A 70,334-nucleotide genomic window follows, 5' to 3' on the forward strand; every position below is an offset into this window, starting at 1 on the left:
CTGGAAAAACCACAGCTTTGACAGGATGGACCTTTGTTAGCAAAGTAATGTCTCTGCTTTTTAATACACTGTCTAGGTTGGTCATAGCTTTTCTTCCAAGGAGCAAGTGTCTTTTAATTTCATGGCTGCAGTTACTACCTGCAGTGATTTTGGACCCCCCAAAAATAGTCTCTCACCGTTTCCATTGTTTCCTCATCTATTTGCCATGAAGTGATGGGGCCGGATGCCATGATCTTAGTTTTCTGAATGTTGAGTTTTAGCCAACTCTTTCACTCTCGTCTTTCATTTTCATCAAGAGGCTCTTTAGTTCTTCTTCACTTTCTGCCATAAGGGTGGTGTCATCTGTGTATCTGAGGTTATTGATATTTCTCCCAGCAATCTTGATTCTCACATACTTACTGAACCTTAATACATCTTTGTATTAGGTTTGTGAAGTGTCAGTTGAAGTCTTTTACCCATTTTGATTGAGTTGTTTGTCTTCTTGTTACCAAATCCAAGTCTAACTACTCAATGCTCAAAAGCTATTAAAGAGGCCAGGCTGGTGGAAAGAAACTTTGCTTTATTTTGCATGCCAGCAAGCAAAGAGGCAGGATGAGGGTGGGGGAGGTGGACACCTGTCCAAAAGCTGACTCCCTCCACCATTGACAGGGGGCAAGAGCTTTTATAGACAGAAGGAGAGGGTTACATGCAGAAATAGCACGGTCAGCTCTGACAGTCATCTTGAGGTTGGTCATCAGTGGTCTGACCAGTGTCAACTTGACTGTTTTAGGTATAGTTTACCTTCAGTTCCATGTCAATTTGTTCTCATTTCCTTGAGGCCAATTCTTGGAATTACAGCAGCTTATGTCATGGCTACCGGAGAAGGCAATGGCACCCCACTCCAGTACTCTTGCCTGGAAAATCCCATGGACGGAGGAGCCTAGTAGGCTGCAGTCCATGGGGTTGTTACGAGTCGGACACAACTGAGTGACTTCACTTTCACTTTTCACTTTCATGCATTGGAGAAGGAAATGGCAACCCACTCCAGTGTTCTTGCCTGGAGAATCCCAGGGATGGGGAGCCTGGTGGGCTGCTGTCTATGGGGTCGCACAGAGTCGGACACGACTGAAGCGACTTAGCAGCAGCAGCATGTCATGGCTACAGTCTGGTCATCATATAGTTAACTTCTTCCACCTGGTGAGGGTTTCAGTATCTGTAAGATGGTTCATAGGATATGGCTCAGCATATTATCCGCAGTCCTTGAGAGGGAACTAAATGTCCCTGATTATGCTTAATGACTACATATTATTATGTTGTGTCCTTTGATTGTTTTCCTTTGTTTCTGCATTTTCTGACTTCTCTGATTAAACTTATTCTTTGGCTAAAGTTTTTCCATGGACAAAATGCAGGCAGAGGACACGAGGGGGCAAGGACTATGGGGTCTTGTTCCATTTCATTCTTATTGAGAGCTGAGTTCTTTACATTTACATTTAATGCAATCATTGATATGATTGCTTTTAAGTCAATAATTTTGTTGTCTGTTTCGCATTTGTCTGGTATGTTTTTTTTTTTGTTGTTGTTCTCTAAAGTTTGTTTCCTGCCTTCTTTTGATTTAATCAAACATTTTTTAAATATTTCAAGATTATTTATTCTGTTGGCTTTTTAGCACTGGCTTTTTTAAAAATAATAAACACTGATTTTAGTGGTTGCTCTAGAGCTAAAACTGACTGTGCATCCTTGGGTCTTCCCTGGTGGTTCAGTGGTTGGGACTCTGATTCCACCGGCGGGGCTGAGGTTCAGTCCCTGGTCGGGGAACCAAGATACTACCAGCCATGCAACGTGATGAAAAATAAAAAAGCATCCTTAATTTATCAAAGTCAATTAAGATCCCCTGGAGGAGGACATGGCAATCCTCTCTCCAGTACTCTTGCCTGGAGAATCCCATGGACAGAGAAGCCTAGCGGGCTGCAGTCCCTAGGGTCACAAAGAGTTGGACACAACTGAAGAATCTGAACACACACACTAGTCATCTTCCTGGGCATTAGGCTGATGTGAGATGCTTCTGTTCACCCCTCTTATGATAGCATCTTGGTTCACATTTCATGATTTTTGATTACTTGTGAGCTTCCATTTGTTGTAACACTCTCTGGAAGAATTCCTAGAAGCCTGGGTCTGAATGGCATTCTTCTAGAAAGGATTTGTATTTGCTCTTGCCAGATTCAGAGGAGAACCACCAACCTGGGCTCATTTTAAACAGTGTTCTCATGTATGGTACTGTGGGTATTTGCCACCAAAAGAAAAAAAAGTGAACTCCAGCCTAGAGCTGGATGAGAGCAAACTTGTGGTTTAAAATTATCAGGAAAAACTTTTCTTTACCAAAGCCAAGGTCAAGACGTACATGTTTCTTTCCTCTCTTTTTGCGGATTCTTTTCCTGCTTCCCTCTTCACTGAGGGTCATCCAGGGCCTATTATGGACCTTGGATCCAATTCTCCCTTTTATGGGCCTAGGCTTTGTGTCCTGTCCCCTAACCATAGTGGGCTTCCATCCATTGAATGCCAATGAGCAACAGATGCCCCTTCCATGCCATCAGACTTCATCATTCACATACTTCCCTGGAGCCATGCTTACTGTTATTGTTATCCAACTCTGATCATCTCTCATGTGTTCTTGCTAGCTCATGATGCATTAAAATATTTTTGAAGTATATTATCTATAATTTTAATGACAAAAAGTTTATTCAGAGTTCCTAGTCTGACTTACTGCAAGAAAAGAAGTTGCTGGTGGCATTCTTCAGAGAAAACAATTCACAAAGCTTGGTGACTCATTAGATAAGGAAAATAGGTGTCAAAGAGTTTTAAGCTGGAGATATTAGAAAGAACTAATAGAAGGAAAGTTGATGAATGGGCCATCTGTAGATGGGAAAAATGATGAGATGTTTTTAAGCCTGCTTGAATTTCAATTATCAGTGTAACATTCACGTGGAGGTGCCCGTGGTCAATCAGAAACCTCAGAGATGAACTCATTCATTCTCTCAACATTGCTCAGTGCCTGCTATAAGCCAGCACTGTGTCAGACACTTCCTAGCACTAGAGAATTCCCTCAGAGAGCCCTGAGCCATCAGAGCACCCCTCCTCAAGGTCCCCAGCCCTGAGCACACAGTAGCAAGGCCCAGCAGCAGGCCCACCTCTCCGTCCCCCACCCCACCCCCTCCGCTTCCTGGAGATCCCACCCACCTGTTCCAGGTCTGGAATAATGCACAGAAAAATGCGCACATATGATGGAAACTAGATTACTTTATTCTAAGCACAGTTAGCAAGGAGGAAAGAAGATTTGGGAAAGGGAGTGATGAACATTCAAGAATGCAAGGGAAAGAAAGGTGGGAGGGGGACTTAGGTGTCGTCCTCTTCGTGGGATCAGAGTGCCCAGAATCCTCAAATAGACTTCATCCACGGATCACTCCTCCCAGCAGCCTTTCTCAGCCAGAGGCAAGCAGGAGACAAGGAGGGGAGGAAGGCATTCCCACACAAGAATTGAAAGGTGGACAGTAGAGAAGGTGCGTCAGAATGATGGGTTGCACATGGTCGGGTTGGGCAGACAGGCCATCTGGGAGGCTCGGAGAGGGTGAGGTGGGCTGGGGCTTGGGTGCCTCCTCAAGTCTTGCCAACTCAACACTTCTTACAGCTGCTGCCACGGGCTCCCACCCCATAGGAACTGATGCCGCAGGTACGGGTGCCTGAGAGATCACCACATACAACTCCACCCCGGGAGCTGCTCACACCTGTACAGAGACAATAACAGTAAGTCAGAACCTTAGGGGGTGGTGGGGAGCTGGCCCCAAGCACAACCCCCTCCCTAACACCCAGTAGGATGTCTCTGGATCATCCACATCTCCAGGGAGAAAGACAATCTGAACTCCCGTGTGGTCTCAGGACTCCCATCCTCACTGGACGAGAATGACCTCAGTCTTTCTTAATCTATTCTTCTGTAGCTGATTCCAGGAAGACCTCCATGGGGACAACCACCTGTCTTGATCCGGAACAAGACAACTGGAGTATGGACAAGTGTTTGGACAAGGAAAAAGTCAGAGCTTCCTGTGATGGGGAAAATAAGACTGGCACTCTAACAGGCGTGGGGTGAAGTATTATTCCACTCATAACCTGTCAACCAGCTCCCCCTTTGTAACTGTGTGGTTGGAAATGAATGGAACTCTTCTCTCTGGGTCTTTTCACCCTCAGAGCTAAGACTCCCACTGTCTCACTTCAGTGTCTCCCCTTCAGGGCCCGAATTACTCACTGACATTCACAGCACTGATGCCTTCACACAGCCTGATGTGGGAGAGAAGAGCATAAGGACTGGGTATTAGCTTCTGATAGCGATCCCAGAAGTCACATGGTCACCCACTCTGAACCCAGTCACCTAAGGAGCCACCCAAGTCCCTCCCCAGAAGGTCAGAGAAGGTCTGGGGTCCAGCACCCCTTGAGGCTCAGCATCTCCCCAGCTCTGTTTCAAGAGAACACAAGGGGCAGGACCTCTCAGGTCCCTCTAGGAAGAGGGTCCTACTCAAATGCAGTGGGACTGCCCTCAGGACTCTAGCTTCAGACTGCCTACCCCACTCCTACTGACTGGCTCTACCATCCTGAACAATCCAGTCTCCCTGGGCCACAAGCTTTTCATCTCTCTAATCGAAATGTATTTTTCTATTTGCCCTTTCAGTTTGAGGCCATTTTTATCCTGTCCCTTAAGCAAGGGTGTTCTGGCACCAGCTCCTACCAGTTAGTTCACAGATACTGTTCTGTACATTTCTAGCCAACTCTGCATGAATTCACAGTGGTAGCTTGAGCCCAGCCATGATAGAAGTATTTATACCACTAAAATATGCAAATGTTATACATCATAGACTTTTTATTCCCTCAGAGAACCAGCAAACTATTGTCCTCAACCAAATGATGTAGGAGCCCATTGGAAATCAGACAGTGGGCTCAACTGAGACTGTTCTCAGCCTCTCCTCGGAGCAGAGAGGGAGCCAGAAAGGGTTCCAAGATGTGAGCAGAAGGAATGGGGAAGTAGTAGAGGAAAAAAAAAATGGGCCAGGTCTCTGCAATTGAGGCCCCAGCTGTGCAGACTGTACCCACCTCTGCTCCTCGCCCTCCAGCAGGCGCCTGTAGGTGGCGATCTCGATGTCCAGGCCCAGCTTGGAGCTCATCACCTCCTGGTACTGCTTGAGCAGGCTGGCCATGTCCTGCTTGGCCTTCTGCAGGGCTTTCTCCAGCCCCGCCAGCTTGCCCCGGGCATCATTAAGGGCCGCCTCGCCCTGCTGCTCCGCCTGGGTGACTGCAGCCTCCAGCTTGGAGTTCTAAGGGCCCAGGAGAGAACAACGTGGGTTATGACCTCTGAGTCTCTGTGTCCATTTCCTGGATGTGTCTAGTCTCTCTACCCAGATGAGATCACCCCAGAAACAGACCTCTCCCCTTCATCAACTGGGGCTCCCAGAAGGGCCATAACCTAGGACTCAAGTCAAACAAATGGGTTGGAGAGTGAATGGTGAGATCCAACTGGGCACACACACTGCCAGTGGGACACTGGGTGGGCCTCAAAAAAATCCTACCTGGCTCTTAGCATTTTCAATCTCAGCTGTCAGCCTCTGGATCAGGCGGTTGAGCTCATTGATCTCCTCCTTGGTGCGGTGCAGAGTCTCCCCATGCCGAATCACTGTGGCCTTGATCTCTTCATACTGGGAGAGGAAGCAGAGAGGCTCATGAAACACAGGATGGGACCTCCCACACATTCAGGACAACATAGATGATTTGCAGGTTGTCCAGGGCTCAACCTGTGCAACCACACATGGCAGCCCTGCCTTTCTACCCCAACCTGAGAGGTGTCAATACTTTATCTACCGTCCCTAAGGATCAGAATCCCCAGACGAAAGTAGCCTTTTTTAATAAATGCCTTGAATCCCTCCCAGCGCCATGTCTAGGAAGCAGGTGTCCTGGACCACTCACCTTGCTGCGGTACCAGCTCTCAGCCTCAGCCCGGCTGCGGCTGGCGATTTCATCATAGTGAGCCTTGATCTCGGCGACAATGCTGTCCATGTTCAGGTACCTGCTATTGTCCATCTTGACGATGACTGAGGTGTCTGAGATGTGGGCTTGAATGACTCTCAACTCCTGAGGGGCCAAGAGTCATTCACATTACATACATCATCCAGAGCCAAGTAGAACAGAGTTCACATTCCACCTTTACACACACACACACACACACACACACAAGCCCACAATTTCCAAAACCCTCATGCCTACAGGCACTCCCGTCTATTTCCTCTGTACACAGGCCGGCCTGGGAATCAGGAGGGCTGAGTAATGTCCTCTCTGCTGGTGCTCACCTCTTCATACAGGGTCTTCAGGAAGCCCACCTCCTCTACCAGGCTGTGTGCGTTGGCCTCCAGATCTCCCTTGCGCACATAGACATGGTTAACCTCCTGGAGATACAAACACACAGCAGTCCCTGGTCATTGCAGAGGCTTTCCAGGGGGGGCTCCACTTCCCCTAACCCCATCCCCAGCCCTGCAAAGCAAGTCTTAGGCATAGATCAGTAAGTCAAGAATAAGGAAACTAAGGTCTCCCACCAACTCTAGCAAAATGTCCTGTGTGACTTTAGAAAGTCCTTCCATCTCTCTGGGCCACCCTATAAAGGAAGAGCCAGAGAATTCCTGCCCTGTAGATCTCCCAGAGTGTGAGAAGGGAAATGCCCTTCTATCGGTTGGAATAAAATATAAGTTTATTAACTGAACAAGGGCAAACCGATGCCCTGAGGACTACCAGACTCCCAGGCAACTATCCCACAAGCCAACTCACCTGCTTGATTTTGACAAACTCATTCTCTGCCGTGGTCTTCAGGGTGACCTCCTCTTCATACCTCCACAAGGGAAGGTAATTTGAAACAAGAGGTTTAGCTAGTAATCGAAAGGAGGGCCCAACCTGACCCATCACATCCACCCCCAAGGATATCTGAAACATCCCTCTCACCCATATCCCTAATTACACATATCTCTAACTTAGACATGATTCACTTTAAAGATATTGGTTTTGTTATTACTCAAGTATAATAAACTGCCTGGAAATGTGGATGGAACTAGTAACTGGAACCAGTGACTGTGAGCAGTGGAGAAGACATAGTGACATTTCTTTGTACCTCCAGTACCTAGCACAGTAAGGCCAAAGAGTAAGTGTTCAGAACAGGTTTATGGGATGGGTCAGTGGATGGATGGATGGATGGATGGATGAAGAGGGATATGGTCCCTATCCTAAGAAGTTCATAACGCGATAGAAAAAGATTCTTTGCTGACATTTCAGCTTCTCTTCTTTTCATGTATCTTCCTGTCACTGCCTTTAAAGCTGACAAAAACAAAAAGCGGGTTAATGAAGAAAGAAGTTTCTAAGGCCAGTGTGCTCAGTGGTTCCCCGATTGTTGTATCATGTCAGCCCTTCTGAGAGAAGTGGACCTTCCTAAATGCACTCACTTCTTCTTGTAGCCCTCCAGCACCTCCTGCACATGGTTGAGCTCTGAGGCCAGCCTCCCGTTGTCGGCCTCCACACGCTCAGCCTCCCGCCTCAGCGTCTCGATGTAGCCATTGAACAGGGGCTCCAGGTTGCTCTCGCAGCAGCGCTGGTTCTGGTAGAATTGCCACTTGGTCTCCAGCAGCTTGTTCTGCTGCTCCAGGAAGCGCACCTGCCACCCAGAGGAATAGTCACCCAGACAGCCGTAATTCCACCATCCTGCAGGATGCATCCCCCAAAACTTCCACCCATTCCTTTCCCCATCCCACCACAACACATACATGAGGATCTCTGTCACTGAGATGGCTGCAGATCTGAGTCCAGGTATCCATGATCAAGCGGCAAAGTCCTTTTTCATCCCTGGCTTCACTGTGCCAAGGATCAGAATCCCCTCCCAAATGACCAAGCCTTCCCCTGAGAAACCTTCCCCAGTTAGGTCTCCTGCTGGCCCACTCCTGTCTGAAGTGAACATTGCTGGGGGAAGCCTCAGCTGGCCCTAGAGTTCAGTGTGAGAGTGTGAGTGCGTGAGTGTGGGGCAGGGGTGCGGAGAGAGAGATTGGCGGGGGACAACTAAGCATTCCAGGCATCCGCGAGGATGACCCTATAGTCCTATTTCTATTTCCTTTTTTCTTCTGTTTCTATTTCTGATGTAAATTTCATATGTGTCCCGCGGGGGACAGGGGTCTGTGTCCGCCCCCCTCTGACATGCAGCTCCAAGCCTGCTCCTGTCTCTGTGCACTGTGACAGTGCTGTCACACCAGGGGCCCCTGCTCTATGCTCACTTCTCTTTGGTCTGTCTGTGCCCTGGAAATGTGTCCGTCTCCTCCATCAGGCTCGGGGTTCATCTGGTCCACATCTCTCCTGCCCCCTGACTAACCCTTCAGTGCCTACCCAGGAAAGAAGGTTCAGGAAGGGTGTGATCAAGGACACCCACCTTGTCAATGAAGGCAGCAAACTTGCTGTTGAGGCTCTTGATCTGCTCCTTCTCCTGGTTCTTTACGCGTTGTGCATTGGGGTCGATCTCCAGGTTGAGGGGCTTGAGGAGGCTCTGGTTGACTGACACGGAGGTGATGCAGGGAGGGCTAGGGCCGCCAGAGCGGTACCCAAAGCTGCGGCTGCTGAAACCAGCACGGGAGCCCCCGCAGACACTGCGACTGCTGAAGCCCCCGGTGAGACCACGGTAGCAGGAGACACCGCGGTAAGGAGCAGCCGTGACGCAGCAGCGGCTGGGCCTGGGTCCGCCGGCCGAGACGCAGCTGAAGGTGCGACCAGGACAGTACCTTTGAGTGGTCACACAGGAGCTGGAATTGCGGACTCCACTGCGGGAGCTAAAGCAAGCCGATCCACAGGTCATAGTGAGTCAAGTCTGGAGGAGATGAAGCCAGAGGAAGAGGAGAAGGGTTCTGAGCTCTCCCTCGCTGTCTGTGCCTTTTATAAAGCCAGACACCCGGCGCTGTCTATGTCACCACATGGAGCAACTTTCTTGTCACCTTTATGGGCTTGGGGAATTTCTAAGTCATTTCTCCTCTCCTGGGATAATATCATCAAGATGATATTATATTGGCTTTGGAAAATCCTACACTCAGGCAACTCTGAAGCCTTGGCAGAATTTTTTCCATAGTTCAGGGCCTGAGGGTGCCAAGGAGCCTAGGTCAACCAAGGTCTGGGGACTCTGCATTTTGCAAGATAATTGAGGAGAGAAAGGGAAGCCAGGTTGGGATGATGGTTTTCAGGTCAGCTGGACTCATAACCTCTGACTTTTAGTTTGGGCCACAAGATTAACTAAGACCAGGGACAAAGGGTGGGCCAGCCTAGGATGGGAAGGTGGGGGTGGACCCTGACAGCTTTGAGAGCAAGAGCCTTCCAGGGGCTTCACAGGCAGGGTCTTGGGGGCCAACTCTTCAGGGCAACCTATGACACTTGACCCTTGGCATGCCCAGAAGGAAATTGTGTTTACTCCCACCAAGACATAGAAAAGCCAGTCACACAACCAAAAAAGTATTTGTTCAGCCACTTCATGCTGGGGGATCCATGAAGTGGGTAGGTATGTGTGAGCAGTGTGGAGTGAGAGTTCAGTATCTGAATCCCTAAAACCCATTCTGTCCACCCACCTCCATCCCTCTTTGTGTGCCTTCAAGATTCCTCACCCACATCTAACACAGAATGTCTCCCTCAACTAGACCTTAAGTGCAAGGCCACACTCCCCAGACAGTCTCTTTCAAAGGCCTCCCTGTTTTCTGGGGCATTTTCAGAAGAGCTTCTCCAATAAGCTCTGAGCCTGGACTGAGTGGTGGGACCTGGGATCCATTCCAAGAAACTTCAATGGGCAGGAGGCCCCAGCTCCCAGACCTGGAAGACAAGGCAGGCCCAGGGTGGGGGTGAGGGGAGTGGGGAGGCCGGGATGGTTGGAAGGGAAGGTACCTGGGGCAACCAATGGGCCATAGAGGGGAAAAAATAATAACAACAATAATGATAACAGCTGATATTTATTGACCACTTACTATGGACCAGGCATTGTATTAATGCTTTACATATACACTCACTTTATCCATATCACATCCCCAGATAAGTTTTATTATCTTCATTCTAGATACAAAGGAAACTGAGGCTCGGGGAGGTTATGGAATTTTCATCCAGATTGCAAGGTGCAGAGCCCAGGCTTGAACCCAGGTATGTCTGATTCCAGAGTCACTTTGACCATTATTCCATGGAGAAAAAAGAAGTGTGTCTCTGAAGTGGGCATGCTGATGCTCAAGATGTTTCATAAGGACGCCTTGGGTTGCCAAAAGTAGACACACACACACACACCCTCCATGTACTATCCCCACATCCCATTTGCTCACACACGGTGAATATGGCCTTCTCCCGGTCAACTACCTCTCACACTCAGCTTGACAGTCTAAGCCCACCTTATCCACCCACCATATTCACCATCCCCCTGCCTCCTTTCCCCCTAACCTCATCCATCCCCCGTTTTCCAACCAAAGTGGACTCCTTGCCAGCTCTTCCTCCCACATCCTCTGGCCTCCCTCGCTTTGTGTCTTTGCTTACACGGTTCCCTCTGCCTGAACCCTCCTCTCCTCTCTCTTCTGTGTACATCCAGCTCTTCTCAGTGTTCTTCATCCCCAACCAAGCTGTCATTTCCTGTAAGACCATGCCCTGACCTCTGGCCCCAAGGCGCTGGAGGCTGACTCTCCCACGGAGTACCCTGGCATTAAAGTCAGACCCCCTGCAGCCTTGTATTAAAGTCCTTTGTGTGTGCCTGCCCTCCGTGGGGACTGCAGACTCCTTCCAACTCTGAGCCTGGCTCCCGTTGGGTATCTATTTGCTCCCCGCCTTGTATCGGCTCCAGGGGCCTATGGTGGGGGTAAAGAAGAGACATGACACCAAGATAGAGAGTTAGCTTTCCATAAGTTGACTGGTGGGTTGGAGATAAAGGGGGCAAGGGATGAATTTCTAGAAGATCTGGCTGAAAATGGAGCAGTCCCCCTCTTCCCCATCACTGTGACCGCCAACTGTCTTTATGGGGAAGTCTGTCCTTGAATGTATCAGAAATTGGAGCTGGGTCAGAGATTGGTACTGACACCTGGGGGACCACTGTGCTTTAGTTGTCAAACCTGTCATTTCCATCCTTCCAGTCATGTTAGAGAGCACAACTCAGCCTGCAGCCCTCTGGTCTCTTGGGACTTTAAATGCTCTTAATTATCAGTGTAAAAAAAAAGCTGATTATTAACCTCCTCTTTGATTGTGATAGCATGGAAAATCTGCTCCATCCATCTACCAAAATGCAGAAAAAGATCCAAGCAAGCATCATGAAAGTGCTTCTGTAAGTCTAATTTAAATCTTTAAATTAAGGAAATTAAATACTTTGGGGTAAGTCCATTTCCTCTTGTGAGGGAGATACCAAGGGAAGACTTCTTCAATACCAATTTATTCCCTAAAGAAAATTGGAGTAGAGGGCTTCCCAGGTGGCTCAGTGGTAAAGAACCCACCTGCCAATGCAGGAGACACAGGTTCAGTCCCTGGTCCGGAAAGATCCCACATGCAGAGCAACTAAGCCCGTGTGCCACAAACTACTGAGCCCACTTGCTGCAACTAAAGAGTAGCCCCTCTCTCCACAACTAGACAAGAATCCGCACAGTGACGAACAGCCAGCGGAGCCAAAAATAAATAATTTTTTAAAGAAGAAAACTGGAGTAGAAATCCATAATCCTGAAGCCATTAGTCACACAGCTGGAGCTGGAAGCAGAAGCACAGACACTGGAGGTGGGCTCCGTCTTCTACAGAGGATGGCACTAAGGTTACACTGAAATCCCTGCAAAATTAAAGCTGGACCAAAGGGATTCAGGCCCACAAGAGAACTGGGAAAGACAGCAAAGAGGGCAGCGAGGCACTCCCTAGAAATGGGATGCCAGGCATGGCTGGCCAGGGTGACCTCTGCTGTTCCAGGATTTAATTACCCCCTTGCATAATAACAAGTCATATTTAAAAGCAAAGGAAGCCAAAGATGATTTGCGTATTTCTCTTTAATGCAAGCTGCTGAGTTCACACTCTGGTTTCCTCTGTCCATAATTGGACACATAATTAACTACCATTATGACGGCTTGTAGCCTTCTAGGGTTGGTGGCCATGAGCAAGCATCAGTTGAGGAGAAGGCTTTGGATCAGACTTTGGATCTGATTTCTCTAAGACCCCAAAGCCTAGCAGTCTGGGCTCCTGCTTCCATGAGGAACTTAACTCTCATTCAGTCCTGAAGACTCAGACCTTTGATTCTTGGCAGAGGGCTGGGAGCCTCCTTCCAGATTCTGACTTTGCCCCTTGATGGACCCTTCTGTGCTTTACCTTGTTTTTTTTTTTAATCATTATTTTTATTTATTTGTTTCTGACTGTGCTGGGTCGTTGTTGCCGTGAGGGCCTTTCTCTAGTTGTGGAGGGCGGGGGCTACTCTCTAGTTGCAGCAAGTAAGCTCAGTAGTTGTGGCTCTCAGGCTCTAGAGCACAGATTCAACAGTTGTGGTGCGCAGGCTTAGTTGCCTCACAGCATGTGGGATCTTCCCAGAGCAGAGATCAAGCCCGTGTCTCCTGCGTTGGCAGGCGGATGGATTCTTTACCACTGAACCACCAGGGAAGCCCCCGTGCTTGATTGTAAATAAGCCATTGGTTCACTTTGAGTTCACCTTCCTAATCAAGTAAATGGGCACAGTAATTCTGACCTCAGAAGAATGCCCTGGGGGTTAGATGAAATAATGCAGGTAAATTCCTCACACATTGTATGTGAGTGTGTACACAGTCGCTTCAGTCCTCTCCTGCTCTTTCTGACCTCACGGACTGTACCCCACCAGGCTCCTCTGTTCATGGGATTCTCCAAGCAAGAACGCTGGAGTGGGTTGCCATGCCCTCCTCCAGGAGATCTTCCCAACCCAGGGATCGAACCCGGGTCTCCCGCATCGTAGACAGCCGCTTTACCGTCTGAGCCACCCAGGAAGCCCACACATTGTAGGTACTCCATAAATGTAAATTCCCTTTCTCCTCGCCAGTAGAGTGGAGAGAGGTATGAGGGGTAGGGGTGGAGGATCCGACCTTACTGGGTGAGGAGCTATGAGCTGAGTTCTGACAAGGAGAGGAGAGAGAGTTTTTGTCCCATGGGAAACAGGATGAATGGCAAATTAATAATAGAATAAACAGAACAAACTAACATTTATGGAGCTCTTATTAAAAGCTAAGTACGGCCCTAAATGGAAAAAGCAAGAGAGTTCCAGAAAAACATCTATTTCTGCTTTATTAACTATGCCAAAGCCTTTGACTGTGTGGATCACAACAAACTGTGGAAAATTCTGAGAGAGATGGGAATACCAGACCACCTGACCTGTCTCTTGAGAAATCTGTATGCAGGTCAGGAAGCAACAGTTAGAACTGGACATGGAACAACAGAATGGTTCCAAATAGGAAAAGGAGTACGTCAACGCTGTATATTGTCACCCTGCTTATTTAATTTATATGCAGAGTACATCATGAGAAACGCTGGGCTGGAAGAAACACAAGCTGGAATCAAGATTGTCGGGAGAAATATCAATGACCTCAGATATGCAGATGACCCCACCCTTATGGCAGAGAGTGAAGAGGAACTAAAAAGCCTCTTGATGAAAGTGAAAGAGGAGAGTGAAAAAGTTAGCTTAAAGCTCAACATTCAGAAAACGAAGATCATGGCATCTGGTCCCATCACTTCATGGGAAATAGATGGGGAAACAGTGGAAACAGTGTCAGACTTTATTTTGGGGGGCTCCAAAATCACTGCAGATGGTGACTGCAGCCATGAAATTAAAAGACGCTTACTCCTTGGAAGAAAAGTTATGACCAACCTAGACAGCCTATTCAAAAGCAGAGACATTACTTTGCCAACAAAGGTCCGTCTAGTCAAGGCTATAGTTTTTCCTGTGGTCATGTATGCATGTGAGAGTTGGACTGTGAAGAAGGCTGAGCGCCGAAGAATTGATGCTTTTGAACTGTGGTGTTGGAGAAGACTCTTGAGAGTCCCTTGGACTGCAAGGAGATCCAACCAGTCCATTCTGAAGGAGATCAGCCCTCGGATTTCTTTGGAAGGAATGATGCTGAAGCTGAAACTCCAGTACTTTGGCCACCTCATGGGAAGAGTTGACTCATTGGAAAAGACTCTGATGCTGGGAGGAACTGGGGGCAGGAGGAGAAGGGGATGACAGAGGATGAGATGGCTGGATGGCATCATGAACTCGATGGACGTGAGTCTGAGTGAACTCTGGGAGGTGACGATGGACAGGGAGGCCTGGCGTGCTGCGATTCATGGGGTCGCAAAGAGTCGGACACGACTGAGCGACTGAACTGAACTGAACTGAGGGCCCTAAATGTTACCCGGTCCATTGCGCCCCCACAGGTGCTGTTAGGATCCCTATTTTGCACATGAGGAAACAGGTTATTCACCTGTCCCAGATCGTGACAAGGATTTCCAGAACTGACCTCTAAGATGCCTCCCCTTCAACACACACACAGACACACAACACACACACACACTCACACAGAGACCTCGCAGAGCCGCACAGGCAACTAAGACCAAAGCTGCCCACCCCGCAGGGCGGTGGCCCAGGCTGGTGGGGCCGGGGGTGCCTAGCTGCCCAGTTTGGGACTAGAACCAATGCCGCTGCGCTTCCCGGCCCAGTCCCGGCCTAGGGCCGCGGGCGGCCGGCCCCAAGCCCGCAGCGCACGGCCGGCGAAGCTGAGCCGGCGCTACCCGGTCCCATAAAGCGCGCGCGGGCCGGAGGAGAACGCCGTTTTATGGAGGCAGCCGGGAGTCCCGGTTCACTTTAATTCCGGCTCGCAGAGGCTCGCAGCCCGACCTTCAAGCTCATAAACGAGTGGGCCGCGCGCTCCCCCTTCCGGCCCGCGGGCCGCGATATAAGGCACATGGTGGGCTTCTGGGTCCAGCTGCCCTCTGCCACCGCCGCTCACCGCCAACGCACCATGTCCTGCCTCTCATCGCGCGTCTGCATCCCCCGCGGGGTCCGAGCCTTCAGCTGCGTCTCCGCCTGCGGACCCCGGCCCGGCCGCTGCTGCATCACGGCCGCCCCCTACCGCGGCATCTCCTGCTACCGCGGCCTCACCGGGGGCTTCGGCAGCCGCAGCGTCTGCGGGGGCTTCCGCGCAGGGTCCTGCGACCACAGCTTCGGGTACCGCTCCGGCGGCGTGGGCGGCCCCAGCCCTCCCTGCATCACCACCGTGTCAGTTAATGAGAGCCTCCTCACGCCCCTCAACCTGGAGGTCGACCCCAATGCGCAGTGCGTGAAGCAAGAGGAGAAGGAGCAGATCAAGTGTCTCAACAACAGGTTCGCTGCCTTCATCGACAAGGTGGGTGTCCTTGATCACACCCTTCCTGAACCTTCCCTTGCTGGGTGGGCACTCAAGGGTTAGTCAGGGTGCAGGAGATATGTGGTCCAAGTGAGCCCCCAGGCTGATGGAGGAGATGGACACACTTCCAGGCCACAGACAGACCAGAGAGATGAGTCTAGAGCAGGGGCTCCTGATTAGAGCACTGTTACTATATACAACCTCTGTCCAGACAGGCAGGGTCCCCATAGACAAGATCCCACCCTTCCTGAGCCTGGACATCCTGGCAGGACCTGAGAATTTACAGGCTAGTCTCCCCTGGAAGTTCATTCCTGGTGGCTCAGTGGTGAAGACTTTGTCTGCAATGCAGAAGACCCTGGTTCAATCCCTGGGTGGGCAAGATCCCCTGGAGTAGGAAATGGCAACCCACTCCAGTATTCTTGCTTGGAGAGCAAGAATACACAGAAGAACTATACAAAATATATCTTAATGACCCAGATAACCACGATGGTGTGATCACTCACCTAGAGCCAGATATTGTGGAGTCTGAAGTCAAGTGGGCCTTAGGAAGCATCACTAAGAACAAGTTAGTGGAGGTGATAGAATTCCAGTTGAGCTATTTCAAACCCTAAAAGATGATGCTGTGAAAGTCATGCACGCAATATGCCAACAAATTTGGAAAACTCAGCAGTGGCCACAGGACTGGAAGAGTTCAGTTTTCATTCCAATCCAGAAGAAAGGCAATGCCAAAGAATCTTCAAACTACCATACAATTGCACTCATCTCACACACTAGTGAAGTAATGCTCAAAATTCTCCAAGTGAGGTTTCAACAGTACTTGAAACGAGAACTTCCAGATGTTCAAGCTGGATTTAGAAAAGGCAGAGGAACCAGAGATCAAATTGCCAAATCTTTTGGATCATTGAAAAAGCAAGAGAATTCCAGAAAAACATCTACTTCTGCTTTATTGACTACATCAAAGCCTTTGACTGTGTGGATCACAACAAACTGTGGAAAATTCTTCAAGAGATGGGAGTATCAGACTACTTTGCCTGTCTTCTGAAAAACTTGTATGCAGATCAAGAAGCAACAGTTAGAACTGGACATGGAACAACAGACTGGTTCCAAATTGGGAAAGGACTGTGTCAAGGCTGTATACTGTCACATGCTTATTTAACTTATATGCAAAGTACATCATGCATAATGCCAGGCTGGATGAAGCACAAGCTGGAATCAAGATTGCTGGGAGAAATATCAATAACCTGAGATATGCAGATGACACCACCCTTATGGCAGAAAGCAAAGAACTGAAGAGCCTCTTGATGAAAATGAAAGAGGAGAGTGAAAAAGTTTGCTTAAAACTCAACATTCAGAAAACAAAGATCTTGGAACCCGGTCCCATCACTTCATGGCAAAAAGATGGGGAAACAATGGAAACAGTGACAGACTTTATTTTGGGGGGCTCCAAAATCACTGCAGATGATGACTGCAGCCATGAAATTAAAAGATACTTGCTCCTTGGAAGAAAAGCTATGACCAACCTAGATGGCATATTAAAAAGCAGAGACATTACTTTGCCAACAAAGGTCCGTCTAGTCAAAGCTATGGTTTTTCCAGTGGTCATGAATGGATGTGAGAGTTGGACTATAAAGTTGAGCACTGAAGAACGGATGCTTTTGAACTGTGATGTTGGAGAAGACTCTTGAGAGTCCCTTGGAATGCAAGGAGATCCAACCAGTCCATCCTAAAGCAAATCAGTCCTGAATATTCATTGGAAGGACTGATGCTGAAGTTGAAGCTCCAATACTTTGGCCACCTGATGTGAAAACTAACTCACTGGAAAAGACCCTGCTGGGAAAGATTGAAGGCAGGAGGAGAAGGGGACAGCAGAGGATGAGATGGTTGGATAGCATCACCAACTCAATGGACATGAGTTTAAACAATCTCTGGGAGTTGGTGATGGACAGGGAGGCCTGGTGTGCTGCAGTCCATGGGGTTGCAAAGAGTCAGACACGACTGAGTGATTGAACTGAGCTCTCCTGGAAATGGGGAATGAGGACTGTTGATATTTTATGTGATAGTTTCAGATGTTCCATTGAATCATTAAACAACATTGAAACACCTGATGAGAAATTTCATCTCTTTAATTTATTAATTTAATTTATTTAATTTGATCCTTAAAATCAAATGGAGGAAATCTCATTTAGGTATTAATATGTCTTTAATATCCCTCTAATACTTGCTACTCTCATGCTTTTAATGAAAGAGAGCAAGCCTCAGCTTCAAAGCTGTCCAGGGCAACAGTTTCAGCTAGAATTTCATGCTTTCTGTTTTCCTCTTATGTATGCCTAGTGATACTGGTTTTATAGTTATGATGCTAATATAAAGTTACCCCTTTAAGCCCCATTTATGTGTTTAGTGAAATGCTAAACAAATCCATTTGTAGATAAATCAAGAGTAAAACAGGCAAAATCCTGAAGTTGGTCTGTGAAGGGCTCATGTTTGAGACTCACTGCCACCAGAGTAGCCCTCTGAGTGCTCATAGAGGAGAAAGGAGATGGAGAGTCACAGCAGGACCGGCCCCAGCCCCCACCCACAATCCCTGAGAGCGGGTGGCAGAGCAGGAGTCCAAGCCTGGCTCTTCCAGGCTCTCCAGGTCCCTGAGGCCAGAGGGTTCAAAGCTTGCGGGCCCAGCTCCCCCATTCCTCTCGAGCGAGAGCTGGCCCACTTCAGCAGGCACTCTATCCTGAGTGTGCTGGAGCTCACACTCGGGAAAGGTGGCCACGGAGTGGAGCAGAAAGGGTCCTGGCCCAGGAGCAGGCAGCATGGGCTGTGTCCAGTTTCTCCACTGATTCTCTGTGTGATGCTGGCCGGTGGCTTCCCCTCTCAGCCTCAAAGCTGCGCTAGGTGCAGTGTGTGTGCTGGCCACAACTCTGAAAGGAAACATAGGGATCAGGACAGGCAAGCAACTCACCACCATGGCTCGAGGCCTGCCAGCTAAGACCCCCTAAAATGATCCCACGTAATATCAGCAGTCCCCTTTCTCCATTTCTGGGAGCTCCACAGGGACTGCCTAGCTGCATTCATCAGGTTGGATGAAAGGATACCAGGCCTATGAAAGGCAAGACAATGTCCCAAATCCAGCTAAAAAAAATCTGAGAAGGGGAAAACTGGAGACCAGGGGGCCTGGTCCTGTTTGCTGATTCCTTTCGGGCGGCACAGTGATTGCTGCCGTCACATCTTTCCAGTTTGAATGATTTCCAGCAGAGGTTTGCATGCTTTACTTCCCTAAGCCCCCACCCTCCCTATTTTTAAAAATCATCCCCCCTTCACATTACCTGCCTGGCTTCCAGACACACAAGAGTGTGTGTTTCCTCACACAGGAGTGTGTGTCATCCTCCACCAGGCCTCTTCAGACCCTGGCCATCCTACTTGGTGAGAAACTGCCCTCTCCAACCTCCCTCCCCAGCTAGGAAGCCCTGCCCAGGCTGCCCATCCATTCAAGCCCCAGGCTGACCACTGAGGACAGAGCTCTGCTGCACTGGTGAGGGTCACACTGAAAGGCTTTCCTCTACTCTAACCCTCTCAACCCTCCTCTGCACTCCTTTTCTCCAGGAAACCTTCCCTGATTGCCACTACTGTCAACCCCTATCTCTCTCCACCCCAACCCAACACAGCACAACCCATATGCCCGTCAGTGTCTCACTTACCCCAGCCAGGCCCAACTGGACAGACCTTCACTCAGATTTGAGCAAGCAGTCAGGAGACAAGGAGTCTCCAGCTGCCTCCTAAGGCCAGGAGAGCCCAGCAAGGATGATGCCATCCACCCACCCTCTGCCTCTGCACACCTTGCTGTGAGCTCCGGTTCTCTGGAGCTCTGCCTGCTCTTGCAGGAGGGCTGGGCTTATTGGCTCCTCTCACTGTTTCTCCCACCTCCCCACCAGGTTCGCTTCCTGGAGCAGCAAAACAAGCTGCTGGAGACCAAGCTGCAGTTCCACCAGGACCGCGAGTGCTGCGAGAGCAACCTGGAGGCCCTTTACGAGGGTTACATCCAAACGCTGAAGCGGGAGGCTGAGCATGTGGAGGCTGACGGCAGGAGGCTGGCCTCACAGTCCAACCACATACAGGAGGCACTGGAGGGCTACAAGAAGAAGTAAGTGCATCGGGGAGGAGGCTGCGGAGAAAGGAAATGGGGTGAGATCAACGCAGGATAGATTTGCGTTAGACCCCTAGAAGAACTTTCCATAGGAAGTAGAGACTGACAGAAAGCCTGTGGGGAAATTTTTTTTCTTTTCTGAGATGGGAGAGGAAACATTGGCGAGTCTGTGCTTCTCCAGCCACCTCATCATTCTGTGTTTATTTTATTTTGATTTATCAAGCATTTGTCTATGTTCCAGGTGCTGTGTTGGGCCCTGAAGAGAGGTAAGGATAAGAAGTCAAGAGGACAGGAAAGGGGGCACCTGAGCTGGATCAGGGTGCCGCCACCACCACCAGGGAATTAGCTTCAGGGACAGAAAGGAGGCCTACAAAAATGCACATGGCACCCACCCTACCTCTAAAACAGGAAGAACAGTGGGTGACATGGCTGGTTTGGGTGCTCACAGGAGAGGGATGGACACTTTTTGATTCCATGACCACGTCCAAAAGATCCAGTTCCTGGAATGTGTTTGTCTGAGCCTTCCTTCTCTTTGCTTCTCTTCAAATCCCAGCCTGTTGAAACTCTAGCCACTGAAACTTGTGCCCTTTTTGTCCCCAGGTATGAAGAGGAGGTGGCCTTAAGGGCCACTGCTGAGAATGAATTTTTGGCCCTGAAGAAGGTGAGTGGCCCCAGAATACACATCCCACAACTCAGAACCGTGGACAGAGGTAGAGGGGGCACTCTGTGATTCAGTGAAGCTGTGACTTCCCCGGAATCACACAGCCCAACCTCTCCCCTATTTCTTTCTCCAAATGTCCCAGTGCTCCCTGAGTGGCTCTGGCCATCAGAGCACAGTGCTTCAAACAGGGCAGTCTTCCACCAGCCAAGCTAACTCCCATCTGCCCAATGGCCTCCCACCTCCTCCTGCTCTGAGCCTGGCAGAAAACAGCCACTGCATAGATTTTTGTGAACAGAAGAGCACCTGAATGCTTGGGGACAGCTCCCTCCTTGGCCAGCAACGGTTAGGAAATGCTGGCATGAACAGAGCTGTTGCTTCTCACCTCTTAGGACTTGACTCAGCAACACCACCTTCAGTACACGGAGACACAGACCCAGCAAGGGTCTTGCCCTGAGTCACATTGGTTTGGGAGCAGAGTTGATCCCTGGGATGACTTCTAACCACACATCTCTAGATTTCTTTCCATAACATTCCAGAGCGGGGAGAGGTGGATCAGCATTAGAACTGAGCTATTTTACATCAGATCCTACGTTTCATGATAGTGCCTTCTAGAGGGACCATCCTAGTACCAAGGGGAATGCCTGGAAACACCGGGACACCCAGACCTGCTCTTGACCCCTCAAAATGAGTAAAGGACTTCACTAACACCATGACACCAGGCACCAGAACGAGCAGCTAAGGAGGGTCCAGGGAGTGCGCCCTCCCTGCTGGGGAGAACTCTGTGCTGTCTCCCCACTGAGACTCTTGCTCCTCCCTCTCCCGTAGGATGTGGATGGCACCTACCTCCATAAGTCAGAGCTGGAGGCCAACGTGGAAGCCCTGACCCAGGAGACTGACTTCCTGCGGCAGATGTATGAGGAGGTGCGGGGCCACAAAGCAGCTGGGCACCAAGGAACGTGGCAGTTAGACACTGGAAAGTACTTGCCAACATTTGGCTCCTGAAACTCTTGGTTTGGAGACACAGGGCAGAGTTGAGGCAGGTTTACTGTCAGAAGGTGAAAGGCATAGCTTCGTGTCTTATCTGCCAAGCAAAGACAAGCTGGTGCTCCCAGTTAGTGTAGTGACAATTATCACAAATTTCAAGTTCTAGTCCTAGATCCAAAGGATCAAGACAGGAGGCCCTGACTGAAGTCAGGTAAGCAGGCCTCAGAGCTGGACTCCTCTCAGCCTCAGGACTCTGGTCCTGAGGAGCACTGAGAGCTTCCAGGGTTGAAGGGGAGATGTCACTTTTGATTTGGGGTTTCAGACAGTGAGGCTGTGGAAGAAGCAGGGGCAGAGCACAGGAAAGGAGGTGAGAAAGCGGGCTGCCTGGAGGGGAGCTATGGTCCAAGGGGCTCTTAACACTCCCCCACTTCCCCTCAGGAGCTCCAAGTTCTCCACACCCACATCTCAGACACCTCGGTCATCATCAAGATGGACAACAGCCGGGACCTGAACATGCACAGCACTGTGGCTGAGATCCAGGCTCAGTATGACGACACTGCCAGTCGCAGCCGGGCCAAAGCTGAGTCCTGGTACCACAGCAAGGTGAGTGGTCCGGCACTCCCTTCCCAGAACAGGGATGCTAAATCTGAAAGCATTAGCAGGGTGGGGAGGGATGCTGAAAAAGCGTTGACCTTTGTCTGGGTGGGCAAGGGAAGGGCAGGCAGCTCTCGGGATGGGGTGCCGATGTGCAAGCTGTGGAGTTCAGTCGGATGGCATATCCTGTGTTTCATGAGCATCTGTGCTTCCCCCCAGTGTGAGGAGATCAAGGCCATGGTGATCCAGCATGGGGAGACCCTGCGCCGCACCAAGGAGGAGATCAACGAGCTGAACTGCATGATCCAGAGGCTGACGGCCGAGGTCGAGAATGCCAAGTGCCAGGTACAGGGTCCTGGCCCACCCTCCGGCGTAGAAAGAAAACAGGGCTGGCCTGGGGCAGGGAGATTGAAGTCAGACACCTTGCCAAAGTGTGGGAAAAGGAGCAACTTGAAACTTCAGGCAGGTCCCCCTCCATAGACAATATTCTCCATTCCCCCTGAATGTGGGTTGTGGGGGGAGGGCTACGGCGGAGAATGGAATGACCTGGTCTTTCATGGTCTCTGAGCCAAAATGAGGCAGGGGAAATAGCACAGTCTGAGGGGCCAGAAACCTATGCTTTCTAACCAGCCCTGCCACTAGCTCATCACATGATTTGGGGGGCCCATTTCACCTCTCTGGCCCATTGTTTTAGGTCAGTGATCACACACTGAGATGTCCCCAGAGATTAGTGAATGAGCGAAGCAGGCTGTACCAAAGGCACTGCTGCTGCTACTGCTGCTAAGTCGCTTCAGTCATGTCCGACTCTGTGTGACCCCATAGACGGCAGTCCACCAGGCTCCCCTGTTCTTGGGATTCTCAAGGCAAGAACACTGGAGTGGGTTGCCATTTCCTTCTCCAATGCATGAAAGTGAAGAGTGAAAGTGAAGTCACTCAGTCGTGTCCGACTCTTCGCGACCCCATGGACTGCAGCCCACCAGGCTCCTCCATCCATGGGATTTTCCAGGCAAGAGTACTGGAGTGGGGTGCCATTGCCTTCTCCGACCAAAGGCACTAGCGTTTGGTAAACTGGAAAGCACAATGGGCAGAGCTCACCAGATCAAACTGCGACAGGCCCCATGGAAAAGCAGGCCCAGTGTGGCCAGATCCTCTGATTTTTCAAGAGAGGCCAGGAATGTGGGTTTATACGTTAAATTTCAAAAAGTTAAGGACACTGTGCCAACATTCCCCAAGAGCACTAATTTGCAACCCCTGAGCTAACAAACCAGTAAGGCCTCTTCTTCCCCTGACAGTCAATGGATACCTGGTCTCTGACCCTAAGTCCAAAAGAAGGAGACTTAATAACCTTACCCTCCCCCCCCAGAACTCCAAGCTGGAGGCTGCAGTGACCCAGGCTGAGCAGCAGGGTGAGGCAGCCCTTAACGATGCCAGCTGCAAGCTAGCAGGGCTGGAGGAGGCCCTGCAGAAGGCCAAGCAGAACATGGCCTGCCTGCTCAAGGAGTACCAGGAGGTGATGAACTCCAAGCTGGGCCTGGACATCGAGATCGCCACCTACAGGCGCCTGCTGGAGGGCGAGGAGCAGAGGTGAGGCCCACATGTGAGCAGATATCTCTTCACCCTCCAACCTGTGTTCAGCCAGGAATGTGTCTGCGTCTTACTTACATCTAATTTGCATCAAAATTATTTGGAGGAGGAAATTTGCTGGTTCTGCTCTCCCCAACTAATTTTTGTCTCTTTCTTCTCCCCACAAGGTTGTGTGAAGGCATCCGTGCTCTGAATGTCTGTAAGTAATCTGTACTGTGGGTCCTGAAGTAAGAGCCTGGGGTTCCTGGTGGGCAAACTTTTTGCCAAATGGCCAAATAGTAAATATTTTAGACTTGCTGGGTCACGCGGTCTCTGCTCAACTGCTCTGTTTGTTGTAATGTGAAAGCAGCCACAGCCATAGCAATACTTAACAGATGAGATTAGGTTTCAATAAAGCTTTATTTACGAAGACAGGAGGCCCTCAAGGGGCCGCAGCTTAAGACCCTGAAAGGAAGGAGGGGGATATGTGGCAGTGAATGATTGTATTCACTTAAATAGCTGTTCCTGCCTATAGGGAGGGCCTGGTCTAACAGTTTTTCTAGGATGCTTGAGGTTGGACTACAGGAAGGAGTGTCCGGGTATGATGGTGTTTGAGGGGGAAGAGGAATAGAATGGAGGGAAGGGGCTCTGAGCAAGAGAAGAATGGCGGGGGGTGGGTGGGGGGGAACTCTGGCTAGCAGGCGGGAGCCACTGACGACAGCCTTGCACGAGGACTGAGCCACATCCTTTTCGCGCCGCAGGTGTCAGCAGCTCCCGCAGCGGGGTCGTCTGCGGGGACCTCTGCATGTCTGCCTCCCAGCCGGTGACGGGCAGCGTCTGCAGCGCCCCCTGCAGCAGAAACCTGGCGGTGAGCACCGGCCTGTGCGCGCCCTGCGGCCGGAGCAGTGGCAACAGCCGCCTGGTGAGCTTTGCATAGCGCCTTCCGCTTTGTAAATTCACCGCTCCGCAAGCCAATCGTACCTGCCTCGGGCGGCGGCAGGTCTTGGAGCTTCTGGAACTAGCCGGTTTGACCTGCCCCAACGGCTGCTTTCTCCTCCTGCATCTGTCCTCCGGCTTGTCTCTTCATTTCTCTCAGGAAGAGGGGCGGGCTAATCGCCCGCAGAATTCCGCCGGGCTACTTGCCCCGACCCCCCACAGTCTGAATGACCGGTTTCCTCCAGCCCTGGGCAAAGAGCCCATCGTGACTCGGGCTGCTCTGGGAGCTTGGACTCCCGTGGCTTCTAAGGGACAGACTGGCCCCAGGGCGCCTCCGGCGCTTCCTAAACCCTCCCACGGTGCCTGAGTTTGCGTCCCCGGGGGAGGGGGAACAACTTTATGCCCCCGCCTCCCTCCCACTCTCTCCCTGGTGCTTGGCCTCCAAGTTTCCCGTTAAGCTCATGACTCAAATACAACGCTCTCTGAGAATCTCCCTACACATGTGGACTGCCAGCTCCGTTTCTGCCCTCTTCCAAGGGAACAGAGGAACTGTTCTAAGCAAAGAGGGAGAGAGGGCTGTCTCTAAGGTACCCTGCCCCTAGGATCACACTGTACATCCTGAAGGATGCCTGGGGGTGTCCTGCAGCCCCCAGAATCCAGACACAGGGAGGCATAAGGGGGAGCTGGGAGGGAAGTGAGAGCGGCCGCAGGGAGGGGTGGTAGCCAGCAGGGGAAGGGTTTCATCACATGTGGCCGCTGAAACACCAGTGCTCCACGCCCTCTACTCCCTCGCTCCACTCCCACCTCAGTATATGAAAATTCCTGGCCATGGGATCACAGCCTTCCCTCTTCCCACAAACCAACACTCCCTAGACGACCCCCTCCAACCCTGCCCCCACACCCACCGCCACCATCACCTCCCGGGAATCCCAGTCAGAGACCTCCTACCTCCCCTCCAGTACCCAAGCTATGAGCTGCTGTCCATCAGAGATGGATACCCCCAAGCACAGACCCCCAAACACCCCACACACTCACAGACACACACACCACGTCAGAGACCCTGACACATACAGACGTCCCAACAAGCAGAGCCTTAACATCCCGATGTCCTCCCCGCTCCTCCCCCCACCCCATCAGGGACCCAGATCCACAGCCCGTCCCTGGGTGATGGGGGTGAGACAGCCCCCTACCAGGGATCCAGGCTCTGGGACCCCCTCACCCTAAAGTCCTCCCACACGCACACAGACTTCCTCCCACATGCACACAGACTTCCTCCACTGCCATCACTCCTACAGAATCCCAGAACCCCTCCAGGACCTCAGACACACACCATCCAGGGCCCAGGGCCTGGCCAACTCAGCACCAGGAAGAGCTGAATTGCCAGTTGGCTGGTCCACCCGAAACCCAGGCCTGGGGCAGCTAAATGTTTGTGGTCTTCTCACCACTGAGGAATGTTCTCTGACAACACAGGGCATTGGCAGGGGGAGGGGGTGTGCAAACAGCCCTCCCACTCCCTCAGTAGGAGGAGTCCAGTCCCCACTTCCTGGCAGAACCAGAACTTGCAGGGCTTTCTGGCTTGTTCAGGAGAGGAGCTGGAATCAGCCCCAGCCTTGAGAGGGGCCACGGCCTCACTCTAGGTAAGAGCCAGTTTCCATTGAGCAGCGCCCCCATGTCACCAGTGTGCTCTCCCAGTGCTCTCTAGAGCCCTTTCCTCGCCACACCTTCCCCTCTGGGCCTAATGAAGCCAGGATACCAGGTGCCAGGCAGGGGCTCATCCAGGCCTCAGAAAGCAGCTGCTTTATTGGAAGCTATTCTGATATCTTTTTTCAAACTGTCTTGCAGTTCTTGGGATGAGGGGTAGGACCAGGGTTGGGGGTCTCCTTGTGACTATGGGAGGAGGGGATATGTATCTCCCCACATCCAGGGTTCAATTGCGGGGGCTCCTGCTGGTGGCGGATGTGGTCCTCATGGAGTAGGCCTTGAGGGTCCCAGGCCCTCCACCGCTGGAGAATCTCAGGGCATTGTTGCCCATGGTTCCCCCAAAAGTCAGCCGGCTACCAGAGCCGCCCGTGGAACTGACCACAGCTGAGAGAGAAGAGAAGAGGTCTCCATCAGTGTGAGGCCCACTACCTGAGCCCCCAGCCTCCTGCCATAGCTGCCTGTTTCCCTCCCTCTATGCACCACCCTTCCCCTACCAACAGCCAAGGGCCAGCCCAGAAGTAGCCTCAGAGGTGAGGGCTGCTCCACACTGCCCCCTGCCCCACCCTGCCCTCATGCATGGCTTTGCTGGGCTGTTGAGCCTGTCTGGATGGAATCTCCAGGCACCTGCTGAAAGCTGTTTAAGGGAAGGAGGCTCCGGGCCTCCATGAGGCCAGGTCTTCAGGCCAATGTGCCATCTAATAGCCCCAGCCTAGTCTGGACAGCACAGGTGATGGGCCGCAGCCAAGGACTTACAGATGTTCACGGCTCCTACTCCATCTCCGGTCAACCTGGGGGAAGAGGAGAGACCTGTGAGGGCTGCTCTCTCCTCAGCACTGGAGGAGGCACTCCTGCACCCCTCCATCCAGGCCGCAAGCAGGACTCATGTTCATTCCTGTGTCCCCACACATCCAGCCTTCCTGCAGCCTTTCACTTCTGGCTACAACAATCTTGGGAATGTCTCAGAGCCTCCGTTTCTTCACTTGTAAATGCGGTCTTAGCCTGTCCCAAACTCACAGGGTTGTTTGTGAGGGTTAAACTCATAACTTACCTAAAGCCCTGGGCACACAGGATTCTATAAATGGTAGCTGCTCTTATTGTTTATGTAGATGGCTGCCTCCCTTAACCAGATCATAAAATCCTCAAAGGCGGCTGTGGCTTATTGATTCCTGCATCTCCAGTCACCAGCATGAGGTCTGGCACATGCTAATTACTTAATATGGGTTGAAATGGTTAATGAAATGTGAAGTGTTGAATTCAGCTTTGGGAACTGCAGGGGAAGGAGGAGGCAGCGGTGGCTTTAAGCAGCCTGGGGAGCTGAAACAGGTCTTGTACTGGAAATTAAAAATCTATCCGAGACAGGTATGTTTGTTCTGTGACTCATAGCCCCATTGCCACCAAGCCCTTGGCCGTGAGGATGAATTTATGCTGCAGGGAGGAGGGAAGGCCTCAATTTAGTGGAGCAAGCAAAGGAAGCCCAGCTGACCTCAGCAACCCCAAGTCCTGGAAGGGGATAGAGCAAAGGGCAGGGGTAAGAGAGGTAGACACTAGGAAGCTTCCAGGCCCCTTATCTGTTGACAAAATGAGTCAATCAAGCCATCAAGGTATGAATGAAGACCCAACTTTATGGACATAGGTTTTGAGTCTTTTGTGAAGAACTTCCTGTAAGACTAACCCAGCCCAGCTTCATCACAGGCTGCAGGTAAGCATGCAAATATCTCTAGGGACAGGGGGAATTTACCTCCTCACCATGCTCAGTCAACACCACATGACTTAGCCCTCAATTATGTCGTGAGAAGCAGACTGTTGCCAAGGAAGATGGTTGAACCAGGAATCAGCAGAGCTCATAATGGCTCTGTCCCCTCAGTTAATAAAACTAACCAGTTTACCCTCTGTACACTCAGAAGTCAATAATACCTGTCTTGCTTACCCGATGTGTTCTGAGAATCAAATAAGATGACCTTGTTAACACACAAAAATGCTGTTATCAACTTTCCCACTGAGCTTATACCACAAGGTCTTTCCCTCCAGAAAGCCATCAAGGGCAAAGAAGCAAGCATTATCTGTACCCTCCCTGCACTTCCCATCCTCAGTGCCCTGCAGAAGGAGGGATACAGGAAATGCTCACAGGCGGATGGGTGTCAAGCTGCAAGCCCCACCGACCAGCTTGTATGTCCTTACCGGCTCTCCTCACCCTCCAGCAGCTTGCGGTAGGTGGCAATCTCAATGTCCAGGGCCAGCTTGATGTTCATGAGCTCCTGGTACTCCCGGAGCTGCCGGGTCATGTCCTGCTTGGCCTTCTGCAGGGCGGCCTCCAGATCCTCCTGCTTGGCCCGTGCATCCTTGACAGCCAGTTCCCCACGCTGTTCAGCATCGGCAATGGCGGCTTCCAACTTGGCACGCTGTGGGGAGTAGCGGGGCTCTGAACCAGGGTCGCAGGCCTCATCAGTCACTGCCTTCCTGCCTCCCCATCCTGCAGTGAGCACCTGGGCAACGTGCTTACTGTGGCTTCACTGGCACCAGCCTCCTTCCCCAAGCACCAGGGAATCCCAAGGGTTTAAAACATGGGCTTTGAGGGACTTCCCAGGTGGTCCAGTGATTAAGAATCCACCTGCCAGTGCAGAGGACACAGGCTCCCTCCCTGGTCTGGGACGGTCCCACACACCAAGGGGTAACTAAGCCAGTGTGCCACAGCTACTGAACCCGTGTGCCTTAGAGCCTGTGCTCTAGAACAAGAGAAGCCACGCAATGAGAAGCCTGCACCTCACCAGTCGAGAGTAGCCCTTGCTTGTTGCAACTAGAGAAAGCTTGCGTGCAGCAATTAAGACCCAGTGCAGCCAGTAATTAATTAATTTTGAAAAACATGGGCTTGGATACCCAATGCCTAGCTTTCAGTTCTGGCTCTGCCTCTTACAAGCCATGTGATCTTGATGAATCAACCCTTCTAAGCCAAAAGTCTCCTCTTTTCTAAAAATAACAGTAATCACGATATATAACTATAGATGGGAATAGCTCAAGTAATGAAATGAAATGATACACAAGTCCTTGGCACAGTGTCTAGTATTCAGTAAGTACTTAATAAATGCTATTATGAGTAAATGCGATTATGATTTATAAATGCTCACATACCCGACCCCTAGCTGGAGGAGCTCCAAGGCCGTGGGATTCTAGTGTAGTACTCAAATTTCAGACAGCTGACCAGGCACCTTTCAGGTACCTTGAAAACAGGAGCCATTTTGCAACAGGCCCAGAACGGGGAGACTCGGAGCACAGAAATGCTTCCTGGAACCCCTAGATTCCAAGTCAACAGCCCGCCAGGTACAGGTAGGGGTGGTGTGACTCAGAGGGACCTGAGCAACAGCTGTCACTTCCTGCTGGCCTTAGTGTTCCCTCTCTTGTGGCCCATCCCCCACTAGAGGAGCCTATATAGTGGGGGCGGTGTGTGTGTGTGTGCTCAGCTGTGTCTGACTCTTTGCGACCCCATGGACTGTAGCCTGCCAGTCTGTCCTCTGTCCATGGGATTCTCCAGGCAAGAATACTGGAGTGGGTTGCCATTTCCTTCTCGAGGGGATCTTCCCGACCCAGGGATGGAACCTGCATCTCCTGCATTGACAGGTGGACCCTTTACTGTTCCACCACCTGAGAATCCTGAGCCACCCCTTATTCATTTCCAAGGGCCACCATCCCATCCCCTAGCCCAGGGCTCCTCCTCCTTCATTCTCACAACCACCTTCTGCCCTCAGATCCTCTCCCCTCAGTGCATGCACTCTGCCTCTCTGCCTGATCCTCCCAATCCTGCCCTGGAGGCTGGCTGACGCCCTTGCCCCCATCGACCGGTCAGCATCCTCCCCTGTCACACTGGTGCCCCCTTGGCAGGGTCATTCCACTGCCTCTGAGCCACAGCTTCAGGACCTGAGCCTGCCCTGCTGTGTGAGAGGAGAACCAGACGTGGGAGAAGCTGTGGGGTTCAGGAAACTGCCATTCATTGCTCTGTGCCTCCCCTCCTGGCCTGGATGCTGGCTCACTGAACTAGTGACTCATGGCTCCGAATCTGTGCCAGGAGGAAGCTTCCATTCTCACCCACATGTAAACAGGCCTGCAGGGCTCCAAGGGGAGGACATTTCTGGGTAGATCACCCTCACATCCCATCCCCCAGCTGTCATCCACCAGCTTCTTTCCCTTCCCACTGCAGATGCCTGCTGAAGCTTAGCTGCCTCCCCCACTTCCATGCCTTCATCAGATCTTAGGGGACCCTTTCTCATCAGTGCTCCCTGCCCCAGCTTCACAGGATCTCCTCCTATCAGTCTGTCTTCTGACACCTGTGCCCTACTATGTGTCAGGTGCTGGGAAGGGAGGAGCAGCGAACCAGATGGACGGGGGGGCCCAGCTCTTACAGCATTTTTTAATATCCCAGGGGAGGTGAGGGACAATATTTACTTACACTTAATTAATAAGACTTACCTAGTAAGTCAATGGACTTCCCTGGTGGCTTAGACAGAAAGAATCTGCCTGCAATGAGGGAGACCTGGGTTTGATTCCTGGGTCAGGAAGATCTGCTGAAGAAGAGAATGGCTACCCACTCCAGTATAAGACAGGACATTTCAGAGCGTGTTAAGTGTTTCAGGGATCTTCCCACAGACTGCTGAGAGAGTGGCTAGGTGGCTGAGGAAGCCATCTCTGGGAAGAGATCTTTTGTCCTCAACAAAGGACGATAAGAAAGGGGCACGATGTGCAGAGCTGGGAGAACCACATTCCAGGTGGAGGGAACACCGAGCGCAAAGGCCCTGAAGCATGAAGATGCTTGGCAAGCATCATCTCCAGCAAGCGGCAAAAGCATGGCCAGAGAGGGAGTGGTGGGGAGTGAGGTCAGCGGATGTGGTGGGGTCTCGGGAGTCACAGCGAGTTGGCCCCAGACCCCATGGCCCCCATTCGCAGGTATACATTGCACCCAGAGCTAGGTGCAAGAAGAGGGCTCAGGACCAAGGTGGTAATGAATGGTGGTTCTCATCTGGCCAGCAGCCTGAGGCTCCCTCCACAAGCGCTATGCCCTGCTAGGACTCCTGTTCTCCCTTGGCCAGACCAGCACCTGGCCAAGCACATTTCATCCTGGAGAGCCCACAGGTGGGTCTGAGAGGCTAGAGCTGCCCCAGCCTCGTCCCCAGGGCAGCAGGGGCAGGACTGATGCCCCTGCCTCCTGCTTCTCGTCCTGAGCATGGTCCCAGCTGGCTGCCCTTCACCTGCCCCAAGGACAAGCACTGGTGCCCACCTGGTTCTTGATGTTGTCGATCTCAGCCTGCAGCCTCTGGACAGCCCGGTTCATGTCTGCAATCTCATTCCGGGTATTCCGGAGGTCATCCCCGTGCTTCCCAGCCTGGGCCTGGAGGGTCTCAAACTGGAGGGACCACACAGAAGGGTATGGCAGGGGCGGGCTATGATTACAGGGGGCTCGTCTTCTCCCCACCCAAAGAAGGCCCCAGGTTCTGAGTGACAAGGCCTCCCAGCTTATTGTGCCGGGGAGGGACAGTCTGACTCCCAGCAGACTTTGCCCGATGCCAGAGGCCAGACTCCTGGACAGTGGGGTGGGGCAGGGTTCAGCTTCCTCCCAGCCAGGACAGGGAGGACAACGATAGCTCCCTGGACCCGTCCCCACTGATACCAGTGCTCTTCCCATTTCCATCATGTCCTAACGCTGGAGAACCACAGGAAGTCTGAGATCCTCACCTGTTAACCCCTTCATCAGCATCATCCATCTCACAGATGAAGAGCATGAGTCCCAGAGAGTGGAAGGGACTGCCCGAGAGTCACACAGCAAGTCCTTACTGACATACCTGTGTTCTCATGTGCACCATGGATGACCCCCTATATCTGCAGAGACAGCACTCTACGCCACGTTTAAACCCTCAGGCTCCCTCCCTCAGTTACCCCAGCACCCCCCACCCCACCCCAGCCCCACGCATTCCCTCCGCACCTGCCCTGTCAGCTGCCCTGCCCTCGCCCAGTGCATATAATGATTAAACATAATCTGGACCCCTTGGATCCAGAATCTGGTCTCTACTCTTCCATTCACTACCTGTGTGGAGCTAGAAAAATCACTTAATTTCTCCATGCTTCAGTTTCACCACCTGTGAAAAAGGGATAAAATTGCGTACCTAACAGGCTATTCTATGGGTTATATGAGTCAATACAGGTAAAACATTTGAAATGTTGCCTAGCACTATGCTTACTTGCCAAAGTTCAGCTATAATAATTATTACTCCATGTCCATTTCCTCTGCCTTGCCCCTTACATCAGGCTGGAATCTCTCCCTGGGCAGGTGCCTGGCCTTCTCTTCCTCTTCTTCCTGGGGCACTGGAGACCCCCATAGACTTAATCCCTGGCGCCTGTCAGCACAGTGAGACCCAGGCCCCAAAGGCTCGAGACAGGGTGAGAAGTAAGGGAAGCCACCACCCAGGACCCTGCCAGGAAGAGAAAATACGCCTCCAGTGACCACACACCTTGGTCTGGTAACAGGCCTCGGCTTCAGCCCGGCTGCGGTTGGCGATCTCCTCGTACTGGGCCTTGACCTCAGCAATGATGCTCTCCAAGTCCAGGGAGCGGTTGTTGTCCATGGACAGGACCACGGACATGTCTGAGACCTCAGACTGCAGCTCTTTCAGCTCCTGTAGGGACCAGATGGAGCATCAGGGCTTGGGTGATACACTCCTGTCCCCACACCCAACCTGGGATCCCTCGCACTAGGGAAAGATAAAGGAAGAAGAGGCCAGAGTGAGAGCGAGTAACCAGGCAGCCAGAGGGCACAATAGACCCTGCACCTACTAAACGGCTCTGCCAGTCCCGGCTCCCAGAGGAGCCCATCAGCAGCTCGTCAAATCAAAGAGTCTGGTGGGATCACAGAGGAAAAAACAAGAGACAGAGTGTGCTGAACTGCGGTAGTCCTGGCTGTGAGTTGCTCTGCGGGTTGAGCTCTATGATGATACAGCCATATTTATGGACAGGGAACTACATCCATGATATACAGTTATGTAAAAAAGGCATGATTCTATTTTATTAAATATGTATACTTCTGTATCTTTATCTATATATATACACATACAGAAAGAGCCTGAAAAGGTAGCTATCAAGATGATAAGAGATGGCATAGGAAGCTTTTTTTCAATTTTATCCTTTACTTAATTTTCTAGATTTTTTGCAATGAGTATGTATTTCATAACGAGAGGAAAATAATTACATATACATACACACACACACACACACACACATATATAACATGTGATAGACATATAAAGACCCACAATGAGACTAGGAGGGCCCAAAATCAGCTTCAAGGATCCAGCCCCCAAAATTCACAGGTGAAAGCGAGACTGAAGAGGAGTAAGAACTGGCCTGTAGTTCGCCTCTGGTGTAACTATGTCCCAGACCAGCCTGATGATCAACCATACTGTCTTCTGCCTAAGGCCAGAGCCTCACTCTAATGGGATGAAGTGGTTTTTGACCCCCTTCAGGGAAAGGATCTGGAAGCTCAGGGCAGGGCAGGAAAGGAGATGGGAGGGGCAGGCAGAGAGAGAGGCTGGGTGGTGGGCGTACATCCTCAGGCACTCCAGCCTCTCCTGACCTGGTTCCCCTGCCAGCCCACCCAGCGCACCCATGAACCCTGTCACAGCCCAGATCCCTCAACATCCTCCTGGTTTCTTCCAGCCCCTCCCAATCCCCCTTCCTTACAAATGGTCATCCCACGTCTCTAGAAGGCCAATTTTGACTGACACACACCCCACCCCCCATTCTTACCCCCCTGCTACACTGCTTCAGCTCTTCCTGAGCTCCTCGCCCACCACCGATTCCTGAATCTAGAAAAGAGCAGGGTCATCTCCGCTACATGCACCCAACACACACCCAGACTGACCCAGAGGCAGAGGGTGGACCAGATGGCCCCCTGGCTAGGACATGTAGGGTGTGGCATATTTCCCACCCCTGAGGTCTCCACCTGCTCATAGAGGGTCCTGAGGAAGTTGATCTCGTCGTTCAGGGCATCCACCTTGGCCTCCAACTCCACCTTGTTCATGTAGGCAACATCCACGTCCTGGGAGGGGTGGTGGCAGAAGGGGTAGATGGATAGCGTGTTCTCAGTACATGAAACATTTGGCAGCCAGTACTCTCCAATCCCAGGACCAAACCCCACTGCCCTACCAAGAAACATGCAGCAGCTCCATGCTGCCTGACATATCCACAGCAGGAAGTTCCCTCCAGTGGACCCGCCCAGGCTTTGAGATGGACATTATCTCCACTCATCCCCAGGACTGGAGGTGCCTTCTCAGCACTGACAGCCCAGAGCATTCTGAAGCCGCAAACTGAGCGCTTCACCAGTTCCTAAAGGCTTCAGTGGTTTAGACACACCGCCGGCTCTGCCGCCTAGTGGCTATGTCACCTTGAACAAATCATTACAACTCCATGAGCCTCAGCTTTTCGTTAGTCAAATAGGAGAGCATGAAATCATGCAGACTCCAGGATACCACACCCAGAGATGAGAAATCTCCAGCCCAAATGTGTAACTGGCAACTTGGGTGATGCTGAAGCAGGCAGGCCACAGAAAACACCACAAGTCCAGATGATGTCTGGGCACCATCCTCTGCTGTGGGTTCCTCCTGTGGGGAGCGCTCACTTCCACTCATCCCTGAATCTCCAAGGGCCCAGCACTCCAGGGCAGGTTACATTTCTGTGGATGGGCCTGGGACACTGAGTAAGTGTACTTGAAAGCATAGTCTTAAGTCAAGCCCTTATTCCTAAGGTCTTCCAAACTCAACTTGCACACCTCCAGGTATAGGAAGGCTCACTCTGCCTCAAGGCAGCCCATTCATTCACTATTTCAGGCCGGCCATCTGCCACCCTCATCCGTAACTGAATGTTCTAACTGATAGAACATTTACTTATTGTGGGGTTGCAATTGCCCTCTCTAACCTCCAACTTGGTGTCTTAATTCTAATCTTTCCAAGCCCAGAAACAAGTCTACTGACTTGCCACACACACACCACACGCACACACACATACATGTACACGTTATAGCCTTATAAAGGGCCTGGCTTTCAAATCTTTCCTTCTCCAAGCCCATCATTTCCCTCTTATAGACCCACCAGACTCTGACCACAGGTCCCTATTGGTTGCTTTGGTGAGAGGCATGTGGTCCCCGGGCCCCTGTTTCTACAGTGTCCCCTACCCTCCCTGTATGCCCCCCTCACCTTCTTCAACACCACAAACTCATTCTCAGCAGCTGTGCGACGGTTAATTTCATCTTCATACCTACAGCAAAGAAGGGAAGCATGGTGTTGGTGCAACTCTGCCTCTGTCCCCTCATATCCAAGTGCGAAGGTCTGCCGTGCATCACCTTCACTCCCTCCTTAATGACATGGTAGCTCAGTTGGTAAAGAGTCTCCGCAATGCAGGAAACCCTGGTTCGATTCCTGGGTCAGGAAGATCCAGTGGAGAAGGGACAGACTACCCACTCCCGTATTCTTGGGCTTCCCTGGTGGCTCAGCTGGTAACGAATCCACCTGCAATGTGTGAGACCTGGGTTCAATCCCTCGGTTGGGAAGATCCCCTGGAGAAGGAAACGGCTACCCACTCCAGTGTTCTGGCCTGGAGAATTCCATGGACTGTATAGTCCATGGGGTGGCAAAGAGTTGGACACAACTGAGCGACTTTCACTTTCACTTATGACGCAAAATGTCCCTGACTCATCCATATGGCTATTCCTAGGACTTTGAGTCTTGGCAGGGGGTGGGGGTGGGGGAGCAGGGAACATATGTGAATTAAGGACAGAGGCTGCATATCCTGGGAGTGAGAAGGCAGAGAACAGCCATGCTTATGGACCGCTTCATATGGCCCTGCCCCGTTACATGCTTCCTGCGCATTCGCTAATTTAATGTCCACAACAATCCTGTTAACAATTGATGTGACTCACAGGAAGAGGAACAGAGGCGCTGAGAGGCAAAGCTGTGCAGTCATCAAGCTGCTAAGTGCAAAGCCCAGACTTGAAGCCTGGTCATCTGACGCTTGAGCTTAACCTGCTTAATCCCATTGGCTGAGGGTGAAGAAGGGACCTGAAGAGGAGGAACCTTGTGGACTCGGGAAGAAGAACCAGGTCCCAAGTAGGTGGGGAGCCCCCATCCCTACTCTCACAGCCCCCCTCCCATCCTTCTTTCTCTCAAGGAGCCAGCCCCTTGTCCATAGAAGGACACCAGCAAAGCCGGACACAGAGCAAGAGGGCAGCTGGGCCTGGCCCAGTGTTTACTGGAGGATTCAAAATAGGTGCCGGAAACTGAGAACAACAGGAGCAATGTGGGGCAGCTTCAGTGGGGAGCAGGATGCTCGGGCAGACAGAGGCCCTCCAGGAGCCCAGACCCCCAAAGTCCACTCCCCGTACCCCATCCTCTAGAAGAGTTAGAAAAATATCTACAAGGCTGTCTGCCCATTCCTGCTGTGCCGCTGGGCCCAGAGGGCACACGGATGAGGGCTCCCTGGGCAGCCGCATCAGGACCCCTCCCCACATCTCCTTCCAGCTCCTCCTTCAGCCTGGTCCGGAGCTCAGCCTGGGGCCCCAGGAAAGTGCTCTGGGGCTTTGGCTGGGGGGTGCGTGTGTGCACACATGCAGGGCAGGAGAGGCCTGGACAACAGGGGCTCACAGGCTGTCCCAGGCCTCCCCGGCCCTGCACCTGTCTGGTTCCACCTGCTGTGGGATTAATCCTGTTGCCCTAGGGAAGTTGGGGGAGGGGGGAAGGGCGCTCCCTTCAGAGGCCTTTGTTTGTTCTACCTCCAGTCAGAGGAAGTGGCCCTGCTCCGGCTTAGTCATACACCCCCAGGCAGAGCACAGAACTCACTCATTACCCACCCCCACCCCGTGCCCACAGGCCAGGGATGCCCACTCAGCCTCTGGCTTTGGTTTCTATTCAGTGAGAACGGCGGGCACCTCAAAGGCCTGCCCTCAAAACCAGCCTCCACACTCCCTGCCCCTCCTCAGAGCCTCCTTTCTGGTTCCTGCTCTGGCCAGAAACCCCCATCCCCACCCCAACCCCAGCCTCTGCAACCTCGCCCATCGCTCACAGTAATCGCCCTCTCTGCTTCTTTCCTCCTCAAGTTGGCTCCATGTATGGAGTCGGGGCCCCAAAGCAAGACCCAGCATTCCCAATGATCTACTCTGCAATCTCAATCAAGCCCCTGCAACTAGCTGGACTCTAATCCTCTCAGGAACAAAATGGAGTTGTTCTGGAATAATCTGAGGGTCATACAAGTTCTGGCGCACATCTGTCGCAGAATGCTTCCTGCCCTGCTGTCTCCTGGGCCCTTGTCAGGCTCCCAAAGGGAACGGTGCGGATCAGGAAAGCGTTGAGAGAGTTCTTTGGGAATGAGTCGGGAGAAAGGACCAGAATGACTTGGAAACGGCCCCCAGAGACAAAGAGAAGAAAGGGGAGGAGAGGCAGGGAACCTGTGAATCAAGACCTTCCTTCCCTTGAGGGAGTTATTGTACTGAGCAGCAGCACCCCCTGACCTCTGACCCCAGAAGGATTATGAGGGGGTGAGCTGAGAGGGGCACATTAGCCCAGGGCACGAATCCCCACAGGTTGCACTGGGGGACCATACTTATTCTTGAAGTCTTCCACGACATCCTGCATGTTCCGAAGCTCCACCTCCAGACGACCCCCATCCAGCTGCAGGGCCTCTAGCTGCTTCCGCAGGCCAGCAATCTGCGCCTCAAAGATGCCCGGGAGGCGGTTGCTCTTGGCAGACTTCTGCTCCTGCAGCAGCGTCCACTTGGTCTCCAGCAGCTTGTTCTGCTGCTCCAGAAACCGCACCTAGAAGGAGCAGAAGGAGGGAACTCACGGAGGGCAGACTGTGCCACTCAGCGCGGTCAGGAGGGTCTCCCAATGAGCACCTGGCAGAAGCCGCATCCCCACTGGCTCTTCCCCCAAGCTGGGCCCCTAGCCCTTGGCCCTCTTCTCCAAGAAGCCCACCCTGAACTAGCCTCTCCTCCAGGACTCTCTGTCTCCAGTGTGTCCAGGGCTCAGATCACTGACATGTCCCAGTGCTTACACTTTAGGGTCTCCTCCTTCCTCTGCTCCCCATCACACCACAGGTGATGGTCTCCACTGCCCTCTCGGAAGGGCTGCCTCCTGCCTATCTTCATCCTGAGCCTGACTGGGGTCCCCTCCCTTCAGGCTGGGACCTTATCTCTTCCTCTCTCAATATCCTCCCTTCCCCTCTTCCCTCTTTGTCCAACAAGGCCTCAGGACAGGATGCTAGAATCAAGCCAGTGTAAAGGAGCCCTAAGAAGCACCAGTATGACAGGTGGTGGGAAGCCAGCCTCCTCAAGACCAGCCACTCAGGCAGCAGGACCCGGGGGCTGCAGCTAAGTAGCAGGGGGAGGAAGCCTGGGCCTGGGGCTTCCTGTGGAGACTGCCCCAGAACCTGAAGGATGTGTATGGTCTGAAGGGTGAAGGAGAGGAGGAGATGGGGGAACAGAGAAGCAGAAAGTTACACAAGGGAGGAGGCCCTGGTCCTGCTCCAGGGAACTAGCCCTTAGTTCCTGGGTCCAGCCCCACAAGTCTGCACCCCCATTTCCATCCCCCACTCTTTGGGACCTGAACAACCGAGAAAAACACCTCCTAAATGGCCGTTCCCGGGGGCACTCAGTACCCCCAATGGGCTCTCTCCAAGGGCAGGAAGAGCCTCACTTCCCACCACCAAACAGAGGGTTGGAAGACCAGGTAGGTGGGGCAGCCAGGGCTGGGAGCCTCCCTCTCTCCAGCCCTTTCTTTCCAGCAACTGCTGGAGAGGACAGGTGGAAGTGTTCTCAACCTACCCCATCTCCGACTCCACACAGCCCCCTCTCGGAGAAAAGGGCCCAGGGAAAGAAGTCCAGGCCCCCAGAGTTTGGAGCTCGAAAACTGGCCGCTAAAAGCGGCCCAAGAACTCCAGGTCACAGGACAGCCCCCGGCACACGTTCTGGGAGGAAGAAGCAGGCTGATTTGGGTAGCTTGCCGGAAGAGAGGCTGAGGTTGGCAAAACAGCCACAGGATTCATGGGGAGGGTTCAGTCCCCGATATCGGAGGAAAGAGAGCCGGTACCAGCCCTGCCAGCGCCCGGCTCACGTGTGGCACCGCGGGGCGGCTGCTGGGGCCTTGGAGCCTGGCCCCTGGCAGTGAGGGAGCTCACCTTGTCGATGAAGGAGGCAAACTTGTTGTTGAGGGTCTTGATCTGCTCGCGCTCCTCCTGGCGCACCTGCTGGATGGAGGGGTCGATGTCCACCTGAAGCGGGGTCAGCAGGCTCTGATTGACGGTGACCGCGCGGATGCCGGTGCCCACAGGGGCCCCGTAGGATGAGCGCGGGGCCACTCGAGGCCGAGAGGCGCCCAAGCCATAGAGACTGCTGCTGCTGCCGAAGCCGCCGGGGCGCACCGAGCTCAGGCGCACCGGAGCGCCACGGCCCGGGAAGGCGGCGGAGCGCGAGCTGAAGACCTGGGAGCCGAAGTGGAGAGACATGCTGAGCTGGGTCTGGATAGAACGAGCGGCTAGAGACAGGGGGCTGAACTCGCTGACCTCCGGGCAACAGGGCCGCTTTTATCCGCTACGCGCGAGCGGATCGGCTTACACAGGTAGGGGCGGGGCTGGCTGCGCGCCACCTGTCTCTGCCCTCTGGCCCCTCCCGGGACCGCGCTTCCGCCCTCCGCGCGGTCCACCTGGCCGAGGCTTTCGGTCCCAGCCAGGGCCAGTCCAGACTGGGGAGGAGGGCTGTAGACCCCCAGACCCCTTGATGCAGGCGAATGCGAAAAGCGGTGGTAGACAGCGGGCCCAATCCATCTGAGTGTCAGGGGAGGCTTCCTGGAGGAGGCATAGGGAAGAGGAGAAGAATATCCAGATTTCTGACAGCAGAAAGATCAAGCGATAAAAGATTGAGCTAAGAGGTGAACAAAATGTTCTAGGGCAGGAATCAGCCTCCCCCCTCCCGTCCCTTCCCCAGGATACTGAAAACCAGAAAATCATTCCCACCCAAGTTCATCTCTAACTTGAGAGATGAAGCAGCTCAGTTCTTGAGTCAGCTAACCCCAAGGTGGGCCCCCCAGAGCTGGTTTCCCTGGCCACAGGCCCCCGCACCTCATTTCTATACAGAGACTAGGCCAAGTGGAGCGGGACCCCAGTTCTTGCCCCTCTCCTCCCCACCCAGGAGACATCTGAAGCCCAGAGGTCCCTGAAAATAGTTACCCTGGGCCTGCCCTTCCCCCAACTCCCAAATCACATTCCCGTCCACTTACTTCATTTGTCTCAGGAGAAGAAGGGGACACCTGTGTGTATTTGAGACACTTAGTGCTAGTGTTTTGTGCGTACATGCCTGCACGTTCCTGGGCTTGGCTGTATACACATTCTAGGCATTTGTGTTTACATATGTGTTTGCATGATTGGGAATGAACTTATACAAATGGGAGTCTGTTTGGGGGGAGCAGGTGGATAGGTGCGTCTGTGAATACACACTTGCACACTTTTGTAAGCACGTCTGTGCAATATGCTTATATTTGCACTCAGACACTCCTGCCTATTCCCCACCCCTGCCAGTTTCCTGTTTAAAGGTCCCACAGCTGAAGCCACCACCAAACAATCCCCAGCAGTTTCAAACCCAGGATGAAGATGGGGATAAATGTGCTGGAACAAGGAACGCTGGACCAAGGAGCTAAGCACTGGCCTCACTTCCTAGTCTCCAGCCACACGTGCCACACCCTCTGCATGGCTCTGCTAGAGAGGCAGCCAGAGAAGCTTTTCGAAAAGACAACTGACAGGGCTGTTGTCATCTTTAGGCCACTTCTAGCCTCACAGGCCAAGTTGTCACTTCAGACCAAGCGCTTGGGGGCATCCTGGGTGGAGGAGGGTGGGCATGGAATGCCTTTCCTGGTTTTCATTTCAATTAGACAACGAGGACTAATCAGCAGCAACCCTTTCTCCGTGATCTCAGTGGAGACCCAGGCCCCTTCCCCTCCTTCTCCTCCATAGTGGTGTTGGGACAGCTCAGGCCAAGGGATTCCCAAGGAGACCTTCAGTGTGTCTGCTGCAGGGTGTGTGTGTGTGAGAGAGAGAGAGAGACACACACTCACACACATACACACTCACATACATATATGCATATATACATACACGCGCATACACATTCATACAAACCTTCACCTACATGCACACCATGTCACAGACACACACACACACACATACCATAGCATTCACATGAGCACATGCACATCACACACACACTCACACACACACACTCTAAAGTCCTTAGCCCTCAGTGTTCATCCTCAACTGTTTTCCCCACTACCTCCCACCCCAGCCCCCTAGCCCTCCACCTCCTAAACCCACCCAAGTTCCACAGCTGGCCCCTCCGCTCCCCCAGACGCAGCTCCCCCCTCCCAGGATCTGCCCTCTGGAGTCTACGCCCCACCCATACCAGGAATTCCTCCCCCTATACCCCACACCCCCACTTCTTTCCTGGCCTGGGAAATCTCTGGCTGGGCAATGCTGGTGACCCTGAACAAGTCACTGCCCCGCCCTGGGCCACAGCGTCTTCACCAGAGGTGAAACCTGCAGGTTAATGGGGAGCAGGAGCTGGGAGAACACAACAAAGGAGAAAAAGGCCTGTGGGCTTTTCAGGCCCAGGACGCAGCCTGGCTCCTGGCCACATTTCCCCATTCCAGACCTGCCCTGGACCCGCCCCTCAGCTCCCCGTCTCCTCCCTCACGTGTTCTGGCTGCTCCAGCCCTCCCCAGCCTCCTCCTGTCCCTCCATTCCCAGGCCAGCACCCTGAGCCCACTGGGTGCCCGGCTGCCCACACAGACACCTTCTGGAGGGCTTCACACAGAGCTATCAACACTGAGAGGCCAAGGGTCAAATTCCTGCCCTGCAAGAGTACCCCATCCAGGGGTTCCCACCAGCTGATCTGGCCTCCCATCAGCCCATCCGGTCTCCCATCAGCCGATGTGTCTGCTGGCCTCACAGAGACCCCCTTGGGAGATTCTGGGTAGAATCTTGAGCTGAATAAATTTCCGAAACCTTTACCAGTTGTTCCTCCCCACCCCAGAGGCTCGCTTCATCTCTGTAGTGTTCTGTCACACACACACTCACACACACACACACACAGGCGCACACCATGCACATCGCTTGTCCTCCCACTGCCCACCTGACCTCCCCTGCACCTCTGGACCCAGCTGTGAACAAGCAAGCTGCCCCAGGTCCACAGTCCTGCTTGGCTTCACCAAACCTGCCCAGAAACCACAATCCCACAGCCCTCAAAGCTGGAACAGACTGGATCTCTGTGAGAAGTGGAGTAGACATTCTTTCTGGCTCCATTACTCATTGTCCATCCCCTCCAAATACCTCCTTAGATTCCTAAAGAAAACAAATGTTTAAGGCATAATTTGTTTTCATTATCTTGGAATTCCAATTATTGCAATCATAACAAAAGCCATTTAACATTTCCACATGCAATGTAATACTTTAAAAATAAAGCCAAAACAATTTTTTTTAAATAAAGTCAATTGACAAAACACATATATGGCAGCCAACTTTCCAAAAGAGACAAATCCATAAGGAAAAGAAAAGTGGGCAACGAACACGTATCGTATCAGCCGGTGCTTACCTCGTACTTACTTTATCTGCACCCAGCTCTGTTCTAAGCACTTTGCATGCTGCTGCTGCTGCTGCTAAGTCGCTTCAGTCGTGTCCGACTCTGTGCGACCCCAGAGACGGCAGCCCACCAGGCTCCCCTGTCCCTGGGATTCTCCAGGCAAGAACACTGGAGTGGGTTGCCATTTCCTTCTCCAATAAGCACTTTGCATAGTGTACATTATTACCTCATTTTAAGAGAGGTAAAGCAAATGAATTCGAGTAAATGGCCCATGGTCACACAGCTAGTATGCAGAAAAAGCCAGGATTTGAACCTTGACAGTTTGAACTGCTGGATTGCTTCTAAAAAAAGAAGAGAAAGAAACAAAATCAAATACTAAACATGAAAAAAAAAGTTCAGCTTCACTCAAATTAAGGAAACACAACTAGAATAGCAATAAAAAGCCATTTGTACCTGTCGGGTTATCAAATGACTAAATCATTTGCTAACAGTGTTAGGGAGTGTGTGGGTAACAAAGTTTTGTCCTTTATTGGCGCCTCCTCTTTAGGTGTCATCTATTGGTGCATCCTCTTTAGAGGGTAAGTTGGCAACAGCTATCAAAATTAAAGGCATTTCCTTTACCTCCATAACCGAAACTAATGAAATGCATATGCTTGTCCTTGGCCAAGCACATTCACTGCCAGGAACTTACCCTACAGATGTTCTCACCAAAAGTGCATACACACACACACACACACACACACACACACACACACACACACACACACACACACGGTCTCTGTTTCCATTGTTTTATATCAGCAAGACACAGGGAACAATATGAATGCCCATCAGTTGGATCTGATTCAATGCATTGACCTGCACACATTCAGAGAAACGCTGTCTATTGAAAAGAATAAAAGCCTTTGTACACTGATTGAAATTTTACTTTTATATATTGATCGTACAAATCACTGTGATTTTTAAAAAAAAACTCTCAGGAGGCGCATACCATCAGCTATACCACATCTACCCTCTACCCTGTGGCTGGTCCCAGCAGGCCCTGCAGTCACCTCCTGATCCCCTGGCCACTCCCTCACATGCACCAGCGACTCTGGATCCTGGTTCTGGGTGCTCCTCTCCCCTCCCCACCCCAAACCTCATCTCCAGGCATATGACCCACACAGCGTCTTAGCCTGATCCAGGCTCCCCAGTTCCAGTGCCTTCTGTGTCCATCCTTTTTCTCTTGTCTCTGCCTGTGTCCGCTCTCAAGACCCCAGACTGCTGCGTCTCTGAAACCTCACACTCTGACCTCACACACAGGGCTCTTCAGAACTCTGCCACTGTCAGCAGGCAGGCTCTTCAGCCACAGCACCACTTCCAGTCCTGAATCCAATTATTCCATTTTCTCCCTCTAACCTCCTTCAGTGGAGAAGGCAGTGGCACCCCACTCCAGTACTCTTGCCTGGAGAATCCCATGGACGGAGGAGCCTGGTGGGCTGCAGTCCATGGGGTCGCTAAGAGTCGGACACGACTGAGTGACTTCACTTTCACTTTTCACTTTCATGAATTGGAAAGGGAAGTGGCAACCCACTCCAGTGTTCTTGCCTGGAGAATCCCAGGGACGGGGGAGCCTGGTGGGCTGCCGTCTCTGGGGTCGCACAGAGTCGGACGCGACTGAAGCAACTTAGCAGCAGCAGCAGCAACCTCCGTTAGGGGCTTCCCTGGTGGCTCAGATGGTACCAAATCTGCCTGCAATGTGGAAGACCCAGGTTCCATCCCTGGGTCAGAAAGATCCCCTGGAGAAAGGGAATGGCTACCCACTCCAGTACTCTTGCCTGGAGAATTCCATGGACAGAGGAGCCTGGTGGGCTATAGTCCATGGGGTTGAAAAGAGTCGGACACGACTTAGCCACTAACTCTGTCACTTTCTCCATCTCTGGGTCAGTCTGTACCTTGGATGTATGCCCACCTCTCCCTGGCTGGAAGCTCTTCTTCTTTGCAAAGCTTTCCCCAGTTCCCAAAATGGGACTGCAAGTGTTGAGAGCCGAGACAAGATGGAGCAGAATGATAAAGCAGAATCATCTTGGTAGGTAACGCTGTCAAACCACCGGTGACCAATTCCAAGGTGACTGTCTGAGCTGACTGTACTGTTTCCGCATGTAACCCCCTCACTCTGTCAATAAAAGCTCTTGCCCCATAATTGTGGGAGAGCGAGGGGGAAGTCAGCCTTCAGATGGGCATCTGCCCTCCCCAACCCCAGGTTGCGGGCATCCAAAATAAAGCAAACTTTTGTTTCCACCCACCTGACTTCTTTATTGGCTTTTGAGTGACGAGAAGCTGGACCCCCACTTTCAGTAACAGGAGAGATCATCTTCACTGTGTGCGCGGCCTGTAGAGCATGGAACTGCACAGACACCTGTGGGCTTTAGGCACGGCTCCCATGGGCCTTGGGCGAGTCACTTCTCTCATTCCTTTATTTGCTGATATAGACATTTAGAGAATGTTGACTCTGTGTAGCAATGTAGTATTTACGGGGTGAGAAATGAGTCTCAGAGAGGGTAAAGTGACTCACACAAAGATAGATGGCTCACAAAAATGGCAGAGATGCAACAAAAATCCAGGCACCCTAACTTCTAGGTTAAGAAGATCTGGGCTAGAGATCTCCCTAGCAAGCCACCCTTCTAGCAGCTTACGATCTGGGGTCACCTAAGTCTCATCAGAGTCCGATTTTCCAGCCTTGAGAACACTGAATCCCCCAGAGGGCTACCAGGTCATCTCCTTCTGCAACAAGCGAGAACATGTAAGCACACAGGTAGCCACCTACATTTATAGCATATAGTCTGCACTTTTCACCCTGGGGCCTCAAGAGTTATCTACATACCATTCCCTAGCCCTTTCCTTGAGCAAAATTCCTTAGTCATTTGTAGAAAATGAACAGTTATGCTGAGAAAGAAACGGCGAATCAAGGGGACTTCCCCGGTGGTCCAGTGGCTAAGATTCGGAGCTCCCAGTGCAGGGGCCTGCATGCCATGATGAAGTGTGCTGCAACTAAGAACTGGCACAGCCTAATTAATTAATTAGTAATAAATAAAAATCAGTATTAAAAAACGGTGAATCAGGACAGAACAGTTTTCTCCAAAAACATCGCAGATGGTATCTGCTTGCACCTTTGATCACTGTTAACTTTTCAGAGTTTCTTACTTCATTGTCTTTAATTATAAAGGCTGCTAATCAATACATCCTACTTGTTAAAAACAACTCAAAAACTCAAGGAGCACATAGAGAGAAAGATGAACGTCCTCTCTTCACGTCCCTGAATCTCACTCCCTGACCTGTCCGTGTAGGTCACTACAGTCGTGGCTGTCCTTCCAATTTTTTTCTTTTTTAAATTCATTTTTCTCCTCCCTGGTGTTTGGAATTTTTTCCTATGTATCTCAAGTTTATTCATAATTAGATTTCGATTTATATTTTAGTATCTCTTTATTTTTAAATTAATTAATTGATTATGTTTGTTTTTGGCTGCACTGAGTCTTCGTTGCTGCATGTAGGCTTTCTTTAGGTGCAGTCTGCAGGCTTCTAATTGAGGTGGCTTCTCTTCTTGCAGAGCACGGGCCCTAGGGCACGCAGGCTTCAGTATTTGTGGCTCATGGTCTCTAGAGCACAGGCTCAGTAGTTGTGGCATAAGGGCTTAGATGCCCCATGGCGTGTGGAATCTTCCTGGACCAGGGATCCAACCCACGTCCCCCACATTGGCAGGTGGACCGCCAACCATTGGACCACCAGGGAAGTCCAAGGTTTCAATTTACATTTGAACCCATGCTTCCCTATCAACATACCGAAATCATATCATTATATGATACCCTCCGCTCAGTGCACACTGTTGTGCTTTCTATCTCCTTGTCTTTATCCCCTCTTTCCTCTCAACTCCACCAGTCTCTCCATCCCATATCCTGGGCTTGGTTAAAAATAATCTGACATTTTAATTTCAACCTACTAGGAAGGATTTTCCCTCTGTCTTCCATTTCAAAGATCTTTTCTGGTTTATAACATAGTTAAAAGTCAGTTTATCATCATCCATTTATTTGCTATAGATTTTGCTAGATTCATTACTCTCTGCTGCTTGACATGCTCTTTGTCTTCTCTTGAGATGTCTCTGTTTTCATTCAAATTTAACTTTCTTTTGTCTTAACTACCTTCTTGATTAGGTTCCTGAGAAATGGATCATGGATCTTGCAGATCTGAAAATATCTGCCTTCTGTTCTCACACTTAAACACCATTTTGGCTAAGATTCCTTTCCCCTGGAAGCCGGGAGACTTTTCCAAGGCCCTGGGGCTTGCCGAGTTGCAGGTGATGACTTCAGTGCCAGTACAATTCTCTTGGCTTTGCAGATTACCTGTTTTTGTTGTGAATTGTTGGATTGTTTTTATGTCTGGAGAGTTTCAGGATTTTCATTCTTTTTTTTAAGTTCTGAAATTTCACTAGGGTCTAGGGTTCTAACAACTCAGAGAATTCAAATCTTCTGACGTATCTTCTCTGGGATCCAACAAGAAACCAAACTTCCCCCAACCACTCTCATTAGGTGGTCCACTTTTCATCCTCTTGGTTGAGTCTCCCAGAAGGACAATGGGAAAAAGAAAATCACCCTTCTCCAGCCACTGATTTCCCAGTAGGCCCCAGGTATAGATAAATTGAAGAATGAATGGATCTCTTATTTTCTCGCTTGCACTTGAATCCCTGTTTCCTGCATTCTGTCTCTTCCTCTTAAGTTTACCTCTTTATTCCTTTTTAAACTATTTATTTATTATTTATGTATTTGGCTGTGCCAATTCTTAGCTTTGCCACATGGGATCTTTGATCTTTGTGGCAGTATGCGGGATCTTTAGTTGCGGCATGCGAATTGTTAGTTGCGGCACATGGGATCTAGCTCCGTGACCAGGGATGGAATCTGGGCCCCCTGCGTTGGGAGCAGGGACTCTTAGCCACTGGACCACCAGGGAAGTCCCCTGCCCCTTAGTTTTCTCTCTTTTTTCCTTTTTTTTTCTTTTTAAGTATTCAAATATAGTTGATTTACAATGCTGTGTTAATTTCTGCTGTACAGCAAAATGACTCAGTTATACATATATATGTTTTCTTTTTCATATTCTTTTCCATTTTGGCTTGTCACAGGATATTGAATGTAGCTTCCAGTGTTATACAGTCCTACCCCTTAGTTTCGATAGAGCATATCCTCCAGTAGCTTTCTGAGAAAGGTGAGGTAAATGTGTTGATAGGAATGCATATCTGCATATTCCCTGAGCTCAAGAGTAACTCAAGGTTTGTAAAGCTATAGAATTCTGAGTTGGAAAATGTTTTCCCTCAAAATTTTGAAGGTTTTAATTGTCTTCCAGCTGCTAATAGTACTGCTGACAAGTTTGAAGTCATTCTGATTCTAGATTCTTTATATGAAAGTTTTTTTCTCCACTCTATAAGTTTGTAGAGTCTGTTCTGTCCCCACCTTGATATCTGTTGGAGATTTCGTGGTCCATTTCAATCTGCAAACTCACATCCTTCAGTTCTGGAAGTTTTTCTGGGAATATTTCTTCTTTTGTTTCCCCTTACGCTTTCCCTGTTCTCTCTTTCTGGGACTCTTCTTATTTAAACACTGGACCTCTTGAATTGGTCCTCTAATTTTCTTATCTTTGATCTCCTATTTCTCATATTTTTATCCTTTTTCTCTACTTTCTATATTTCCTTCATATTCTCTTCAAAATTATTTACTCAAGTTTTCATTTCTGTTATCATAGTTTTTATTGCCAAGAGCTGGCGTCTTTTCTGAATATGCATTTTTTATTGTATCCTGTTCTTGTTTCAGGAATAAAGTATCTTCTCTTTCTTTTTGAAAATACTGATAAAATCAATGTTAATATTTTCATCTCCCTAGTCTCTGCTTCCTCCACAGTTTTCTTTCATGTTTGCTATCTGAGCTCCAGTTTTTATGTGGAGGCTCTTCTCAAATGACTGACTGCTCCATGGCTGACAACTCACATTTCCAGGGGCAGCACCAGCAACTCCATGAGTGTGGATGAAGCATGTCAGTGGTAGGCTCTCTGTACAGTGTTGGCTAAGCTATTCACATGGAGAGATTCTAATATCAGTATTTAGGGTCTTTCCTTTGCAGTTAGTTAGAACAATCTTCCAGATTCCCTAAGAGTCCACAAGCCTGACTTCTAGCATTCTGGAAACCAAATGAGAAAAGGGGGCTGGGGATCTTAGCCCTTGGTTGTAAACTTTCCTTCATTCACCATTTTTTCAGTAAGGCGTCTGTGCCCTACTGTGCCTTGTTACAGAGACCCTCTGTTTAACCCTCTGGAGAGTACACCTGAAGCCCTCCGTGGAGGTGGGGAGGAACAGTGTCTGGCCATTCTGAGCAGAAGAGGGGATTCCAAAGTCCAGTGGCTCATGGAATAGATTTCGACCAATCTTCCAGATTTTTCAAATCGATTTTATTGAAGTAAAATAAAATGCATCCACTTGAAGTGTAAGTTGGATCTGTTTTGATAAAAGTTACTTGTGTAACCACCACCAAAATTAAGAACAGACCCATGACCCCCAAGGAATTTCCTTCTATCTCTTTATAATCAACCCCCACAACCCTAGGCCCTGAGCAAACACTTATCTCTTTCCTGTCACTATAGAAGAGATGTGTCTCTTCTAGGATTTCATATAAATGGAATCCCACAGTGGGTACTTTTTAGTACCTAGCCCTTTTGCTCAACATAACTTTTTTGAGATTCATCCATGCTGTTGCATGGATAAATTTTCGTTTCTTTTTATTGCTGAGTAGCATTACATCACGGCACAGTGGTGAGGAATCCACTTGCCAATGCAGGAGATACAGGAGACACAGGTTTGATTCCTGGGTCAGGAAGATCCCCTGGTGGAAGAAATGGCAACCCACTCCAGTATTCTTGCCTGGAAAATCCCATGGACAGAGAAGCCTGGTGGGCTACAGTCCATAGGGTCGCAGAGTCTGACATGACTAAGCATGCGCACACACAGCATTATATCATATGAATATAGCACAATCCATAATTTTTATGGACATATGAGTTCTTCCTAATTTGGGGCTATTTTGAATACCTGACATGAACACTTGTATATACATTTTTATGGACATACATTTTCATTTCTGTTGGGTGAATAAACACCTGCTGCTGCTGCTGCTGCTGCTGCTAAGTCACTTCAGTCGTGTCCGACTCTGTGCGACCCCATAGACGGCAGCCCACCAGGCTCCCCTGTCCCTAGGATTCTCCAGGCAAGAACACTGGAGTGGGTTGCCATTTCCTTCTCCAATTCATGAAAGTGAAAAGTCAAAGTGAAGTCACTCAGTCGTGTCCGACTCTTAGCGACCCCATGGACTGCAGCCTACCAGGCTTCTCCATCCATGGGATTTTCCAGGCAAGAGTACTGGAGTGGGGTGCTGTTGCCTTCTCCAGAATAAATACCTAGAAGTCGAATTACTGGATCATAAGTAAATTGATGTTTAACTTTATAAGAAACTGCAATGTGGTTTTCCAAAGTGGTTATGCAATTTTACTTTTCTACCAGGAACACATGAACATTCTAGTTGCTCCACATATTCACTAATACTTGATAGTATCACTAATTCTAGTGAAACTGGGGTTTGGTGGGTCTAATGGTGGTTTTAACTTGATTTCCCTAATAATTGATAACACAAAACATGTTTTCATGTGCTTATTGGCCATTCATGCAGCTTATTCTGTGATGTGTATGATCAACTATTTTACCCATTCTTAAACTGAGCTACTTGATTTCAGCAGGTACAGAATCTGCTTGCAATGCAAGAAACACTGGAGACACAGTTTCAATCCCTGGGTTGAGAAGACTCCGTGGAGGAGGAAATGGCAACCCACTCCAATAGTCTTGCCTGGGAAATCCCAGGGACAGAGGTGCCTAGAGGGCTACAGTCCATGGGGTCGCAAAGAGTAGGACACGACTGAGCGGCTAAGCACACACACACGTTTGTCTTCTTGTTGAATTGTACTAATAAGTGTTCTTTCTGTATTTTACATTCAAGCCCACTGTCAAATACGTGGATTATGAATAGTTTATATTTGCAAGGATGACCTGACTTTTAATTTTCTTAATGCATCTTTTTAAAAATGGAAAGTTTTATTTTTAGGAAGTCTAATTTATCAAATGTTTTCCTTTATGATTCATGCTTCTTGTGTATTATCAAAGAATTCTCTCTCTACTCCAAGACTGTAAAGATTTTCTCTTATGTTTTCTTTAGAAGTTACATAGTTTTAGCTTTTATGATAATGTTTATGATCCATTTATACTTCATTCTTGGGTAATGCATTGAGCTCCTTTTTCTCTAACAGATACCCAGTTCTTTTAGGACCATTTGTTGAAAAGACTATCCTTTCTCCAATGAATCGCCTTCTTGTCTTTGTCAAAAATCAATTGACCATACATGTATGGTCCTGTTTTTAGATTCTCTTCCATTCCATTGGTCTGTGTGTCTATCCTTTTGCCAATATCATACTGTCTTAATTACTGTGGCTTTATATTAAGTCTTGGAATTTGGTAGCACAAGTCCCCCAGTATTAAGCTCAGTATTCAGGGTAAGTTTCGGGTAGTCTTTACTGTAGACCGACTAGCTTATGCCTTCCAGTAGTGTGTGATGCTCCTGGGGTCTCCACTGAGTGACCAGGGTGCTTATTAAGGATTCTCCTCTCTGACTGGTTCTAACTTGAATGGGTTCTGAAAATTGTTCAGCTTACAACTCCCCAGTCATTCTTTGCCTAATCTCATGATCATCACTCTACACATACAAGACTGGTTACTCAACCATGTACTCAAGGAGAATTCCTGCAGATTTCTGAGGCTCTCTCTCTGTAGATCCCTTCTGCTTTCTCCCAGCTGCCTTAACAGTCAACTTTCTTGGGTCTAAGATAGTGTATTTGAAAAACCTAGAGTTCCCCTGCTGTGTGTCTCCTTTACTACTCACACAGACACTTCATTATTGATCATCCTGGTGGCCAAATGTGTGGGAAATTTTCCCCACACCAAGTAGTTCTGCAACACCGTCCGGGTCCTACAGTCTAACTCAGTTCTGAAACTTAATCTACCTAGAGACAGGATCAGGTCTTAAAAAATTGCCACCTCCTTTCAGTCCAGGTTGTCAGGTATGCTTCTGATCGATTGGCTATAAATCTGAGGTTCCCACAACTCTATCCTCAGGTTCCATCAGTTTACTAGAGTGACACACAGAACCAGGGAAACGCTTATTTATACTAACCTGTTTATTAAAGGATGTGATTTTTTTTTTCAAAAAAGTAGACAGCCAGATGAAGAAACACTTGGGGTGAGGTGTGGGTAGGTCCCAAGAGCAGAAACTTCTGTCCCCATGAAGTTAGACTGCGTCACCTTCCCCAGCCCCATTCATGGATGTTTTCTGCAGTTTGGAAGCTTCCCAAACACCCTTCTCTTGGGATCTTATGCAGACTTCTTCACATCAATTCAGTCCAGTTCAGTCACTCAGGCATGTCCAACTCTTTGTGACCCTATGGACCGCAGCACGCCAGGCCTCCCTCGTCCATCACCAACTCCCGGAGCTTGCTCAAACTCATGTCCATCAAGTTGGTGATGCCATCCAACCATCTCATCCTCTGTCGTCCCCTTCTCCTCCTGCCTCAATCTTTCCCAGCATCACGGTCTTTTCCAATGAGTCGGTTCTTTGCATCAGGTGGCCAAAGTATTGGACTTCACACAGGCATGATCAATTATTAACTCCATTTCCAGCCCTTCCTCCCTTTCTGGAAAATGAGGGGTGGAAACAAAAATGTCAAGCTTCTAATCATGGCTTGACATCCAGGAGCTCACCCAGAGTCTCCTCAAAAGAACAAAAGATGCTTCTACTGCTCTTATCACTTGGGAATTTACAAGGGCTTTAGGAGCCCTGTGTCAGAGACAGAGCCAAAGACCAGACTTTACAACAAAAGATGCTCCCTAGGCTCCTATCACTTAGGGAATTACGAGGGTTTTAGGAGCTCTGTGCTGGGAATGGGCGGTTAAGGGCAGAGACCTATATATATACATACATTTTCAAAACAACCAACTGTGTTTGTATTCAAAGAAACAAACTTCACTGCAGTTTTTGTGGGTTTCAGAGGGAAACAGAGGTAAAGACATGTGTTCAATCTGCCATATTTGTTTCTTTACATGATGACTTCCCAAGTGGACAGCGGGACCTGCCAGGGTAAGGACTAGTAACTCTGTATCCATTTTCCCAATCTCTAGCCCAGGATCTGACTCTCACTGCTGTGGTTGAGTTGCTCAGTTTTTTACGGCCCCATGGACTGTACCTAGCCAGCCATGCTCCTCTCTCCATGGGACTTCCCAGGCAAAAGTACTGGAGTGGGTTGCCACTTCCTTCTCCAAGGGATCTTCCAAACCCAGGGATCAAGCCTGTGTCTCTTGTACCTCCTCCACAGGCAGGTGGATTCTTTACCACTGAGCCACCAGCGAAGGCCCCCAACCCTCATTAGGTGCTCACTAATGTTAGTTGAATAGAGTTCAAATGAAAGTTGTTCTTTGGCCATTTAATACATCAAACAGATGAAATATTTGTGTGAATTTAGGAAGACAATTTAAAATAGATTCTCATCTCCAAGAAATGCCTTAACTCCATGGATCATACAGCAGCCAAACATTCCAACTGGAATTTCTCCAGCCAGCAATTCCTCAATGCAGCTAGACACTTCTTATTTGAAACTTGTCAAGAGAGAGCAAGAATGTTCCAGAAGGGGCCACTTTCTTTCAGCCAACACTATAGCTCCCACAGTCCCACTGGCCAGAGAACTCTCTCTCCCTCATACCTCTGTGTACACAGACTTTAAAAGAAATCACGTAGGCACAGCAAGGGCCTCTGAACTTCAGGAGCTCAAGACCTGCCGTTTGTCAGTCAGGTTCCAATAGGGAGAAAGGGTCACACTAGTTTTTTGAATAGAAAGAATTCTGAAAGAAATCTGAAAACCTATACAGAAAGAATTTAATGTGAAGAACTGTTAAATAAATGTAGAGTTGTTAACTGGGAGATTGAAAGCGTGCCCTAAGATATCACGGAACTGGCACTGACAGACGTAGAAGGTGTAACTAGGGTTGAAGGAACAAAGGAATGAGGTTAGAGGTGTTAAAACTCAGAACCTTAGAAGAGGGGCCCCTGGAACAAAGAACTCTGGGGAGGAGGCGCTGCTTGGCTGGCACTGGTGCCTCTAGTAGGAGGCACAGTGAAGCTTATTGATTCTTCAAGTGTTGGGAAAACTGCCAACTAGATTCAGCTACAACTACAGAGGACAGAGCTGCTGTCAGCGTGAAGGCACGTTACTAGGGCACTGCGTGCGGACCGGAAACCCACAGAATGCACCGTGTATGTTCCCTCTGGCGCCCCCTACTGGCAGGTCCTAACAAGCGAGCTTGAAAACCCAGGTCTTAACTACACATTGGCGCTAAGGCACAAATAGATGAGAAAAGAGAAGCTAAAAGGCAAAGGAGAAAAGGAAAGATATACCCATTTGAATGCGGAGTTCCAAAGAATAGTAAGGAGAGATAAGAAAGCCTTCCTCAGCGATGGATGCAAAGAAATAGAGGAAAACAATAGAATGGGAAAGACTAGAGATCTCTTCAAGAAAATTAGAGATAGGCTCAATAAAGGACAGAAATGGTATGGACCTAACAGAAGCAGAAGATGTTAAGATGAGGTGGCAAGAATACACAGAAGAACTATACAAAAAAGATCTTCACGACCCAGATAACCACAATGGTGTGATCACTCACCCAGACATCCTGGAATGTGAAGTCAAGTAAGTGGGCCTTAGAAAGCATCACTACGAACAAAGCTAGTGGAGGTGATGGAATTCCAGTTGAGCTATTTCAAATCCTAAAAGATGATTCTGTGAAAGTGCTGCACTCACTGTGCCAACAAATCTGGAAAACTCAGCAGTGACCACAGGACTGGAAAATGTCAGTTTTCTTCCCAATCCCAAAGAAAGGCAATGCCAAAGAATGCTCAAACTACCACACAACTGTCTTCATTTCACACACTAGTAAAGTAATGTTCAAAATTCTCTAAGCCAGGCTTCAACAGTACACGAACTGTGAACTTCCAGATGTTCAAGCTGGATTTAGAAAAGGCAGAGGAACCAGAGATCAAATTGCCAACATCCATTGGATCATCGAAAAAGCAAGAGAGTTCCAGAAAAACATCTACTTTTGCTTTGTTGACTATGACAAAGCCTTTGACTGTGTGAATCACAATAAAATGTGGAAAATTCTGAAAAAGATGGGAATACCAGACCACCTGACCTGCCTCTTGAGAAACCTGTATGTAGGTCAGGAAGCAACAATTAGAACTGGACACAGAACAACAGATTGGTTCCAAATAGGAAATGGAGTATGTCAAGGCTGTATATTGTCACCCTGCTTATTTAACTTATATGCAGAGTACATCATGAGAAACGCTGGGCTGGAAGAAGCACAGGCTGGAATCAAGATTGCCGGGGAAATATCAACAACCTCAGATATACAGATGACACCACCCTTATGGCAGAAAGTGAAGAGGAACTAAAGAGCCTCTTGATGAAAGTAAAAAGAGAGTGAAAAAGTTGGCTTAAAACTCAACATTCAGAAAACGAAGATCATGGCATCCAATCCCATCACTTCATGGCAAATAAATGGGGAAACAATGGAAACAGTGACAGACTTTATTTTCTTGGGCTTCAAAATCACTGCAGATGGTGACTGCAGCTATGAAACTAAAAGATGCTTACTCCTTGGAAGAAAAACTATGACCAACCTAGACAGCATATTAAAAAACAGAGACATTACTTTGCCAACAAAGATCCATCTAGTCAAAGCTATGGTTTTTCCAGTAGTCATGTATGGATGTGAGAGTTGGACCACAAAGAAAGCTGAGCACCGAAGAATTGATGCTTTTTAACTGTGGTGTTGGAGAAGACTCTTGACAGTCCCCTGAACTGAAGGGAGTTCCAACCAGTCAGTCCTAAAGGAAATCAGTCCTGATATTCACTGGAAGGACTGATGTTTGAAGCTGAAACTCCAATACTTTGGCCACCTGATGCAAAGAACCGACTCATTGGAAAAGACCCTGATGCTGGGAAAGATTAAAGGCAGGAGGAGAAGGGGACAACAGAGGATGAGATGGTTGGATGGCATCACTGATGCGATCAACATGAGTTTGAGAAGGCTCTGCGAGTTGGTGATGGACAGGGAAGCTTGGCATGCTGCAGTCCATAGGGTCACAGAGTCAGACACAACTGAACAACTGAACTGAACAGATTATACCCATCAACTGGGAATCCCATTTAGCCCACACCACATTTTTCTGAGCTGACTAAACCAACTCATCATTTTGGCATTTGCCCACAAATCACCCCCTCGGTCTTAGGCGCAATGACCAAGTCCCTAAAACAATCAACTTAGCCATGGGTTGAATGAATTGAGGTGCCTTCCTGTTGGCTTTCTCACTGAGTTGTGCAATAAAAATATCTTTGTTGTTTCCATTCCTGCCATCAGTCCTGGTAAACAGTAGATGCACCTTAAATGCTCCTTGAATAAAAACAAACTTGTATTCAAATATACACTAATTAAATCAAGTAATGGTTTTTTTTGCCTATTAAGTTATAGGCTCTCTTTTTAGATAATATGTCATTGTCATTTCAGGGTGGCATTCAAATTAGGTCAAACCTTTAGAAAATAATTAGTGAAAAAAATATCCATGAAGATGTTCATTATGGAGGAGAAGGGAGGAGAGGGGGAGAGCCAGCCAGCAGCTCACATATCCTACAAGATGGGAGCAGTTGTGTAAGTTATGAAAGAATTTCTCATTAGTACATGCCTGCATTTAACATCAGAGTTATGGAACTAGTATTGTACTATGTAAAAACACACACACACACATATATATATATATATATATATATATATATATTTATCTTCAGGGAGGTTGGTAGCAAACAAGACTGAAGTCAGAGCTATTTGGTTTCCAGTCCTAGCTCAATCACTTACTAGAAGTGTAACTTTTAACAGTCTCCCTGAGCCTCAGTTTATCTCTAACATCATGAAAATATCTACTTTGCAGATACAGTAAGGGTTAAAAAGGAAACAACACATACAGAGCCTGGCACACACTACATATTTCATAAGTAGTAAGTGTTTTTATTATTGCCTTAGGTGAACATGCAGGCTGAAAGGTGTAGCAACATTAAAGCTGTAATTATATTTAAGGGAAAACAGGTGCATGCAGGGGAGAAACTGAAAGGAAATGCACTAACATACCACACAATGGTTGTATTTGAGTGGTAAAATTATGGATGACTTTTTTCCAAATATTAACCATGCAGTCTGGAACATTTACAATGGCAAAACAAGAATCATTTTGAAGGGCAAGTTTTGAGAAAAATCTCCCAAAGATCGGGAAATGTAATGATTCATTGGTCAGTGAAAAGTCCAAAATGTTGCTTACTTGCCTGTATAATTCAATCCCAGTGCTGTAAGATGGGCCCAAAGGAGGCAGGCATACAAGCCAGAGAGCAGTAGGGATGGGCAGGGGATGGGGAATGCCGGGGGGGGGGGGGGGGGGGGTGGTGGTGCTTGTCTCTACACAGAAGAGCATCCTTGCTGGGGGCAGTGGCTATAAGAGATGATGGAAGTGTGAAAACTAAAATGACCCGTGTGGTGTGTTGGGATTGATATTCAAGGTATAAAGATGGACTCATGGCCTTCAAATTAGTCAGATAAATTAAAAAACATAGATTTAAGTTGCGTTCAAATGAATGTTGCTGTTGCTCAGTCGCCAAGTTGTGTCCAACTCTTTGCGACCCCATGGACTGCAGCTCCCTGTCCCTCACCATCTTCCGGAGTTTGCCCAAGTTCATGTTCATTGAATTGGTGATGCCATCCAACCATCTCATCCTCTGTCACCCTCTTCTTTTTCTGCCTTCAATGTTTCCCAGCATCAGGGTCTTTTCCAATGAGTGAGCTTTTCGCATCAGATGGCCAATGGCCAAAGTATTGAAGTGCTCATGCGCACATACACAGATGCCTTAGATTCAATAAACTGTTGTTTATTCAATAAATATATGTTTATTTTTAAATTTTAATTGTGTGTAGTGGGAGTCTTTATTGAATTAGTCTTTATTGAATATTAGTCAATATTGAATTGCAATATTGTTTCTGTTTTATGCTTTGGTTTTTTGACCATGAGGCTTATGTGATCTTAGCTCCCTGACCAGGGATTGAATCCCTGCCACATGCATTGGAAGGCGAAGTCTTAACCCCTCGACCACCAGGGAAATCCCATATATTTCCATTAAAAGTTTCATTATGTCCATGCTGTTCACCACCTGAACAGGTTTCATAGTCACCCAGTCCAGAAGATTAAAGCTTGAAAGTAACATTCTGTTCCTGGCTAAAGAGCTGGAAAATCACTGGCAACATTTCAAAAGCTATGAGCATAGCCAGTGCCAAGATCTTGGTTTCCACACCATTCTCCACCAAACGAAGCTAAGTTCCTTGGAGAAATGACAAGTTCCAGGGCTGAGACAGATAAATCACAAGATGAGTCAGGACTACCTAGTTCCAGAAATTTGGGAAGTGCTTAAAGAATGGAGAGACTATATCAAGAGGACACAGAAGCCACCTTGAAGGGGTTCCCACCAGCCAATGCTGAGATAATCTGAGCCTCAAAATAAAGAATTAATAAAATAGGAATCGCTGAGTCTACTCTAACATAAATAAATGAATGGATGGATGAATAAATATGAAGAAGAGAAGGTTTATTTCCCATACAGATGATGCCAACTAATAAATGTAGAAGTAATCCTGAATTTGGCAATCAGTATAGTAAGAAGCCAAGAAACAGCAGCAGTCCTAGTGGGAGGAAATTTGGTAAGGATCAGGATACTTAAATCGTCCCAAAGTATCTCTCCACAAGGTACATTTTATTTACAAAGAGAAAAAAAGGTACTTTAGAGTGGAGAAACCTGGCCAACTATTATCAAAGTTAGCATCATCAATAATGGGGCAAGTTGAAATCGTACACTGCCTTACAGGATACACACAACATCCCTTCTGTGGTACTCCTGCCCATAACGCATACTCATGAGGAAACACCAGACAAACCCAACTCATGGGTCATTCTACAAGATAACTGGTTTATTATAATCCTCAAAAGTGTCAAGGTCATGAAAATCAAGACTGAGAAACTGTTCCAGATTAAAAGGGATTAAGAAGATGTGATGACCAAATGCAGTTAACGCTGGATGCTTTCCCTACAGAGGATATTACTGAGACAACTGGTAAAGTCTGAGATCCCCTCAGATTGGGGTCTGATGATTAGGTGGCAGGAGTGTATCAGTACTAATCTCCTGGTTGTGATGGCTCTAATGTGGCTGGGTGAGAGAGTATGTCTTTGTAAGCAATACACCTTAAATATTCGAGTGGTAAAGGAGCACCAGGTCAGCAACTCACTCTCAAATGGTTCAGAAAAAAAAGTTCTTTGTACCATCCTTGCCACTTTTCCCTAAGTTAGAGGTGATTCAGAGGAAAATTAAGTTCAAAAAGTTTATTTCAGCTGTGGCCAAAAGCCCTGCCTCTTTATCTTACTAAAAGCAAAGGCTGCAGCCAGTTCGGTCAGCCAAACCTGTTTGTCTTGATGGTTGGGGACAGACTGCCAGGCGTGGATTGGGCAAACAGCTCAAGGGATCAGACCAGAGGCTGGGAGGGCTGGGGCGGCAGCTTCAGCCATGCCTTAGGAGAGGAACCTCAGCGTGGGGCACTTAGGAAGAGCTCAGGAGCTTATGATCTCTGGGACTCAGGGTAAGAGGAGGAGCAAAGCAGGATACTTTCCACACCTTGCTAGCACCAAGCCCCCTCCCATCAGTCCCTAAAGGACGAGAGAAGGCAGAGCTTGGAGAAAAGAAGAGGAGAGGGAGAAGGAGAGAGAAGAGAATGACCTTGAATTTCTGGTACCGTCACATTGTTGATACAACAAATATGTATTTAGTCCATAAAGTCACCAAACTCTGTTGTCCTTGGACCTCTATGCCTTTTCCCCAGCATTGTGTCCCCAGCACCAGTGGGCAGGACCCTGCTGACACAGTAGCCTAGGGTCCCAGGACAGGGCTGTTTTGGGAGCAGGCGTCCCAGTAGTTAGTCACTGAGGGATTGTGAGGTTTGGGGGTTTTCGGCTACTCAGCAAAGTTGCTGCTTCATTTTTTGCCTATTTTAGTAGGTTTAATGTTTTCTCTGAGCTAATTCTGCAAATTTCAAGAATGGAAAAGAAATACACGTTTGTCAATACATATCTCAGCAGTGGCCACAGGACTGGAAAAGGTCAGTTTTCTTTCCAATCCCAAAGAAGGGCAATACCAAAGAATATTCAAACTACCATACAATTACACTCATTCCACATGCTAGCAAGGAAGGTTATGCTCAAAATCCTTCAAGTTAGGCTTCAGCAGTACATGAACTGAGAGCTTCCAGATATACGAAAAGCAGAAAAAGGAAGAGGAATCAGAGATCAAATTACTAACATTCACTGGATCATAGAGAAAGAATGGGAATTTCAGAAAAACATCTACTTCTGCTTCATTGACTACACTAAATCCTTTGACTGTATGGGTCACAACAAACTGTGGAAAATTCTTAAAGAAATGGGAGTACCAGACCATTTTACCTATCTCCTGAGAAACTTGTATGTGAATCAAGAAACAACAGTTAGAACCAGACATGGAACAATGGATTAGTTCAAAATTGGGAAAAAGAGTTCATCAAGGCTGTATCTTGTCACCTTGCTTATTAAACTTCTATGCAGAGTACATCAAGCGAAATGCCAGACTGGATGAATCACAAGCTGGAATCAAGATTGCTGGGAGGAATATCAACAACCTCAGATATGCAGATGATATCACTCTAATGGCAGAAAGTGAAGAGGAACTAAAAGAGTTTCTTAATGAGGGTGAAAGAGAAGAGGGAAGAGATGGCTTAAAACTCAACATTCGAAAAACAAACTGCATCTTGTCCCATCACTTCATGGCAAATAGAAGGGGGAAAAGTGGAATCAGTGACAGGTTTTATTTTCTTGGGCTCCAAAATCACTGAGGACAGGGACTGCACCCATGAAATTAAAAGATGCTTGCTTCTTGGAAGAAAAGCTATGACAAACCTAGACAACGTATGAAAAAGTAGAGACAGTGCTTTGCTCACAAAGGTCCATATAATCAAAGTTATGGTTTTTCCAATAGTCATGTACAGATGTGAGTTGGACCACAAAGAAGGCTGAACACCAAAGAATTGATGCTTTCAAATTGTGGTGCTGGAGAAGGCTCTTGAGAGTCCCTTGGACTACAAAGAGATCAAACCAGTCAATCCTAAAGGAAACCAACCCTGAATATTCCTGTCTCTGCAAACTGTGACCATTCAGCACAATGTACAGCGCCCATGTATTGGGTGGGCTTAGTTGGGGATGAGTGTCTCTTGCAACATTTAGTATTTTCACTACACTATGTAGATCCCCTGAGCTTCCCAGGTGGCACTAGTGGTACAGAATCCACCGACTAGTGCGGGAGATCTAAGAGACCCAGATTTGATCCCTGGGACGAGAAGATCCCCTGGAGCAGAAAACGTGCCATTTCATGGCATCCGGTCCCATCACTTCATGGCAAATAGATGGGGAAACAGTGGAAACAGTGGCTGACTTTATTTGTCTGGGCTCCAAAATCACTGCAGACGGTGATTGCAGCCATGAAATAAAAAGACGCTTACTCCTTGGAAGAAAAGTTATGACCAACCTAGATAGCATATTAAAAAGCAGAGACATTACTATACCAACAAAGGTCCATCTAGTCAAAGCTATGGTTTTTCCAGTGGTCATGTATGGATGTGAGAGTTGGACTATAAAGAAAGCTGAGCACCAAAGAATTGATGCTTTTGAACTGTGGTGTTGGAGAAGACTCTTGAGAGTCCCTTGGACTGCAAGAAGAGCCAACCAGTCCATCGTAAAGGAGATTGGTCTTGGGTGTTCATTGGTAGGACTGATTTTGAAGCTGAAGCTCCAATACTTTGGCCACCTGATGCAAAGAGCTGACTCATTGGTAAAGCCCCAGATGCTGGGGAAGATTTAAGGCAAAAGTGGGCGGCAGATGATGAGATGGTTTGATAGTATCACCGACTCAATGGACATGAATTTGAGCAAACTCTGGGAGATAGTGGAGGACAGAGGATTCTGGCGTGTGACAATCCATGGAGTCACAAAGAGTCAGACCAGACACGACTTAGCGATTGAACAACATCTCCTCCAAGTGACTATGAGCTGCTGTAGGTGAAAGCTGTGCAAAGTCAGCCTCAAGTGGCATTGCTTTATCTACTCTTTCCCAGTCTCTAATAAGGGCTGGGCCACAGGCAGTGCTCAGTGAATGCTCTGTTTCTGTGTGTGTGTGTGTGTGTGTGTGTGTGTGTGTGTGCGTGCGCGCGTGCGTGCGCATGTATGTGATTCAATGGACTTTTTTTCATGTCTGAGCGGCAGAGATAAGTCCCATCACCACAACTTCCCCCTATTTTTCCACGTGCAAAGGCTCTCTGAGCCATCTCAATGCAAATCACATGTTGTATGTGGATGTCTGGAGTGGTGTGTTTAGCTACTGAGAATGGATAAGCCATAGTCTGCTGTCCTTGAAAGAAAGTGAAAGTGCAGTCGCTCAGTCGTGTCTGACTCGTTGCGACCCCGTGGACTGTAGCCCACTAGGCTCCTCTGTCCATGGGATTCTCCAGGCAAGAATACTGGAGTGGGTTGCTATTTTCTGCTCCAGGGGATCTTCTCGTCCCAGGGATCGAATCTGGGTCTCTTAGATCTCCTGCACTAGTCGGTGGATTCTTTACCACTAGCGCCACCTGGGAAGCCCAGGGGATCTACATAGTGTAGTGAAAATACTAAATGTTGCAAGAGACACTCATCCCCAACTAAGCCCACCCAATACATGGGCGCTGTACATTGTGCTGAATGGTCACAGTTTGCAGAGACAGGAAAAGACAGAACCTCCTGCCCAGTCACAGGTGTAGGAGAGAGTTCAAAGTAGGCATTTCCACATCTCCAATGTTCACCAAAGCCTAGAGAAAGTTCATCTGGGTCTTCATTGGAGGCTGCTAAAGTCTAGATGAAGAAGAGAGGTTCTTGAGGAATCAAGATAGGTCTCTGGGTGTTGCAAGCTGGATTCAGGAGCTCTGATAGAAATGAGGCAGTCCTCAGTCCTCAGGGACAGAGGCCCCACCCCCAGCAGCAGCAACAGCTATGAAAGCAAAGCCTTCCAGGGCTTGGCTGGGTCCTTTTCAGGATATTTTATCTGAAAAGCATCTGCATATCACAGAGCCCATGTCAGCAACACCTTCAGCCCACAGACCTGGGGGTACTCAGTTCAGCCCTAGGGCCCTGGCTGCCCAGCTCCATCACTGGCAGTGGGCATGGCATCACGATAAGGTAGCAACCAGGTGCAAGCCTGCTCCCGCCTGGGTCCAGCACCTGACCCCAGTGTGACCTCCCTCCTCCTGGACTTGGGCTTGACTCATGCTTCCAGAATGGGAACCTGGGGTTTCCTGCTGCCCCATGGTAGCTGACTCATAGCTGGCCCAGGGATAAGTCTGAAAGGGGCTCAGGGCAGCTGTCAGCTCTCAAGGAAGAGATACCTATAGTTCCCTAAGTACCTACCATGGGCCAAGCACCAGGCACACCGCCATATTTCATTGGTATAATGACACTGTTGGCTAATTCCTAGAAAGGAAGAAAGTGAAGTTCAGAAAAGATCATGCACAGAGCCAGCCTCCCACTTACCCTTGAGAGACTCCCTGGAGCCAGCCAGCACCCTGGGAACCACCATTTGTTTGTTCATTCCCCCAGCCAGTATTTATTGAGGGCTTCCTGCCCTCTGCTTCAAGGCCTCTCAGTCCCTGATGGCAGCCTGCAGGAGGCCCACCCAGCTCTCCTGGAGGAGCCAGGCTTGACAGGGAAAGGGGGGTTCCTGGCCCCCAGGTCCACCAAGGCATCCCCCAGGTGTCCCACTCCCTGCCAGGGTATTGCTTTGGCAGCAGAGGAGGGTTCTCTGGCTGGGACTGGGGCGTCAGCTGGGCTGTGGGCTCCTGCATCCAGGAGGTGCTTCAGTGCGGGAAATGCGCTTTTCTCCCAGCCTTAGCCTGCGGCAGGTGGGCAGGTAAGGGAGGCAGTCTTTTCTCATTCCTGTGGTTTCAGGTGCCTGGATGATGTCAGGCCAGAGTGATGCGTGGGACTCACTGTGTCTGGGGCCTGACTGGGGGTGGAGTCATTTCTTTGGAAGCTTGTAAATCACTAACGACTTCCCCTTTCAGCCCAGCCCCACCCCTGGCCTAGGAGGAGTTGCTCCGCAGGTACACAAAGACAGCTTGCCCCGCCCCCCACCCTCCGTGTCTGTGCACCGCAGATCCAGTCCCCCTTCTGTGGGGCTCCTCTCCCCCACTCTGCCGTGGCAACACATATACACAGCAACCTACCTCGCGGGCAGCCAGCCTGTCTTGGACACACAGGTGCACGCTGTAAGCGGCCCCACGCGCGTGCTCGCAGCCCTCACTCGCACTCACGCTCCGTCTTCACGCTGCTCCCTTGCTCAGTGGAGTCCCCAGGCACAGCTGGACTCTTACCCGCCAGAGCCCTCAAGCTCTCCTCCAGGAACCCACAAAGCCATGTGTCTTTCCACTGTTCCATGTGCTCTGGAGTGTGCACCTGCACAAGCCCCAGTAGCCACGGGGCTTACATACAAGCAACAGTCTGCAGGGGCCTGCATTCCATTCACACACACACACACACACACACACACACACACACACACACACACTACTGCATGCACTCGACATGACCACAGACACACTCCAATCACACACTCACACCAGGCACACACACCCAAATCTACACACACCTTCACACACTCAGGCACACCCCCACACAAACAAGTGTGACTGTCACGATGTCTGGGGTGACAGCGTGAGCCAGCAAAGAGCTGAAGCCTACACAAAGCCGCAATCCCCAGCCTCACCTCCAGGGGCCGCTGCCCAGCCCGAAGCCCTGGCTCAGCGGTGGGGACAGAAGCGGCTTTAGGCACAGTCCTCCCGACGTCAGGAGGAGAGGGACTTTCTGCAGACAAGACTGCCCCGAACTTCTGACCTTCCCGCAGTGTGTGGAGAGACCTCCCACCCAGGTGGGCAAGGACTCCAAGAGGGGAGTCTAAACGGGGACAAGTGAGTGGAAGAGAACCACAGGGAGCAAGGGGCAGAGGCGAGAATGAAGACGTGGGGGTCCTGGGGGGAACCAGGAGACAGAGAGGGACTAGGGGAAGAAGAAGAGAGAAAGGGAGGGAGATGGAGGGATGTGCCAGAGATGGGAGGGACACTAGAGGAAGGAGGTAAGGGAGGCGTGTGAGAGATGGGAAGGAAAGAGGCTACTTGGAGATGGCGACAGGGCTCAGTACACCTTTTCCAGGGCCAGAAAGAGGGGTGGCTCTTTCTGTCTCCTAGGTTGGCTGGACCACCCTCCATCCTACCCCCACCAACAGCAGTCACCTAGAGGGCGTACTCCACCTCAGTGCCTTTTCCAGCCCCAACCTGCCACCCACCAGACACATGAAGACCCCTTCCAACAAGACCCAGATGGCAGGTGCCCCAGGAGGGGGCCCTAGGGTGTGAGCATCTCTCACCTCAACTCACCCAACTGCTCCCCTGGGGTCTGGAGAAAACTGGGACCCCTGAGACAGAGCGGGAATTTCTTGTTGCTGGAATCCTTCCTGCCAACTGCAGGCCTATTGCCTCCTGCTCAGGGCTCGGTGAAATAAGAAGTCAAGCTGTAAAAACGCCAAGATTTGGAGACTTTCGGAGCTGGGAAAGTTCCAGGTTCTCACCCCTTTATGTCTAAGTGCTCACCCCATCTTGCCTGTTCTATCCAACCCTGGTCCCACTCTTGGTCCCACTCTCACAGGATAAGAAGTGAGCCTAGTAAGCTGGAATGTTCTGAGACACCAGGTCAGATTACAGAGGAGCAAAGGAGGCCTTGGACCCACATCTTGTCCACCAGCTCCTCACCCTGGACACGCCCCCAGAAACCCTGTCCCTGCAGCCCCTCCCAAAGCACTCCAAGAGCTTCACGTCATGCCCAGAGCCCACCTAGGCTTCTGCCAGGTTCTTTGTCATTTTTATTTATATGGATCTTTTTTTAAAAGTCTTTATTGAATTTGTTGCAATATCGCTTCTATTTTTTTATGTTTGAGTTTTTTGGCTCTAGGTATGCGGAGGAATCTTACTCAAACCCACATCCCCTGCATTGGAAGGTGAAGTCTTAACCACTGGACCTTCAGGGAAGTTCCTTTGCCACAGATTCTGCCTCACTGAACTTCCATGCCCCAGAATTCGGGACCAGACAGAGGAACAGCAACTTATTTATTAGTTAGATACTCCACATGACAAAGAGAAAGGGGTGGTGCTCTCCATTTCTCAGGTGAGAATACTGAGGTTCGTAGAAGCGGCCTGTCTTGTCTGAGGGCCTGTGAAGCCAACCAGCATTTGAGGCCTAAAGGGAGGAGGAGGCTGAGCCAAGGCCACGGTCAGGCCCCTGGCCTGCTCTCGCTCCAGCTTCAGCCCTATGCTCAGCCTTGCCCCTCCAGCAGAGCACTGCCTCCACCCCTGCCCATTTCCCACCCTTCCCACATGTGCAGGCACCCCTCAACACCCTGCTCCAGACCCCCTGCACCCCACAGCCCACCCACCCTATGCCCCCTCCCCAGGAGCACACCATCCCCATCACTCCCTCCTCCATGAAATCTGAAGTCAGGCTCCCCCATTTCCCTGTTCCCATAGCGCTGCAGCCCCTGCATCTGACTATGTGTCTCCTCTGCTTAAAAACCCTCTCATGCCTGGCCCTCCCCTTGGGAGAGTGTTCACTCCTCAGCATGGCATTCAAGACCCCTGCAGACTTTTCTGGCCTCATCTCTATCCATTCCCCACAACACCCCACACCACAAGCAGCAGTAGACCCATTGCAGTGTCTGGGGCTCCGAGGACCATCTCTGGGAGAGCTGGCTCGACATGTCAGTGAGGAGGGTGGATGTACATCTTGTTGACATGCAGCTCCCTGCTCACCTTAATCCCCTCAGACTCTACAAGGGCAATGGGTGGCCAGGAGGGCCTGAGACACCAACACCCCACCCCTCCTACCTGCAGGTCCCTGGGGCCTCTGCAGAGCCCCGCAGAGGCCCCCAAGTGCAAGCCCTCCTCAGCAGCTTTCCCAGCACCTTCACTTCCTGGAGCAGCTACAGCAGGGAGACCATGCCTGCGGGCCCAGCCCTTGGAAAGCTTCCAGGCTGGAAATCGAGGAATGACCCTGTCACCTGGGGGCCGGACAGACCCAGGGACAAAGCTAGGCCAGGATGCAGGTGGATACCAGCTGGTGGATGGTGACAGCCGCAACAGTCACGATGGCTACTCCTCATTAAGCACTTACTAAGTGCAAGACTCCAAGCTGAGCAATTTATAGATGTTTTCTCATTTAATCCTCCCCTTTGCGTCTATGGAGTAGATATCCTTCTTAGTTTACAGACAGGAAGCTCAGAGAGATCTAGCAATCTCTACAGCATCACACAGCTAACCAGTGGAAGACCTGAAATGTAAATCCAGATCCACCGATTCCTAAGGCCATGCCCTTCCCACCCCATTTTACAGCCACCCCAAACTCCAGGTGGGGACTTGTCACTTTCCTTCCAAAAAGACCTCAAGGGCTCCCCACCACCAAGAGCATAATCTCTCCCAGCTGAGGGGCCCCACTATCTGGCTGCTGCCTGCCTTTCACCACCCACACCCACTACACTCCAGATTGCAATCTTGGTGTTTTCTAAGTCAAGCTCTCTGAGCTTCACTGTTCACTCGGGCTCAAACACCTGCCCCATTTTACAGACAAGAAAACAGAGCATTAAGAATGTTAAGTAACTAGCCCAAGGTTACACAGTTGGGAAGCAATTGAGCCTGATTGGAACCCAGGTCATTAGAGCATCAAGTGCTCAAGCATTAATTTGTGTTACAGACAGTTAAGGAGTGGGAATTGGCAGGACATGCTGCTGATGGTGCAGAAGGCTGGGGAGAGTACTCAGGTCGGTTCCAGAATGAAGGAGGGCAGTCTAGGCCTTCAGGAATGGCAGGGTCTGGATGGGTGAATTTGAAAGGGAAGTCTAAGAGAAGTACAGACTAGAGAAAAAGAGAGAGAGAAAGGGCTGGTGAAAATTAGAGAGGCAGTGTACGTGGTGGAAAGGGCTGTGTCATGGGGAAGTCCAAACATGCGCTTCAAATTCCTGTGTGACCTTGAGCAAAGCCCTTCCCTCTCTGGGAGACCCTTTGTCTATAAATGAAGGGTAGATGAGCCCTGATGGTCCCTAAGGTCTAATCTGGCCCTGACATCCTAGGATTCTGACTCTGTATGTTGCCATTGAGCCTTAAACACAGGATATGACCCCAGACCTATTGTAAATGGATACGAACTTGAACTCCAAGAGCAGACAGGGGCCAGCAGCCAACAGTACCCAACAGGGTACACCAAGGGTTGGCCCAGTTACACGCCAGGGATGGCACATGCATCCCTCTTCTCCGCGCGTGCGTGCTGTACATGTGGACTCACTACGGCGGGGTTGCTATTGTGGAAGTTGGAATGAATGGATGAGGGGTGAATTCACTCAGGGGTGAATGAGTCAAAGCAGAACTGAGGTCTTACAGGGAAGTTTCAGGACATGCACAGCATTAGCTAAAAGCCCTGACCCCAGCTCGGGAAAGGGGAAGGGAGTAGGGGTCCCTGAAGAAGGGGCAGAGGAAACATCCTGTGGGTGAGGGTGAGGGTGGCAGGCCCAGAATAAGTGGTCTGTCCGACTGGAGGACACTCAGGGAACAAGGATGGCCCCCAGTCAAGACTTGCACCCAAATCTAGAGTACATTCCAGACCATAGCAAAGGGGACATTCTTCCTTGGGTGCCTGTGGTACAACCACAGAGACGCACTAGAGGGCTCAGAGTCAGGTGGGGCAGAAAATGCATCACTAGAGGCTGTGTACACACATCCCAGCAGATGCACGCACACACAAACTCCTGCACACAGACCCCAAAGTCAGGTCATCCATCCCCGCCCCCACCTCCAGACTGAGCCCTCCAAACTGCTCTCCCTACCTAGACAGCATGCCCTTCACGTGCCGATGACACACAGCCCTGGAAGTCAGACGGCCTCGGTGTCTCACCTTTATCCCTCTTGCTGCAGTTTTGATGCGCCTGCTTCCTTTCTGACTCAAGAGGTGTCAAACAGAAACAGGCCCACCCACCTCTGCGTGCTGACTTCCACCCTCTGGAACATGAGCTCACCTCTTATCTTTCCTGCCTCTTTGACCTCCATCTCTTGCCCTCAAGAAGGCTGTCTTATTTACCACTGAACACATGAGGGAATGAGAGCGCCCTTGGGAGCCCACCTGGTCCTCCAGTGGCCCACCTCACTGGACCCTCAAGATATATCAAAGAGCTTGAGACTGACAGAGTGCAGAGTAAGTCCTCAGTGAAGAGTGTTTAATGCGTGTCCTTAATTATGCCACCATCCCATCACTTAAGTAGGATGTCCTCCTGGAAGTCTAGCCTCAAGTCCTCATGCTATGGTATGAGCCAGTGTTCCACCTTTGTTGGAGTCTGGGGACCAAACTGGATGAGGCTACACAGGCTGGTAAGAGGAGCCGCCTTCCTGGAAGGGGATGAGGCCAGGAAGGAGATTACAGAGGCGCCGGGCCCAGGGCTCCACAATGGCACCTGCTGCAGCTCCTTACAGGGAGATCAGGGGGCCTGCCAACTTACCCCACCCCATGATCTCATAGCTGTCTTTGCCAGGCGCTGGCTCAGAGAGCAGGTGCTGACAGCATGGATTGGGCACAGAGCCCAAGGACAAGAAGGCGGGAAGGCTGCGAGGCCCAACAGAGTCGTCCCCACAGGGCTCAGACATGAGGTCCCTCCAGCCACTGTTTACTGCCTTTGGCTGCTGACACCCCATCTCGTCTCCTCTTCCCAGGTTCCGCCATTGCCCACCTGTCCCCCAGAAAACAACAACAGATTAGGGGAGAAGAGACTCCTTCTTCCTCCCCAGCATCAGTCTCTCCATTTGCACCTCTTTTGGCTTCTCTCTGTTCCAAATTGTTGAATGGCCCTGAATGGGATGCTGTTGTTTCCAAGCAGGCAGAATTTGCTAGGCGGGAGACAGATGTTCAAATTTTGTCATTCCTGAGGCTACTACAGGCCAGTTAAAAGTGACTATGAATCCCTAAATAGATGCTTCTGTCCTAGTTTCAGGGCATCCCCAGAGGTGTTAACCCCAGACCCAAGGTTCTCCTGTGTCTTACCCACCCTCCAACCACCATGAAATCCACCTCTGGAGTCAAGAGACCCCCTCCACCCAGCCCTGGTCCAGTAGGCTGCAGTTCCTGGACTCAGGATGGGGACACCTGGTGGAAACCCCAGGCCTCAGAGTGAAGAGTCACTTGAGTCCTGGGACTGCAGTCAAAGCTCTACCTGGCCATCAGAAGTTCCCTTCTGCTCTTGATTCAAAGGTGAGGCCCCCAGCTTGGG

At 49.9% G+C, this 70,334-nt stretch overlaps 3 protein-coding genes across 3 annotated transcripts; 1 reads left to right on the forward strand and 2 right to left on the reverse strand.

The window, feature by feature from the left end:
* Positions 1-3,645: 3,645 nt before the first annotated feature.
* Positions 3,646-8,887, reverse strand: LOC128047272 (keratin, type II cuticular Hb3-like). The gene is made up of 9 exons (XM_052639367.1): positions 8,468-8,887; positions 7,497-7,705; positions 6,832-6,892; positions 6,360-6,455; positions 5,980-6,144; positions 5,586-5,711; positions 5,113-5,333; positions 4,274-4,305; positions 3,646-3,758 (listed from the first exon to the last, which is right to left on the reverse strand). The coding sequence occupies exons 1-9, from the start codon at positions 8,885-8,887 to the stop codon at positions 3,646-3,648; spliced, it is 1,443 nt and encodes a 480-aa protein (XP_052495327.1).
* Positions 8,888-15,023: 6,136 nt separating this feature from the next.
* LOC128048092 (keratin, type II cuticular Hb3-like) lies at positions 15,024-24,281 on the forward strand. Its single transcript, XM_052640541.1, has 9 exons — positions 15,024-15,407; positions 19,331-19,539; positions 20,143-20,203; positions 21,029-21,124; positions 21,626-21,790; positions 22,001-22,126; positions 23,145-23,365; positions 23,533-23,564; positions 24,106-24,281. Exons 1-9 carry the CDS (start codon positions 15,024-15,026, stop codon positions 24,279-24,281), a joined length of 1,470 nt encoding a protein of 489 aa, XP_052496501.1.
* Positions 24,282-26,207: 1,926 nt separating this feature from the next.
* On the reverse strand, positions 26,208-39,505 carry KRT7 (keratin 7). The gene is made up of 9 exons (XM_052640894.1): positions 39,179-39,505; positions 37,607-37,818; positions 35,209-35,269; positions 33,960-34,055; positions 32,473-32,637; positions 31,245-31,370; positions 28,160-28,380; positions 26,735-26,769; positions 26,208-26,365 (listed from the first exon to the last, which is right to left on the reverse strand). Exons 1-9 carry the CDS (start codon positions 39,503-39,505, stop codon positions 26,208-26,210), a joined length of 1,401 nt encoding a protein of 466 aa, XP_052496854.1.
* Between the last annotated feature and the right edge of the window lie 30,829 nt (positions 39,506-70,334).

This window comes from Budorcas taxicolor, chromosome 5 (genome assembly GCF_023091745.1).
Source record: "Budorcas taxicolor isolate Tak-1 chromosome 5, Takin1.1, whole genome shotgun sequence".
NCBI classification, from domain to species: domain Eukaryota; kingdom Metazoa; phylum Chordata; class Mammalia; order Artiodactyla; family Bovidae; genus Budorcas; species Budorcas taxicolor.

Bases quoted from the DNA above. Each gene is read 5' to 3' on its own strand.
- KRT7 (XM_052640894.1), bottom strand. From the start codon at position 39,505: ATGTCTCTCCACTTCGGCTCCCAGGTCTTCAGCTCGCGCTCCGCCGCC. The intron at 32,638-33,959 runs GTGGAGACCTCA...TGGTCCCTACAG, and splicing joins TCAGGACCCTCTATGAGCAG to GAGCTGAAAGAGCTGCAGTC. The intron at 28,381-31,244 runs GTGGGCACCAGT...TACTCCCCACAG, and splicing joins TCGACAACATCAAGAACCAG to CGTGCCAAGTTGGAAGCCGC.
- LOC128047272 (XM_052639367.1), bottom strand. From the start codon at position 8,887: ATGACCTGTGGATCGGCTTGCTTTAGCTCCCGCAGTGGAGTCCGCAAT. The intron at 6,893-7,496 runs GTGAGTGCATTT...TCCCTTGTGGAG, and splicing joins CTGGAGGGCTACAAGAAGAA to GTATGAAGAGGAGGTCACCC. The intron at 3,759-4,273 runs GTGAGTAATTCG...GTCTCTGTACAG, and splicing joins CATCAGTGCTGTGAATGTCA to GTGTGAGCAGCTCCCGGGGT.
- LOC128048092 (XM_052640541.1), top strand. From the start codon at position 15,024: ATGTCCTGCCTCTCATCGCGCGTCTGCATCCCCCGCGGGGTCCGAGCC. The intron at 15,408-19,330 runs GTGGGTGTCCTT...CCTCCCCACCAG, and splicing joins TCGCTGCCTTCATCGACAAG to GTTCGCTTCCTGGAGCAGCA. The intron at 19,540-20,142 runs GTAAGTGCATCG...TTTTGTCCCCAG, and splicing joins CTGGAGGGCTACAAGAAGAA to GTATGAAGAGGAGGTGGCCT.